General features: G+C 36.2%; 1 long non-coding RNA gene across 1 annotated transcript; it reads left to right on the forward strand.

Annotated features, from left to right (window-relative positions):
- The first annotated feature begins 12,139 nt into the window (after nt 1-12,139).
- Nucleotides 12,140-38,987, forward strand: LOC125690883 (uncharacterized). The gene is made up of 3 exons (XR_007375819.1): nt 12,140-12,181; nt 35,815-35,909; nt 37,444-38,987. It is a non-coding gene; the product is annotated as an uncharacterized LOC125690883 (long non-coding RNA).
- Nucleotides 38,988-72,089: the final 33,102 nt, after the last annotated feature.

Here is a 72,089-nt window from a genome sequence, read left to right on the forward strand (position 1 = left end):
AGAAATTACCCTCTCCCTCTCCTTTTCTTCTTCCCTCTGTTTTTTACCCTCAACATCTAAGTTTACTGGTTTTGTTTTTGGAGGCTTTTAGGGTATGAGCCCCTCCAACCCTAAGAGTTAGAACGTATATACACCTCTGTAAACATGCATCATTTTCCCCTCATACTAGATTTTGTCAGGTGATCTTTATTAGTTAAACACACAGATATATGGAAAAAAATAATTGAACTATTCTCATTTTGAAAATTCATTTTTCTAAAAATGAGAAAAACATGAAAGAACAAAATTAGGAAACCAAAGCAAAGAAAGGATATCCCCCCCCCCCCCCCCCCCCCCAATACTTTTTGATGATTTTCTAAACATTGCAGTACAAAATGAAACATATTCAAAAGGTGTCTGCAGAAAGTTCCAAATGCGTTCAGTTTCTATGCACATCCAAAAAAATCAACTGTCTAAATCTCTTAAAAATAGAATAATCATCTGCTTGTTGCTTTACATTAGCTGCTGAACTCTTTTCTGTTCCTTTATTATGGAAGCACAATAGTTTCTTTGGTACTTGACCTCCCAGCTGCCATTTCTCTTCTTTTCTCCTTCCCTTCTCTCTGTTCTGCACTTTATCTCAGTCTCCTAAGACCTCCTCCTTAATTTCTCCATTCTCTCTGGCATTAAAAATAACCTCTGAAGCTTGCTGTGCCAGTCCCTTTCTTACTGCTTCTGCTCTTTCCTCATTTATTTTCTGTGTAGCTACTTTAGTGTCCTTACTGATATATATATATATTTTTTCCATTCATTGCCACTTAGATATGAACTCTTTTCATTCCACTTCATTAGACTTTCAAAAGGTCAACATAAAATATTTGAGTGGTATACAGATCTGTTTTTGGTAATTCTAATGAGTCTGCTGCTGTGATATTTAGATACAGATTGGTGTACAGTATTACATTAAGCAATGAACTAAATGATTCCCCTTAAATGATTCTTGAAAGATTAACTAATCTCTGCTTGGAAAAGCCTAGGTTACTCCTTGTGCTTCATTCACATGAAAGATGGGTGATCTAGCTTTGAATTCTCTGTAAGTTGTGCTCTATGTTCAAAACAAAGTAAATTGCCAAAAAGGGTTTGAAGCAACACTGTTAGACATTGAGTTTCACATTAGTGAAGATTCACTCCTTTTTAAGGAAAAAGTTATTCAATTAGAAATCACTATAGGTCTCTACAAAGAAAAAATGGAAATTGCCATTAAAATCTCATGATTTCTTGTTAATAAGCCAACCTCTTTCTCTATTCCAGTGTGATGGCAAATCCTAAAAACCATGAAGTATTAGCTACGTAATATGACTGACATCAGCATAAGCTGGTTAGTACATCAAGAACACATTTTCATCAGGAGGTGGAAGGCATAAGGTTTTTCAAACACAGCTGAAACAGAGAATGTTAAAATGTCTTTAAATTACTCCAGTTCCATGCTATTAAATGTTTTACATACATAAACAGGCAGAATAACGCAACTCACTTACTGAATTGATAACAACCATAAAACAGCTCCTAATGCATAGGTGAATGTGTGATAGGAGCTAATCCACATTTAACAGTAATTAACAACAATTAATTAAAGGTATACATGACTGGATTTAAGAGTCTGATTATTCAGCTACCTGATTTGATGAAATATCTAGGTAATTAGATAGGTAACTGTCCCATTTTCAGTTATGATTAATTATGAGTGTAAAAATGATATTAAATGCTGATTTAGTTTATCTCATCAGAATGTAGTTTATGTTCCTCATATAACTGTACTTATGTTGTTATAGTTGATTCACTTAGTTTATAATAACTTATTAAATTCAGCAGTATATGAAAAATGAATCAAATGGTGATTCAAGTAGAGATCCTGGTGGATGAAGAGCTGGACAAGAGCCAGCAGCATGCTGTACTGCATCAAAAGAGGGGTGGCCAGTAGGGAGAAGGAGGTGATTATCACCTTCTACTATGCCCTTGAGAGACTTCATCTGGAGTACTGCAGTGTGGGTAAGCACAAGAAAGGTGTGTTATTGGAGTCAGTCCAGAGGTGGGTTGCAGCAACTTGTAGGGAAAAAAAAAGTTAAAGGAGCTGGGCTTGACTAGCTTGGAGAAGAGACTTCACTGAAGCCAGTACTTGAAGGAATCTTATGATCAGGAGAATCAACTTTTTATCCAGCCTGATAGTGAAAAGACAAGTGTGAATAGCTTTAAACTAAAAGTGGGGAGATTTAAGTTAGATGTTAGGAAGAATTTCTTTACTGAGAGAGTAGTGAGGCACTGGAACAGGTTGCCCAGAGAAACTGTCAATGCCTCATTTCTGGTGGTATTCATGGCCGGATTGGATGGGACTCTGGGCAATCTGATCTAATGGTTCACAACCCTGACCATGACAATGGGGTTGAAATGACTTGATCTTCCAACCCAAGCCATTCTGTGATTCTGAGAATCTACGATTCTATGATTCAGGTGGTTGAAATGCTAATTAAAGTGGTGAGTCCTCTCTCTGTCTTCCTGGTACTAACACACAACTTAATGGTGTATGCAGTTCCTTTAATTTCAACATGGTCATTCACAGTAGAAAAGCCAAGAGTTGCAAATATTTGCAAAAACCTGAGACCTAGGTATGGAAACCAAATAAAATTTGTATTCTGACAGCAGAACATTACAGATAGAAAATCAGCTAGCAAGGAAGTACAAGACTTAAAATTTATATCTACATTTCCTATGCTTAAGCTACTGGAATTCAGCCTTCAAAATAATATACTCTTGCTGCGTTGAGGCTTATGTGGTCAAGAGCAGTATTCACTTATGAAAATCTCTGAAAAAATATATGGAAAAATATTTAATGACACCTTCACCTGCTTTATATCTTATACATAGAAAATATTTACTGCTACCATGTTTTTTGCTTTGTCTTGCATAAGGAAATAAAATTACATCTCCTGAAATGAAAAGCTTAGATTAGGAGAAACTAATACATTTTACAAATGAAGTTGAGGAGCTTTTTTAAAAAAAGTCTACGTGCTTGCTAACAGTGCCTTCTCCTTAAACACGCCACAAAAGCCATAAATTATATTAATACACGACATTGTCTTTAAATGTTTTACAGGAATATATTTCATCTTACTGGTGGTTTGCAATCCTGATACAAAGCTACCTTTGTATTACTTATGTTTACAGATTATTATTTTTTTGCATGTATTCTGGAAGAAAGTCTTTCAGAATTTGTCCTTCATTGGTGATTCAAAGGTACCTGTGTCCTTTTTGTTTATTTTTTTGGAAGAATCCTCTTCATACTTAATATTCACATTTTATCTGTTTTGAACAGAGGGAATTGAAGTTTCTGTTTGGTGACTCAAAAATGTATTTGCATAGTTTCCAATATGAATATCCCAATGCAATTCATATAAATATTCGGTAGAAGTAACTTAAAAGTCAGTTCTCCACTAAATTCCTAACAGTAACTGTGATTGATAGAGTACAAAGTAAAAAGAAACAAATGAGAAATGCAAGCAAACTTTGATTAAATATTTGAACAAATATTTGGAAATTATTTTGGCTGCCTTCACCATGTAATTATGTTACTCCTTGAACTCTGCAGCTTCTCTGTAACAGTGCTTAATTCTACTCATGCTATGCACACAATTTTTTTTTTTTTTTTTTTTTTTTTTTGGATAGTCCAGCTCTGGAGAGCCTGGGCCTAGGAACACCTTGGATCTATCTTCAGATATACCTTGAAGCTGTCCAGAAGATTCTCCTAAAACCACATTAGATAGGGATTTCAGATTTCTGTGAAGGAGAATTCCATCCTGAAGATATAGATTGATGTGATATCTTGTGAAGCTAATTCCAATTAGCTTCTGGACTAACTTACTTGGACTTCTGGAGTGCTTGTTAAACATGGAAAATCCTTCATTTTGAAGTGACCTTTGGTTTCTTACTCAAAGGAACGACCTGTAAAACAGAGGTGAAAGAGTATTAAAGGAGTGTGGAAAACGACTAAGATTTCTGAGCCTGTGACAGACCTTTGTTATTAACTCATTAAGTAATCATTCCTTTCTGGTAGACGGTTGTGCAAATCATAGCAGAAGGAACACATATACTTCTATAAAAATATAACTCTTCAACTATACTAATAGCTGTTGAAGTGGTCAAAGCAATTCCTAGCATGAAATAATAAAGTGAATGAAATTTTGTTATAATAGCTAATAAATCATTCTTAGATTGTCAGGTGGAGGGAGAGTTAATTTGTTTCTGCTTTTTTTTTGTGTGTGTGTGTGTGTGTATAATGGCTGACGATCTCAATTGAGGTATGTTATATGAAAATGTTTGGTCTCTAAAAAAATTAATTGATTAATTGATGAAATTAAGTTAAGTAGCAAAGTTAAGAAAATTAAGAAATTATGACCTTTTGTTTTTATGATGAGTGATAATTAATGTTGGAACTTCATGCACATTTGTGTCCTAGATTGTTTTACTCCTCTTGCTTTCAAAGTTCAAATTTCAAATGCCCCATTTAACTTTGAAGATGCTTTAATGACCAAAATTCACATGAAATTATCCCTGAAAAATAAGAAAAAAATGTGTGAAGTCTGTTGATGATAGGTTGCTGAAATTTTTGTTGTTCTTTGCTCTGCTTTTTTTTTTTCCTTCCTTCTTATCACAGAAAGCTGATGGAAGTGAATTGATTATCAGTTAGACATGAAACTTCCCAATGGCTCAAGAATTTGTTCTAAAGAGCACATACAAGTTAATATATATACTTATAGACAACTGGCTGTGCAATTTTGTGATGTATTGATCTTGGCTGTCTGTAAAATACTGACCCAGTACTCTCTCACTCCCCCGTCACAAACGATAAGAGGGGGGAAGTAGGATGAAAAATCTCATGGATAAAGACAAAGATATCATTTACCAATTACCATTACAGGAAAAATTAATTTAATTTATTGCCAATTAGAACAAAACATAGTCCACTGGGAACATGTTGTTCATGGTAATCTGTGCATGAAACTTCCACAGCTGTATATTTTAAACCTTAATATCTTTTGATTTCAGTATGGTTGCAGGCTCCCAAAAAGGAAAAAAGTAAAGATTTATAAAGCAGTCAGATGAATTAAACAATATCCCAGAAGATTTCTATACTATATTCTTTAAAAATCAGTGTAAATACCTAGAGAATAAAAAGAGAAGAGAAAGAAAATTCCTAATTTCCCTTGGATAGTTTGTCTAATGATGGTAGTAGGCAATAAATAGGATTTTACGTTCTTGAGTTGAAAATGATTTCTCTGCTCTCCTTTCAAAACACTATTATATACAAACAAAGTAACAGAGGACATTTTTTTTGGTTAAGTTGAATCTTTTCTATCTCCAGGACAATCACAATCAATTGTAAAATTTGCTGAAAATATTAATTAAATCTTTAAATAAAGGGAAAATCAAAAGGAAAATATTAAAAAAATATACTGACTACTTGTTGGCAACGACTTTCTTTTGAATATACCAACAGTCAATTCTTGTTGTTTTTTGATCCTGGGCTCTGTGAGGTCAGAGCTTCTGCCAAAGATTAAAGACAGTAAGCTTTTTCCCATTCCCAGGTACTATGGTAAAGATCACCAGGCAACAGATAGCAGTAAAAGGGGCTTTCCCGTGTAAGAAGTATGTGAAACTGATGCACATGAGATACAGCTGACTGTAAACATGGAGAATAATGGTGTCTGATTCCTTCTGAGAACTAAAGGAGCAGGGAATAGTTGGTGGTTCTCTTCATCTGGTTATAATTAGTTGATTAATATCTTGAGTAATAGAAAACACTCTTAAGAGGCTATGTGAATGTTGGAGTACGGAATGGAAATTTGTAACACATTTCTTCATTTTTTTCCATGAACTAAGAAAAACAAATCAATTTCATAAATGCAAAATGGACAAATAAACTATCTAGGAAGTAGAGCAGAAGTAGATTTGAGGTGTTAAAGTGAGTTACAAGCTAAATATAAGACAATTAATAATGCAGTATTAAAAATGAAAAATTTCATCCAAGATATAATGTATGTGTAAGAAACCAGTTTATTCTACTTTACTCAGAAAAGAGTAATTGAGCTTCTGTATGCAATTTAGGTTCCAGATTTTCAGAAAGTTAAAAGTAGTGATAATTAGAATCAAAGAATCATAGAATTGCCAAGATCATCTAGTCCAACCGTCCACCTACCTCCAGAGTTTCCCCACTAAACATGTCCCTTAGTACAACATCTAAACTTTTCTTGAACATCTCCAGGGACTCACTCAACCAAATGCCTGGGTAGCCTGTTCCAGTGCCCCACCACTCCTTCACAGAATATTTTCCTAATGTCCAACCTGAACCTCCCCTGGTGCAACTTGAGGTCATTCCCTGTAGTCCTATCACTAGTTATGTGGGAGAAGAGGCAGACCTCCACCTCAGCACAACCTCTTTCAGGAAGTTGTAGAGAGTGATAAGATCCTCCCTGAGCCTTCTCTTTTCCTGAGGAAACAACCCCAGTTCCCTCATGTGCTCTTCATAAAACCTGTGCTCCAGTCCCTTCACCAGCTTTGTTGCTCTTCTCTAGACAACCTCCAGGGCTTCAATGTCTTTACTGTACTGAGGGGCCCAAAACTGAACACAGAACTCGAAATGTAGCCTCACCAGTGCTTTCTACAGGAGTAGTTGCCAGCTCCTTCTGGCAACACAATTTCTAATACAGGTGCCTAGTTTGGACATCTTCTTCAGAGAAGAATTTCATGGAGATGATATTAAAAAAAAGTAATCTGTCATAAACACCTACCTATACTCTGTCCTGTCTTTTTTCAGATTTTCTGGAGTACATGTTTTCTTGATATCATAGTGTGTGAGATTGCACAGATTTTAACAGTCAAAAAGAGACTTGTTTTGAAAAAAACAAAAATTTGGGAAAAAGGGAAGTAAATTGAAATAAGAACCCTCCCCATTGGTCCCTTTTCAATAATATCAAATCCAGGTAAACTCAGAGAGTATATATAGATTATGTCTTTTCTTAACTACAGGAAAACAGATTCAGTTCTCTAGATCATCATAAAATTTTTGACTGTTCTTTCAGAAGCTAGGTCCTTTAGTGTCACTGCTCTTAACAAACCTTTTTTTATCAAACCATTACTGTAACTTTAGTATAGACAAATGACTCTTTTTTCCCCCTCTTAGCGCTCTTAATTTCAATTGAAAGAAGTAACAGAAAGCCTGAAAGTAGACAGACCTTTTATTTGATGGCTCTTAAATCTAATCACGGTCCATGAGGCCACTTTTATGTTCGATGGTCTTATTACACCTTTTATCTTACTGTTATTATTGTATCTTGTTACCTCTAAAGACTTCATAAGGTTTAGGTTGCTGCTGAACAAATACTTAAATCTTATAATACCATCGGCTAATTACATCTGATTAAATTAAAAGTTCCTATTTGTTTTTTTGTAACAACAGGAATTCATTAGTGCAATGAGTACTCTTCTTGGAGTATGTTCTGGTCCAAAAGGCAAACAGTTCTTTGAAAGAAAGATTTGCATTGATCCCACATGATCTAAACCAGTGTCATCTGTTTTCATTGGAAAAAATTACTTTGCTTGAATGGAGCACTGGTTATCTTATCAATAAAGACACATCTACAAAGCATCACTCATTAGCTATGAAGACAATAGATGGAAGAGGAATTAGGATATTATATTGCCCGGAGATTACATTGCCCAGAGATTATGAATATGAAGAGGTGGATCTGGGAATATGCAGAATGCAGAGTGGAATTCTATAAGATCATCTCTGTAGAAGAGAAGAGTCATAGAAGAATGTAAAGAGAAATTAGCTCCATTGTCTCTAGTTTGGTTCAGAATACGTCATCTCGAATATATAGAGAAAAGTGAGAATAAGCATTTTTCTTTGCTTGATTTTTTTATCTCTCTGTTAATGACATCAGCTTCAAACAAAGTTACAAGGCTCTACTAGTAGTGACAGAAATAATCCTTTCAGTACTATTTACTGGGGCAAAAAATCTGAATTAATTAGAAAATTCTCAGATTATTATTGGTTTATTATTAATTAATTTGTGAAAGATAACCCTCTGAGTTCCTTACTGTGGGACTTTCTGAAGGTGAGATATGTGAGGCTTTTCTATCAATTCAGGCAGCATAGTCTCTGCTTTTTGTGGCTTCCCTTGATATGTACATTTACCGGCTGCAACTACACCGCAGACGCAGGTGATTTTGGTATTGTGCCGATATGTTTGTATTCTTTTCCAATAACCGTCTGCTACATTTTCAAAGTGTATAGATCTCTTGATATCCAGGGATATAATTGTACCTCCTGTAGTCACAAGTACACTAGTTTGAGTACTGACACCTCTGGGGTAGTGTAAAGAAGATTCTGCCAGCTAGATAACTTTCCAGCATTTCTAGCAGTTTCATATAGGCAGTAGCAGGCTCAGATTGCTGCAGTTTAATTGTTGTTATGTCAAATAGCCACATCTAGGCTGATACTATCTCTGCCCTAATGTCATGTACTGTCTCATCATTATAAAATGGATATTTTCAACTAGAGGAGAATTTGGACTTTCAAAAATATGGCACCATTACTTGCTAGAGAATCTTGATTTTTCTGTCATTATGCTCCAATGTCATTGAGAAGTACTTATAAGGAGTAGACATTTCAGAGGAATATGTAGGGTGCAGAAGCATAGGAGATCATATTTACTAGGGATAACTTGGAAAGCTTTTAGCAGAAACACGTCTCCAGAATAAAAACAGAAAGTCCTGCTAATTACATTACGTACATTCTCTGTTAGTTCAGTTGTTTTAATAATTTCTTATGACTATAAAATCAAAAACCTGCAGATGCGTGTTTGCCTTTTTTTTCTTGCTACTTTCAGTTGTGACATAATATCTACTCATTTCATTTTGAATGAGGAAAATCATTTGTGAGAAAGAGCTATGGGTTTCCTTCTCATATTTTCAGAGCTAAACAAACAAATTAATAAAGATTTGTCAAATAAGCTTGATTGCGTCTTTGATAGAATTATAAAATTAGTGGATGAAACAGAAGAATAATATGATAGGCATTTCCAATTAATTAAGGAAAATACTTCATCCTGCATTCTATAAAACTTTTCTTCAAAAATTAATTAAAGTTGGCTTGAATATGAATGTCATCCTGTGGCTGAACAACTGATAGAAAGTAGTAAACAAAGGGAAATGATGAGCTGCAAACTAGTGATTTCAAAGAAATTGACTGCTGGGCTACTGCCAGAGGAGGTCAGGTTATATTCCATTGCTTCAATAATGACTCAGAGGGAATGAACAGCAAATAAATTAAGTTTCAGAGGATACTAACTTGAGAGGAACTATACAGGCTAAAGTGCTGTAAGTTGTGCTTCTGTACTTTAATGCAGAAGAACTGCTTGAATCCTAAATGAAAGTGAAAATGAACACTATCAACAAGCAGATCTTATGTAAAATTTTCCAAAATTCACCTTCTAAGAGAAAAGCTGCAGTTCAGTAAGGTTTTGTGCAGATTGCAAGCCCTCACTGACTTCAATAAATGTTAATCATAATCTCATGTGTTGAATATGAAACAACAATAAAAAAAGTACAAGAATATGATAAAGAGATGTGTACATGTGATCCTACATGAATAAGGTTTCTCTCCTGGATAGTCTGTGTTACTACTGCCTAGATATAGGATTAAGGAGAATGAAGAAAGAAGATATCATTCAATTAGCCATGATATGAATCAGAAATAAATTTTTGTGTCCTTAGACAAGCTCCCTTCATGCTTCATTTCCCCCCCCCCCCCCCCCTTTTTTTTTTTCCTGAACATAACACATAAAGAGAAGTAGGTCACTCTGGAAGTAATGCCTGTTATTTATTCCCAGGGAAACTACAACAGATACAAAACCGAGCAAACAAACAAAACCCCCACAATAACACTAGAGAAAATTCTCAGCTACAAAACACTATTTTTCAGCATAGTCACCAGCATTCACTATGCATTTTCACCAGCCATGAGCAAGAGCCTCCATGCCGCACTCATAAACATCTGTGTCAGTGGAGGTGACTTGCTGTTGCTGTTGCCACTGCTGAAATGCATCACTCACTGCCTCACATTCACTCTTTGGTCTCCATAAACATTGATGGATGTCAATGAGTGCAGTTTTTTCCATGTGGAGGAATTCAGTTCCACACATTTGATTCATATACTTCCATGTTATATAGCTTTCTGTCAGACTGCCCTTCTGCTGCCATCTGTCACATGGCAACAACATGTAATGCAATATTGGTAGGGAGGTTCGACCTCTACTTCCATATCACCAACATGCACCTCTGACACTGTGGACTAACATAATAAAATAGGAGGCATAACTATTGAAGCAGTAGTCATAAATAGGTATTTGAGAAAGCAAATTTGTTTATGGTAAAACTCCCACAGTATCTAATGAGGGTTTGAATTTTGCCAAGACATGAAAACAGCATTTCTCCCATGCAAACCTTCATCTCGTAATGTAATCTTTGGTACCATATAATCAAGATAATATAGGGGTTTTTTTTGGTCTACCAAAAAAAGAAGTAGTGTAGCCTAGAAGAACTCTTTATGAGTTGGAGATGGGGGCGAGGAGTAAAGATGTAGAAGTAATTTTGGAAAATAGTATAGACTTCTGACATTTGCCTTCACCCTCAAAGTATCTGTTTACAGTTAACAAAACAGGAAACATCGGAGTAGTCTTCCAGAAGTACACAGGTAGCCATGTTGCTCTTCTCTCCAGGTTCCCAGAAGGCTCCCAGCAAGGACTGTGAAGAATCATCCTAGAATTAGAATACAGACAACTAGAGAGCATGTTTGAAATGCAAACAAATCACAAAAGAACAGCTGTGTACAGCAGTGCATGCCTGCTGTGGATCAGCTCATGAAACTTATATTCATGTTGTGCTCCCATATGTAGAACAGAATGAACACTGTGAATCTCTTTCCTACTTGACACTGCTTACATGCAGAAACAAATCACCTCTTGATTAAAATCACTTTTGCAGGAGGGATGCCTCTAGATTAATTTTTTATTTGCAGCAAAGCTGGATACAAGAGAGAATACAAAACTGTAAATTAATTATTTTGTGGGAAGGAAGGTTTCAACAGATAAATTTTCAAAATATTTCCAACTTGTCACGTAAGTAAGTTGGCATGTGCTTGGACTCCAATTGAAAACCGAGTTAGATATAAGCAGAGAGTATATAAACTAGTAAGAGTATGAATGTTAGCCAAAATAGCTGAGAAACTAGAGAACAAGACTATGTGAGCAACATTATCACCCAGCTTCTATTTCACACATTATGTCCTTGGGATAGGTACTGTGTCCAGTTCTGGGCTCCTCAGTTCAAGACAGGGATCTTCTAGAGGGAGTCCAATAGAAGGTAACAAAGATGATGAGGGAACTGGGGTGTCTCCCTTATGAGAAAAGGCTGAGAGACCAGAGACTGTTCATCCTGGAGAAGACTGAGGGAGGATCTTTTTAACACTTATAAATATCTAATGAATGGGAGTCAAGTGGATGGGGTCAGGCTCTTTTTAGTAGTGCCCAGTGACAAAGCAATGGGCAAAAGGCACAAGCTAGAACAGAGGAAGTTTCATATGAATACGAGGAAAAACTTCTTTACTTTGAGGATGACAGAGAACTGGAATAGGATACCCAGAGAAGTTTTGGAATCTCCTGCTCTGAAGATAGTCAAAACCCTAGATACTTTCCTCTGCAAACTAATGCAGGGAAGCTACTTTAACAGGAGATTGGACCAGATAATCTTCAGAGGTCTTTTTCAATGCATATGATTCTGTTATTCTGTAATTTAGCGTCTGACAACTAACTACATCCTTGACCTTAGCCAAACCTAATTGGTTATTAAAGGTGTATGGAAACTGCTGAGTCAAACCTGAACTACTGATTGAGCACCTGGGCAAAGGACAGGGTCAGCCCTGGGAGCCCAGGTGAAGACAATTTATCTCTGTGTCCAGAAGGGGTGGAGCTTGGCTGCCCCTCTTTTAGACCTCATTTAAGGACTGACTGCTACTCTGGAAGGCTTTTTTTGTTGTTGATTCCTCCTCTGTGGTGTTTCTTCTGAAAGCCTAGATCCTCAGAGGTAGGTGAGTATTTATCTTTTTTTTTTTTTTTTTTTTTTTTTTTGTAATATTCTCCTATTGCACTGGTCCCTGTGCCGTTGCAAAAGGATAGATGAAAAAATGTGGTTTCACTGCTAGTGAAACAGTGATTTAAACAGCACTGTACATTCTTTGTAAAAAGAATACTTAGTCAGAATTATGCCTGAGAAACAATGTGAAACTGCTTGAATATTTGCTGTGGACTGCCAGCAGAAGAGCACTGGTGTTAATGGTGCTAGTTGAATCTCAGGCAAATAATGATTTAACCAAATAGAAGTTCAGAAAGAACACAGAAAATAAAAAAATGCACATATGCTTCAACAACTTATTTCTGTTTTTAGGGGTTCTAGGGAAAAATTAAGGCACTTCACAGCAGTTATAGCTATGCAATTTCTAATACTGGAGTGGGATGAAGAGAACAATGTGCATCTGTTGGCTAATGGAAGTGGGAAATATTTGGTAAAGCCTTCATAGCATCTAATTTGTCCTTTTCACTGATGAACTCATAATTTCTATGGGGAGGGAAGTCATTTTATAGCAATAGTATAAATGTATAAACAATCTGTCACTTTGTTCACATTTATTGCAAGAAATAAATGTCTGTTATTATGTCCAGGAGTATATATAATCAATGTTTCATGGGTGTAATGGGAAGAGAATTCAATGTATAATATATTCTTAAACATCCTGACTTTTTCCAGAATCACATATATAGTTTAGAGAAAATGATATTTGAATCTATGAACTAAGTGCTATGTTTTTGGTCTGGTGGTGTATATCCAGTTTTCTCTGAGTATTCACTGAACAATCTCAATGGTGTATTAGTAGGTTAAGACAGAGAGATAAGGTACCAATAATAACACCCACGACTGAGTCAAGGGGGCTGATGTGTGCACTCAGAAGCAGGCAGAGCTACATTTAATTGCAAAAGAAACAAGACAGTAAGATGCCTTTTTGTACACCTGAGTATAAAAAACAAACAAAAACAAAACAACAACAACAAAAAAAACTTTGAAAGAGTTTAATTAATCTCTAGAAAATGGATGTGTAAGCGTTCCTTGTGGTGTACAGTTCTCTCATGGAGGATGCTCTGGAAAGAACTCTTAGGGAATTGCTACCTATTAGTAGACTGTAATGAGCTGGGAAAAGCAGCAAAAACAGTGTTTTACCAGCACTTCCTGGTGGCAAGTATCCAGGACAAGTGATTTTAATCGAAACACAATACCCTTGTGGGCTAGCAGAATTTTGAAAGAGGGATTTGCAAAAGAAGATGCAGCGGAGGTGATTAAAGTTCATGTTAACAGGTGCAGTAACTGTAAGATGCTGCCAGTGGTCAAATATGCACTATGGCAGTGAGTGTTCTAAAATGAGACAAGAAAATAATTCAGCCTGATTAAACTGCCCCATTCATATTTTGGCCTTCCTGTATTATCGGCAGCATGCAGCACTGCTGTATTCCCCACAGAGCACCAGGTGGGTTTTTGCAGGATTATTAGGTAAAAAAATCTAGGAAATAATAATGAATAAAGAAATGTTAAGGTACAGTTACAACAAATTAACATTGAGTATATTCAATGATACTGAAGTTAAAGTAGTTAAAACAATTTGGAGCTAAATTCTCACAGGTATCTTGCCACAGAGAATATTATATTCTGTACAGCTACAGCATGACTAAATTCAGCATACTGCTTTAAATGTAGGGCACCAAATTGCCAGAAAATATTGAAGAGATTTCAGAGAAGAGGATTAAAATCAATTAGGGAGGTGGAGGGATCGTTTAGGAGCAGAGATTAGAAGAGTTAAATATGCATAGCTTGGATGGTTGACAAAAATCTACTAATACATGACGGGTAAGAAAACATCAGAAGACAGAGATTATTTAGGGAGCTTAATGGAATAATAGGATATGATATGTCCCAATCTAAGTTCCATTATTCCAACATAAACCATATTTTACTCGACTAAATAATTCCCCTGACAGTGATGTCTATTAGGCTGTCACAGGACTGGCTTGCGCAGCAAGGTTAGCTTATAAATTGCAGTGCTTTTCAGAGATGTGACAATACATTTTCTTACAGAGCAGAACTTCAGCAACAAATACAAAACACAAGGCTTGTCAGGCTCTGCAGCAGCAGCTTTTGCCCTACCACTTCCTTCTCTTTCACCTTCTTTTTTGTTTTGCTGTCTGCTCTTGACAAACTGATGGCTCTTTTGGTTCTTTGCCACTCCAAATGACACACCTGGAGCAATTACACTCTGTCTTCCAGGACCAATTGCTGTCCCCATCACCCAGCGGCCATTTCTCACAAGCATAAATAAGAATTTGGATAACAAAAAGGTAACAGAGATTGTAGCTACAAACATCCAGGTGCAAAAAGAACAAAAGCAGAAAGGACAAATGTGTGTACATCTCACTTTTGCATCCATTTATTCAATATGTAACAATCCTTTCAGTTTGGAGCAAACCATACTGTGATACAAGTTTTCAGTTTCGTTTGAAAACTAATAAGTTACAAATGAGGTAAAAGTCCCATTTCTAAAACTAAACGAAACAAAATACTTGCAAATGAGCAAGATGCTATTATTTTTACTACTATGTTCAATTATTTTGTATCTCTGATGCTCTTCATTTCCTTATTCTCTCAGCAGCTCTTTCACTACGCTATTCCATCAGAAACTGAAAGGTATTTGAGTTTATGTGATAGCTTCTCATGGTTACTCACACTCACCAATTTCTCTAGTGAGCAGCTTAATGCAACTCAGTTAGTAGTATTGTCTGACAATCACAAGTTTCAGAGAAAATATCTTTTTGGTTTTCTCCCTATTGCTTTGTGTGCATGTGTTCACACACGTGGCACATGTGATTTGCCATTTCAAATGACTTTTGGCTCTTACTGCAGTGCATACTTCATGAACAGCATAGAAGTGAGCAAGAAGATCGATGTGAGGCTTTCTAACAGTAAAAAAAAAAAATACAGTATAGAATACATGCTTCAGTGCCTTATATCTTAATCAAGTTATCTTTCAGGGCCAGTGGATATAAGATAATGTAATGTCTTGGCATATCTTTATGAGTACAGAGACTATATAAACAATTTTCATGAGGTTTATTTTTTGTATTGTTCCTATGTTGGGAAAAAATAGACAACAGAAATAAAGGCAGTTTTTTTCCAGAGAAAGCTGTAGAATCAATGGACTTGTACAATCCATTCAAAATAACAGTAGAGTATGGCCCAATTTTTATAGTTGTTAGGCTGAAAAATTACAATTGGCTGTTACAGTCTTCTTAAATGAGATGCCATCAAAATGTTTGAGATAAATTTGTGTACTTACTATGTGTTTTCCTATAATTGATGCATTTGAGCAAGGATCACATCTTTGCCTTGTGAAATGTGGGTTGCTGCCGCCAGGTCTGCAGCAGTCAATGACACACTGTTACCAGGATGCTTGAGCCGACCAGCTCCCCTTGTTGGTCTAAGGAAGCCCCTTTTCCACCCTTCGTAGCTGTGAGACCGTGGAAGCAGGCCTGGCACTAGTGGGGTGGTCAGAAATTGAGTGCATTTCCTTGTCCTGCTCTGGCAGCAGCAGTCATGCTCAGGGCTACTGATGGATACCTGCAGACAGACCAGCAAGAGCTGCATATCTTATTATCCCTTTTTTTCTTTCTTAACCTTCTTTTTCACCACCCTTACATCTTCTTTCTCTACCCTAGTCTCATTCCAGATGAGTAACCTGCTCTGTTTCCTTTTTTTTCCCTTTGTTCCCAATTTTGTGTCAACTGTGCTCATATTTGGATTTTATTATACAGTTACCTTGGCAATCTCAGCTTTATCTGAAATTGCTGGTGTAGTTACCTCGGTTCTGCTGGTCTTGTAAAGTTGTTCCCCAAAATATGTCCAGTGATCCTATTTAGCTAGCTCTGAGGTTGGGTCATTTCTCATTTCTCCTTCAGCCCCTCTTTATCACCTGTGACACTCATATATTCCTCGTGATCCTGTTTCCAATTTTTATCAACTTCTCCCATGGTTTTCTGTCACACCCATCAATTCCTCATACTATTTCCCATTGTCTTCCCTGTCCTTGCCAGTTAGCTGAACCTCTCCTAAAGTAGCTTTTTGCCTCCAGCCCTAATGCTTTTCTATGTTATTAGAGTTTAGGTACTGAAACTTTCATGAACTCAGGCGTGCTGGAGGAATGGCACTTACAGTGTGTGAATACATTGTTCATTGGGTAAATAGTTGATGCTGCTGCATGTGCTTCCCCAGTGAGCAAAGTTTATTTCAAAAACAACATAGCAGATATCAAGAACAGCTTTTCATAGTTAGGTTGCAAGATAACACATTTATTAAGCTTCTTTTCAGAACTTAATGACCCCCTCAAGACTTCTTCGTCCTTAATGGTACCTCTTATTTCCAATAGAGGAGGATAGGGAGCATACAGGGATGTACAGATCACAGAATACCATAGGAATTTCCAAGAGGATGAGGCAGCACAATGCCTCCAGGCTGTAGTAGGCAGCTGGCAGCATTACCAGCTGGTGGATGGACGTCTGTCTTGACATCTTGACAAACATTAGCCACAGCCAGCTGGTGAGCAACAGAAAAATTGGAAGAGGGCCTGAAATCTGATTGCCTCTCTGGGCATTTATACACACTTGAAAAAAAAGACTGGTGGTAATGCAGCAATTGTATGTGATGACTGTGTAACCTCCACCACCTCTTATTATGTGTTAGAAAACAGAACTGTCTCTTAACTACTGTCATTTATATTTTGACAAAAGAGATTCACTGTTATGAAAACAGCATGCATACTTAAAACAGTGTGTAAGAAATGGTGATTTTTGAAACTGTGCAAGAGGTACAGTGCCCAGGAGCACTTTATTGTCTTTATTATCAGGCAGCCTGGTGATGTCTTTTCCTTATAGTATAACGCATATCAATGGATGGCTTTAGTTAACAGTGGGAAAACTCGAACTGTTATCCTTAGCTGTAGGCTTGCAGAAATATATATCAATTATTTTTTTTCAATAGATCTAAACTTTAATATAATATTTAATTAAGATATTCACTTTACAAGAGGCAACTGCAGTGCAAAGGAGTTAGAGTTCCTTGGAATGTGTGACTCTTATCTGCATCATATTGATCAGAATGTCAGAAGAGGTGAAAAAAATGCATGTGATCACTCACTGGTGTAAAAAAACCAGCATAATTCAATATTTCAGTTTAAGAATATAACAGATTAGAAATACCTGTTCAAAGAATTATCAAAAGTAGAAGTTGATTTACCCCAAATTAAAATTGTATGTGGAACAAATGCATTACAATTTCATTAGCAATGGAACTCAAAAAGAATTGGATCCCAAATTATTATAACTAAATTATTGTTTTAATTACGCAAATGTGTTCATTCTGACTGTGATTAATAAAGCATTAAACTGGATTTCCCTATCTCTTTCTACAGGTGTGCAGTTTCCCATTCCACTCATTCCTTCCAATATGCAGTGCTATTGGAAAAACTTCTAAGACAGAAATATTTTATCTTGCGATTGGCTCAGCAGCATAAAGATTCACTACAGTAACAGGACTTTTTGTGAGTTCCGGGAGGCTTTTTTTTATCAATGCTATGTTTTTGGGTTTTTTGTTGTTTTTTTTTTTTTTTTAAAGAAAGTCAGATCTAGGAGTTTCCAGCCCTACGAATGATTAAGTCCTAACCATTTAAGAATGGTTATTCCTTCAGTTGAAGGCTCATAGCAAGAAGATAGTTCTGTGTGAAGTAATACTTCTCCCTGCTCCAATAAATAACAAGTGAAAAGGAAAAGGAACTGAAATGATGGTATTTATTGTTTATAATAACACAACACAAGAGTAGCTGTTGTGATCTATCCAAAAGTATATCTTTCCCCATGCCTTATATCAACATCTCCTCAATAATTGATGCTTTGGGAAGCAAATGAGTCAGGGGCAAGTATAAGCAGATATTGCTTTATTAGAAACACTCAGTTGACAAAATTTGTCATGCAGTGACTTCCTAAGGAGAAAGTTTGGGGTATTTATGCTTACTGGTCTTTGATATTTTAGTTTCCATTAATTGTCTAGTCAAAATATGAGTCTACATAAATTTCACCATTCGTAATATCCTGGTGCAATAGTTTCCATAGATACTGTTCAAATAAATGCCTGTCTCCTTTCTTTTTGCCTTTCCTCTGCCACTAAGTGTTTCTTTAGAGTTTTATTGTTCTTGTTTATGTGAAAGACATCAATCCCTTTTTTGTATTTTACATGCCATTCATTATTTTATAGCTAATTGCCACGATTTGATTAGTCTTTTTCTAAGCGTAATTAGTGAAGACTTACATAGTGGCATGATTCCTACTTTTTTCCCATTTTTTTTTTCAGAAGTTCCATGTTTCTATTCCTGTTTACAGACTGCATGGCTTTTATCACCTACTGTTTAGACATACTTCTGTAGCTCTTCATAATCATCTCTCCTGCTACTGTGAAAAACTAAGTAATGGCAATTAAAAATGTAAAAACAATACATATTTACTTATTAAAACTCTTTAGTTTTACCATTTTGGAGAAAAACAATTTCTATCACACTGATTTACAAAAGACACTTTGAATTTTTTTCACAGAAAGGAAACTGAAACTTTCCTAGCTATTAAACTTAGAGGCAAGGATTATTAGTTATTTTACAATACATATTTAGAAGAATGACAAGATCTATAAGGTCTGTCTCTACCAGTATTTTATTGTTATTCATTAATTAAAACTAGAATTAGATCAAACTAATGAGTAAATATTGCTTTAAAATTATGGGTTGGTGTGTTTTTAATGAAAGAGGACAAAGGAAAAATGTAATAAACATTCTTCATTTCAGGAATGAATGTATTAAGACTGGAATGTTTTTCAAAAATAAAGACACAGTCATATGTTTCAGGTTGCATGAATTATTTTGGTGTGGCATTAAAGATTCTGAAAGCACGTTTGGAAACAAAGTTTAGCTTTATTCAACCCAATTTCTTTCTGCACATTATTTAAGTTGCCTGTCAGACTTAAAAATCCACTTTCCTCTAAGCTTGCTTTGCAGTACTAGCCAAGAGGAAAACTTCTGATAGGGTTTAAACTTATGCTGCGGATATTATTTTAAGCATAGGTTCAGAGGAGACCTTAAATATTTGATTATAGATTTTATGCAATTTTCATGCTCTGAAGCTGTGGTTTCCAGATTCCTGTTTTCACATATTCTTTCTTTCATGCATCAAACATACCCATCCTATCTTGTCATCAATACTATTTACAGATTCTTAGAATCTTTATTGATAATCACATTCAGATGCAGAAAGTATATAGCAGAAAGTGCAAAAACTGACAGACTGCATACTATACTCCTCTAGATGGATAGCATATGCTGTTTGTCATTAACCAAAATGGCTGTATTCCTTGACACCTCATGAACCATGAGGAAGATATGGAGCTCTTTCTATATTTCATTGTCAAAAATATAATATTTAGCATAAAAAATGAAGCTGTTCGTGTTCTATCTTTGAATAATGATTTGCTTAAAAGAATAACAAGTAGTAAATTATTTAAATATTGTTACATGCAGGTAGAAACCAAACTTTCACAATTAGAAGAAAATTTTAAAAATCAAATTGCTTGAGCTAAAATTCTGAGAGTATTCAGGTATATGATATTATATATATATTTTTTCAGTCTACTTCTGTTTCTTTCTGCAAGACTTGATGAAGTCTATTTTAATTGCACAGAACTGCATTCTTACAATTTTCAGTACTATAGATCAAGGCTTTTTACCACTAGAAAAGGAAACGTGCTTGCGAGACTTGCAAACCTCAAAGAACATCACAAAGCAGTTTCCTAATTACTTCCAAAAGCAGTGAATATTTGAAAATTTTCAATAATGAATTCTAGATGCGACGATGACATTAGGAGTAAAGTTTATCAGGAGTAAACTATTTCAGTTGAAGTCTATTTAGGGATTTCCCTAAAATAGTGTGTGCATGTTTCCTGTGTTGTTCTCATGTTCCCAAGAAATGCTTTCAAACGTAAAACTGTCTGCAGAGTGTTGTTGTTTCATTTTGATTTGAGACAAGGCATTCCTTACCAGTACATATATTTATTAGCATTTTATCTAATTTCAGTATAAGCCTGGATCCCTTGAGATTCTACTAAATTTCTATTACAGACCTTATTCTAAAGAAAAATTAAATAGCCATAGCCTGACAAGACTATGAAGGAGAGAAGGAAGTAGATATTCAAGGAGCAAGAACACAATTTTCAAGTATATTTGAATTATATGGATGTAATTATTTCATAGTTTGTACATTTGGATTGGAAATTAGATACTAAAATAACTTAAATATGAAGTAGTATCAAAGTTTTCTGGGCAATCTGAATTTAAAAAATTGTTATGAACTCTTCTGACTTTTTTGAAAGTTACGGAAAATGACTAGATAGCTTTAAGACAGTTGGTCATATTAAATCAAAATTATTTGTAGGATTATGGATGTCACTCATGTTCACATAGCTTCCAATTTCACAGTCCACAGAATGAATGACATTCAGTTTGGCTGCAGTGATTTCTTTTTCAGGCAGTTGACACAAACACTGCAGCCAAGCTGAATATCATTCATTTATGTCAAACAGTTGACATAAACAGTATTTTTTGTATCAGTGAAAAGCTTGAACCTTACAAAGCATCTGCACTGAATTGTTAGGACAATTCAACTTCTGCATTACAGATAAGGTCTGTAGGGATTAGTGATGTTCCACTTCTTTTCTTCCTCATTTGTTCCTGTCTGTCCATGACCCAGGCAGACCAGGCACCGAGAAGCCAGTTTAGACCATCGTAACCAAATACTTTGAGGTGCTGTTGCTCATACAGTAGCAGAATTTCAGTAGTTTCCATGAAAGTAAACAGGCAATCCAAGCAGGTTTGAATTGGAGTACACAAAGGAGAGGTGCCGTGTCCCTACAAACATTCTCTTATGAGATGACAGTGACAAAATATGAAATTTTATTGGAGAACTTAGGTGAGCAAAAAGTCTGTTCATATACCCTTGTTAATCTCAAGGAATTTTTAGAAATACTGCTTTGCAGGAATTCTTGGGTGAAAATCAGCAATGTATGTTCCCCCTCGGTTTTAGAAAATATATTATCTTTTTTTTTTCTTTTCCATACCTGAATCAGGTATTGCATTATTTCCTTTTTCTCTGCTGTTGTAGGAAATGTGATGGGCACTTTCTTCGTGGTAATTTTTTAGGTTTTGCTTTTAAATATATTTTACCCAATATAAATGTGTGTTTTGTATGATGAAGTAATGCTATTGCATTTAAGTATTTCAGTCATTAACTCTTTCTTACTTTACTGTTTTTAAATATACTTTCATTGTTCTTCTGTGTCTCCAATCATCTAAGCAAGCATTATCTGTCTTCTAAATAACTGCATTTCTTTTAATATATAGAGAAATCTATAGTTAAAGCATTTTTCATTAAAGGTTTTAGGGACAAATATTCTCTCTTTGCCTAAAACTAAATGGTTAATATTAGTATTTGCCACATGAAAAGTGTGGCTAACACTTGAAAAAGTGAGAAGTCTTATTTTACATATTTTTGTTTCTTTGATTTTCTGGAACTGAATGCTGCTGTGTGAAAGAAGTGCATGTGGCATTTTCAGCCTTAAAAACTTGTAGTTTTATTAACATTGTGGAAAAATGTTCTTTCAGAGAAATTCTGTTCAATTTCATCTACTTGCTTCCACCAACTCCTCGTGTCTCAGGACCTTATTTCAGATCCTTGTAGTTGTCAGTACCTGCCCCAGATTAGTCCTAGGTGGACTGTGCAGCCATTTCCCCAGTCCTGTCCCCATCCCCATCTTCTGCTCCTAAAGCCCTGACACCTTCAATAGCAATAGAGGTACTCTTTGTCATAAAGTCTGACAAACCTAAAAATTTACGTATACTGATAGCTTTCACTTTAACAGAGCCAAAGGGATGGGAATGCAGCAATGTATGCTGGACAAAAAAGTCCACTGGCTTTTTTTGTTACTTTTTTTTTATATAATTGCATGGAAACCATTCATTTTTTTCTTTCAGAAAGGAAGTTGATTTTTATTGATTACCAAAGCTATAATTTTGGTAGTACTGAAGGTACAGATGTACAGAGTACTCCCCTCTGCTCTATGGCAGGTGCTTCACCAACCATTTAGCTACTGATGGTTCATTCAAATTTCTGCTTTTTGACATTCTGAGATAGAAAACATTCAACCAATAATTTTTTTTATCTGAAGGTTTCCTAAACAAAGAAACAAGAAAAAGAAGTCTGCATTTTCTTCTTTTTCTTCCATTGATGTTTTTTTCCATGAAAGCATTTAAAACCAAATCCTCTACGGATTAGCAGTTTTTCTTTTGTTTCATAGTTGTAGTTTTCTATATTCAAAACCATTCAATGATGATATATCACATTTGAATTTATTTGCCTCCTTCTCATTCCCTTGTGTTGGATAGTTGCCCATTTGCAAATTCTTAGCTAACTATGTGTGCAATCTAATACATGGTAAGAAACAAGCAGAAATATATTCTGTTAATAGTAATTATGACTTTAATTTCATTACTTGACTTTTTAAAGTATTGAGTCTATTTCTAGATGTGTTGGAATGAAATTAAAAATAGCTTTTGATTTGGGAATGTTCTTTACTAATGTAGTAATATCTTGTGCTAATTATCTTGGGATTAACTGTATCAACTATTTTCATTCTAGAAGACAGAGCTACTATGTAAATTCAATTAATAGTCTGTAGAGAAGGTTTACCTGATGAGTCCTTCAGAATGTTTAAAGATCACATCTTGATGTAGCAGATCAAACTGCATCTTCTGTGAGGTCTTATTCTCTGCTCTGGCAGAGAAGGAAGTAGAACATATGCTTAAGAGCTTTGCTGGTCTGGGACCAAAGCATTTAGCTCTGGCTGTGTTGTGAAGGTCAAGGAAAACAGTTTAGAACCATATGGACATAGGTTTAAGTCCGTTTACTAGGATTCATTATCTGGTCTTCAATAATAATCAGAATCCTAAAAAAAACCTGAAAACTGAATTAAAAAAATAACATCAAAACAATCGTCCTTCAACATATCTTCTGACCTACTGTAATTGTTGTCAGATGTTCTCAGAGATCAATGGAATGGCAAAGCCTCCATATCCTCACAAGCAGGCTGTGTGGGGCTTATGATAGTATCAGCACTATTATCCTGTCTGGTAGTGGTGTACATCAGAGCACTGTAGAAATATAGTGTGTTGTTTAGGTTTCCTATAAAACTGGTAGCATGCCAATGAAAAATTGTGGTCAAATTTCTTGTAATGGTTGAACCAAGAAAAAAGTTTAATTGGATTTCAGTGCCTTCAGTTATAATTACAATGGAAAATTTTCAGGGCTTGTTACTGACTGGATAACATCACTGATATCTTTTCAAGTGGCAAGATATGTTTTACTATGAGCCAATCTTTGCATCATTAAGCACAAGAATGGTTTTATTAATTAATAAAGGAAGCAATAATGTGTTTTACTTTGCATTGGTGGAGGAAATATGTTAGAGACTGTCATTAAAATCTGAGTCCAGATGATGTCAATCTCTCAAGCATTACTCATTTAAATGAAATTAGAATTCTAGTCCTAGGTCAACAATGAAGCTATGTTTAGGATGTATGTTTAAATATTTCTGGAATAGGGATCATAAAATATTGTAAATGTTAAAAAATATTATAGCTTAAGAGTAATTGTTTAGCTTAAATTCATTTAAAGGAACAGTTTTTTTTACTATCATTGCTATTATTAATTTTAAAGCCTAAATACTTTTTGCAAAAGATGCAACTACATAGCCAATACATGAAAGACAGCAGCATTTAATATCTTTGTCTTTTGTGCCTTCATAAATGTAGTCAGATAAAAGTCAAACACAGACCAATTAATGATACTTATAGATTAGTTTCACAGTCCAAAAAGTACCTTTTTCAGCATTACAATTGGAAACCACAATATGGTTAAAATAATCTTCTACCTGTCATCTTTCCTATTTTAGAAATAAATGCTATCATGCTATCATGTATTTCTCAGAAGAGAAGTAACAGCTGGATGCCATTGTTACAGTGGCATAATGTTTGAGAAATGATAGTCTGCATAGACAATTCCTAAAAAAAAAAAAAAAAAAAAAAAAAAAAAGCTTGCTTACTCTTAAGAGACCTTTTTCCCAACAAGAAACAGTGAAGCTACAAAATTCATTTAACTTGACAAATTAGATTAGTTTAATCTTTGTGAAGAATATTTTCCCTGGCTGCCTTAGACATGCTGTTGGAGCCCATTTACTACTTCAGGAATGAGTAAACTGACACACATACACAAAAAAAAATCATTTAAATTTTCTTCGTGGCAGAAAAGAGGTAAAAAGGGAAAAGTCTATAAAGAATCTAATCCAATTCTGTTATGATTCCAGACTGTAATAAAAAAGCAGGGTTGACACAACAAAAATGATTTAGATTAACAGGTACATTTGGAAAGCTCATTAGCCTTTCTTTCAAGTAGGCAGGTATCTATCAGTATGCATATAGGCATGTTGACATTATTGTTTGGGTCACTAGATACATATATCTTTTCCTGGAATAGAAGGAAAAGAAGAAAATTGTGAGGCTAATGGTAGAGGCCAGAACAGTTTTTAATATCCATCAAAATAAACTAGATTGCTGCAGTTCTGTGAGTAATACAGTGCATTGAACTTGGTATATAGGGCATAATAAATGAAAGTGACCATTCATTTCTCTGAGCATTGCTCAAAATAGGCAGCTTTGGTTTAAGGAGGCTAGGGGGCATGGAAATGGAGATATACTTCCCACAGCAACTGGCAGTCAGGGCTAGGTGTTCCTTAAATCCATATTTAAACCAGTTTAGGTGTAATCAGTGTAGATGGCTGGATGTATTTGACACTGCAATGTCAGTGACAAAAGATAAAACAGCCCCATTATTCCCTCACTTGCCCTCTTCTCACACCACTCTTGGGCAGATGCCGGTAACCATAGTCTAGTCAGTTTGTTCCACCAGCAGAAAGAAACCCAACAAACAAAAGAGATCTTGCTTAGCATGTTGACAAGATTCAAAACAAGATCACCCATAAATGAGAGGTACTGCAAAGGAGGTGTCAGAATAATTGCGATTTGGGGTTAAGTAGAACTGGCAGTCACAAAGGCTATGGGTTCTGTCAACTCTGGATTAGTCAGGAGCTATGGAAGGCAGGAGTAAAAAGAAAAAAAGGCTGAGTTTTGCAAATTTAGTGAAATCCTACTTGACTTGTTAAGCTACTTAAGCTCTGATTATCATCTTATTTCTTTGAAAATAGAATAATATTTTTAGTAATCATTATATAGGAAATAACCTGTCTTCCTGCCAGTCTTTACAATTAATGTGCTGAAACTTTTGCAAAACCAGGATGCCTGGAACTAGAAATAATTCAATATTTTTCTAGTTTTCCAAGTAAAAGATTTGAAAACAAGTCCTCTCTCTCTCTCTGAGAGCACTTGAATGTGTATATAGAGAAGTAGATATATCTTTATTAAGAGAGTGCTTTAAACGTATGGCTGTCAGATATGCAGGGTTCATGTGAGAAAAATCTCTAACACTATAAGCTCTTGTTGGCTGTCTTAAAAAATACCTATATATACCTGGGTATTTTTCAAGTCTATATTGAATTTTATGTTTTACTCTTAGTTTAATTGTTAAGTTAGAGTGTTGTTGCTTTTTGCTAAGGAGATAAAAATATGCTTTTTCTTACTGTTCCTTAATCTAGAAAATTAGGTACTCTCAGACAGACATCGAACTGCTAATTGCTTTTACTTCCTGGTCTAATAGGCAAATGTCAACAGAGTTTGATGAAATGTGATATTCTGGCACTGAGGATATTTGGGCCTCTTGGCAAAACACTGTGCGATGGTGTCTTGCAGTGCCAATAGCACTGAACTTGCCTGTTGCAATGGAAAGGGCCTTTGGAGATATATGGTGCATCCTACTTCAGAAAGATGGGTAAGGACTGAATTTGCACTAGAATCTCAGAATCTTCCCTTGGTCTTTGTCCTTCAACCATGGCAGTCCAGCTCTGTGCTTTTACTAACAGCCACCCTGTAGGAGCAGGCTGTCATCAAGTCCTCTCAAAGCCATCTCTCTTCCAGGGTGAACAAGGCCTTGTCCATCAGCATCTTCTCACAGGGCATGTGCTCCTGCACCCAGCCAAGCCCCAAACTAGCTTAGGGACCTTCTCCTGAACTTTTTCTGACTAATCAATGCCTTTCCTGCACTGGGGACCCAAACCGGATGCATTACCTAGATGTTGTCTCAAAAGTGATAAATAAAGGAGTATAATGGCTTTAATGTCTGGATGGACGTCAGTGATGCGTGGTGTTCCCCAGAGGTTGGTGCTGGGACTGATACTCTTCAGTACCTTCATCGATGATATTGATAGTGGGGTCAAGTGCACCCTCAGCAAGTTTGCTGATGACACCAAGCTGTGGGGTGTGGTTGACACACCAGAGGAACAGGATGCCATCTAGAGGGACCTGGAAAGGCTTGATCAGTGGGCCCAGTTAAACGTCATGAGGTTCAACAAATCCAAGTGCAAGGTCTTGCATTTGGGTTGAGGCAACTCCCAGTGCCAATACAAACTGGGGGATGAAAGCATTGAGAGTAACCCTGCTGAAAAAGACCTTGGGGTACTGGTGGATGGGAAGCTGGACATGAGCCAGTAATGTGCCCTTGTAGCCCAGAAGGCCAGCTGTATCCTAAGCTGCATCAAAAAAAGCTGTGGTCAGAAGGGTGAGAGAGGTGCTTTTGCCCCTCAGCTCTGTGCTGGTGAGGTCTCACCTGGAGTACTGCATCCAGTTGTGGAGTTCTCAGTAATAAATGTGGCGATAAAACATGGGGGAATGGTTTCAAGCTCAAAGAGAGTAGATTTAGGTTAGATATAAGGAAATAGTCTTTTACAGTGAGGGTGGTGAGGCACTGAAACAGGTTGCCCAGTGATGTGGTTGATGCCCCATCCCTGGCGACTTTCAAGGCAAAGCTGCATCGAGCCCTGGGGAACCTGATCTAACTGTGGTGTCCCTGTTCTTTGCAGAGGAGTTGAACTGGATGGCCTTCAGAGGTCCCTTCGAACTCTAAGGATTCATTATTCTATGATTCTGTACTCCTTACCCTCCATCTCTTGCCTGTGTTCATGTTGCTATCTATTGGCTTGATGATACTCCAATTGAATGAGAGTCTAAAATGTTTTATGGAATATATTACAATACCTTATTTTATATTTTCTTTGTATAATTGTACACTAGGTTTGGTTTTGATTTGTGTGCATATGTGTTATTTCATAATGATAAACCAGATTTGCATGACCTTATTTTGTCCTTAATCCAAACTACATCTTGAGATCAAGCTATACTCTTGCATTTGATCTCGCTTTCTTCTCAGGAACCGCGCTAGTGCTTCATTCTTACATATATTACCATTGTCTGATCAGAAGGTGATGCTATTATGGATAGTTTATGGGAATAACATAGAAGGAAGGGCTGATGCTTATACAATAGTGTGATAATTTTCTATGACATATTTCACCTCTAAGCATCTCAGAGAGCTTTATAAATTGATTTATATTCTGCACACAAGGATAATTTCATCCATTTTCATTAGCTGTGCAGCAACACTTCAGTTTAGGATAGGAATTAAAGGCTATATCCAACCCAAAATGCAACGTGAATGTACTCATAAAGCATAACTTTATCAGCACTTCTATTCATTCCCTTTCAGTGCTGTATCTCTAGCAAAGCATCGTTCCTAAAATATTAGGCAACGGAAAGATATACTGTCCAGATGTGAAATGCAATTGAACGTGTTCACAAAATAGTTGTAGCTTGTATTTTTATGCAAAGAATCTATCAGGACACAGTGCATCTTGTAATTGTAATTTTAAAATGTATGCTTCTGTTTCTGTAATATTCCTGGTCAATTCTAATTTCCTTCTAGTTTTTACAGTGATGTGACACGATAGGTATGACTTACATGAAAGTATATATCAGCTAAGGTTGTGTTTGTCCAGTGGGATTCACTTGAGGACTTTAGAGTAATGAAAGATTTCAGGAAATAATCATTATGATATCTAGCCAGTTTCTTCACTGAATTTATTCAGAATCTTGTTTCACCACCCATTATTATACTCTAAATTTGTATTAACATACTTTTTTATTTATTAAGATAAAGGCTGTGTCTTTGCATAGGCAAAGATGTTATTTTCTTATTGGTTTTTAACTTATTGATAGATTGTATTGAACTCCCACGTTTTTGTTGTTTTTTTTTTTTTTTTTTTTTTTACAAATACCTTTTTTTTTTTTTTTTTTTCTGAGATAGATGCCAGACATTTGGCATATTTCAAGGAATTTGAGATGTTTAAGTCCAAAACAAATCTTCCAAGAAACTTTCCTCATACCCCAGACATACTCTGGTAGATAGAAGAAACTTCTTCTAAAGTTTTAAATAAAAATGCAACCAGTAAGTTTTATCACACAGTGGCTGAAACATCACTGAGACTACCTCAGTCATCAGGCTTTTGTAATTTTGATGCATAACTTTTTCTGATACCCAATGGTCACAAAGTTGTACTAAGCACAGAGAACCTGTTATCTGAGTGCTGGTGACTAGGATAGCATAGTGGGGAAAGCTGATTTGTTGAATTTTTATCTTTAGCTTCACATCAATTGAACTCTTCCTCATGAAGAAGTTAATATACAGGAAAGAAGTCTGTAGTCTATAAACAAAAGTTCATAAGCAAGATTTTAAAATAGCTTTCAGGATGCCATCTGGCTATAAAATGAATTTGCCTATAATGTTAACAAATTTAATAATCTCAAACTTAAGAGGTTTTTTTGTAATGTATGCAGTATATATCTGAATTTTTTTAGAAGTCAAAGGTGCTATTTTGATGTTATCACATATTTTAAATACTAGCATGTAAGGGACCAATGAAAGCACTTTCTGACGACTTACAGCTGAGACCAGAAAGCTTGAACTTGAAATGACAAATTTTAGTAACTACGAAGGTTTTCACAAATACTAACGCCATTTGAATATAAACTATTTTTCATGTTAGAAGTAAAGCGTTGATGAAATAGCAGAAATTTTATAAACAGTGCAGGTTTTTTGTTTTTTTTTTGTTTTGTTTTGTTTTTTGTTTTTTTTTGTTTTTTTTTTTTAAGAATTATTAAATTGTCTGCATGGGAAAAAAAAAAAAAGTAAATTCAAAGTGGGAGGAGAAAACAAGCACATCCTAAATGCAGTTTGGGAAATCACAATTTCTTTCTGCTTGTTTTTTGATGAAGTAAGCAGATTAATGTTCTTAATCCTTTGCTGGAAAGAACAGTTAATAACCCTTTACTGTAATTTTTGGTTTTTTTTTTTCACCTTCCTTAAAAATACGATAGCTATCTGTGGTAGTCCAGTCTAACTGACACCTGTGCAGAGTGGTGATTATTCACTACTCCTTTGTTCATAAATTCAACACAGCTGCTGGTTCTGCTTTTTGTTGTGAAGTAAGAAGCCACACAAAGCAGTTACTTGTCTGTTGTAGCAACAGTTATGAGACAGACTTCTGGGCTAGAGCAGGCAATGAAACTTTTAGCTGTTGTATTTCAGCAGTGGCAACAGTGACATTGAGTCACTTCCACTTGTACAGATTTTAATGAGCAAGACATGCAGGCTCTTGTTTATGACTGGTGAAAATACACAGCTAATGGCTGTGACTATGTTGAAAAGCAGTGTTTTGTAGTTGAGACTTTGCTCTGTCAAACAGCGTTGTTGTACTTTTTTTTTATCTGTTGTAGTTTCCGTGGGCATCAAGAGGAAGCATTACTTTTGGAGCAACATACTTATTAATATTACTGTAGAGTGGTACAGAAATACGTAGAAGTATTACTCAAATGCTCTTGTATTGTCATCCTTTTGCATAACATATTATCTTCATCCAAATGCAATGGCTTTTCTAAGTCTTCCATAATTTATCATGTAATTCCAGAGAATCATATACCAAGACAAACAACCTGATGCAATATGTGTCGTTATCAATTTTGCTAAATCCATATCTTGTCCTTGATATTTACTGTTGGTGGCATCTTCTCCCCCTCCCCCTCCCCCTCCCCCTCCCCCTCCCCCTCCCCCTCCCCCTCCCCCTCCCCCTCCCCCTCCCCCTCCCCCTCCCCCTCCCCCTCCCCCTCCCCCTCCCCCTCCCCCTCCCCCTCCCCCTCCCCCTCCCCCTCCCCCTCCCCCTCCCCCTCCCCCTCCCCCTCCCCCTCCCCCTCCCCCTCCCCCTCCCCCTCCCCCTCCCCCTCCCCCTCCCCCTCCCCCTCCCCCTCCCCCTCCCCCTCCCCCTCCCCCTCCCCCTCCCCCTCCCCCTCCCCCTCCCCCTCCCCCTCCTTTTGATCTATATATAAAATTAATTTTTAACTGCAGTCATCATTTCATAACTTGATTTGAGTAGATTTTGTTACAATCTTGTCAAATTGGTTTTAGCTATTTATATGAATGACTGTATATACACAATAAATATGTTACTGAATAGAACTGTCCTTTATACAGTCATACTAACCATGATCAAATGATAATTCTGAGTCCCTCCAGGTGAATATTAACCTTAAATCCAGTGGTAAATTATGCTATCATTGTGATCTCAGAAAGCAGATCTGGATAGCTTTTGTGTTTTCAGATATTCATTTTTCCAAGAACACATTACAGTGACTCCTTTATATTTTTTGTAGAAAATAAAGTGTAATCTGATTTTTCAAAACATTTATGTTTTGATTCTATTTTGTTGAGCTCTTTCATTGAGTTCTTATATTAGAAAATATAAATTTATTTCTACAGTTGTACTTCAGAACTTCTTTTCTTGGAATGTTCCCATAACTTCATAGAACCCAAGAAAGTAACTAAGAAGTCAGAGAGGCAATCACACTGACTGATATTCTGACTGCTGTGTGAACCACAGATAGCATTACAAAGACTAGCAGTAAACTCTTACTATGGTCTTTCAGGATAACTTTGCAGAATGTTTCTGTAAATCCATGGGACAAAGAGCTGTACTTCAGTATCAGTGTTTATTTCTCTCTGCTCTCCTTTATTCCCTTTATTATTATTATTTTTTTTTTTTTGGTTGTAGTGTAGATAATCATGTTTGCTTTAGAAAACCAAAAGTGACCTCTGCTTTTAATGAAATTTGAGATTCTTCCTATATGTGGATAACAGCAGTTACTGAGTGATTTCATGATAGATAAAGGACCTATAGCTTCTGTTCCCAAGGGGTATTATTAGAGACCTTAAGAATTCAGGAGAGAATGAAACAACACGAGTGCTATGGGCTCCATTATGGGTTTTGACAGGATGACATTTGTATCGCACAATTCTTTACTGATATCTGACAATCTACGTTTAATGAAGAAAAATATCTGTTACTTTGATGTAGAAATGGAAGCTTGGTTCTGAAGAGCCAATATTTACCTCATGCAGCCATTAGCTCTGGAATTGTGGGCTAATTACAGCCAAGTTAGTATTTTTAGCCTACAAGGTAGAATCCTTCATGCCTATGTATTTGTGAAATAGGATGTATATGTTGGCAGTCGACAAAAATAACAGCAATTTCAGTTGCTGTTGTTGTCAGCAAGACTTGTTAGCAGCAGCTTAGTGCAGGATGAGCAGAGCACTGTTGAGGTCAGGTCAGAATGCAGCTGCCTAAGTTTAATCTGCCCATTGTGGCAATTATGGAGCTGACAGTGGCTATTTAATAGATAAGAGATTGGAGAGACATCTAATGAAATCTTCTGAAACGAGTCAGTGCTGCTTAATATGGTGTTGGAGTGCTGCAGTAGTTCAGACCAAAGACAGTCTCTGCTTTCCTTGAATCTGATTTAAGACAAAAAAAAAAAAAAAAGCGTGGATTAATCAGGTTTTGTATAAGATCAGAATACAACGTGTATGACTACCCTGCAATTGTTCCTGGTGTGCTAGGTGACAATGTCTGAAAAAACAGCATAATGTTTAAAAAGAACTGTTTTTTATAATAACCAGTTTTCACAGGATTAAGGCAGCTAAGCAAAGAACAGTGAATCAAATCTGATTTATAATCTCCTGTAAATTTTGTCTTGATGTTTAATCCAATATTGCCTTTCTTTGGGTTTATAAGAACTGTTTCGAGTTTATAGTGTTCCAGTGGGAAGCAAGGTGCTGTGGATTTAACAGATGATTGTATAAAGGTGGGGAAAGTGCAGCAATTAGAAATAATGAATATGAGATAGTAACTAGTCCATGATAGTTAATAATTGAAAAGAAAACATCAATAATGACCATTAATGCTTGAATAATATTCGTATCTCTTTGAGTATAAGAGTTTTCTCATTCAGCAAACTCAGTTTAAAAATAAGAGAAAAAAAGGAAAAAAAAAATCCTTCAATTTTCCTGTAATGCTGAAAGCCCGTATATCTTTGGACAACAAGTGTATAATAAAAGGAAACCAAGAGCATGCAAACACTTTCCATATTAATTTAGCAGTCAATTCACCAAACATTTCTTACCAGTTTTAACCTTTACCTTTTAACTTCTGGAAAAGTTAGGGTCAGATTTGACACTTGATAGTCTATATTTAGAACCTGTAGATCAAATTCCTGTAGAGAATTAAAATATTCCCTCTTGGCAAACATTGCTATAAAGATACAAACACAGTAAATGTAAATTTTTCTGGTTCGCTCTGTAAAAGCAAGCAGGCAGTTAGTTTTCTGATGGAGAACTATTATTTCATTGAATGCTCAGAGCTACTTTCCACCTTGAAATATCAGTGAACAATTCCATAAACTGCTAAGCTAAAAAAAAGTCCATGTGTTCTACTTAAAAATACCTTATATATTTTAATTATAGATGCAGCAGATTTTTTCCTGTTCACTGTTAATAATGCTGGTACCAAATATAAATACATCAATGTTTTCTAAAAGAAACTGAATGTCACCATCAAGACAGCTTATTAGTCAGCTTCCCACCAACTCACCCCCAAAACACCCTATACAAGAAAGTTAAGATACAGACAGGATATCTGAAACCAGTCACTATAAATACTGTCTTTCAATTAATCTCATTTTCAACTATAACACATGTACCAACTGACAACATCTTGAGTGTATAAATATTCTCATTTCTCAACCTTTCACACCTTGATAGGCTTACTTTGCCATGAATACATCACAAGATGTTTGCTTTACAAGGGATATCAAGTAAAAACAGGGCTAAATATACCTGTATGAAAGTCAGCCATAGGAACGGTAATAGTAAATGCATTATGGTCAGGGTGGGAATATGGATAATGGATATTTGGACTTTTGAACATGCATTAGCATCACCAGTAATTTGATGAGGGACATTGTTTTATTTTAAGATCTTGAAGATGTCTGGACTTACTTCAAAGACAACTGCTTGTCTGTTGTTTCATGTGAGTTTCTACTGTTGGCAGCAGAAAGGGAGCTCACACAAGCATGTGAAAGCAGCCCACCCATTACAGAATGCACCCTGTCGTAAACCGATTTACTTTGCTTCTTGGAGTATAGTGATACATGATCTTAGAAAAGTGACTTTCTTTAGTGCTGACTGTGAAACTTTACTGCCATAAGGAGAAAAATGTAGGCATAATTCCCAGTGCCACTCTGTTATTCTTTCTGTTATATCCTCATATCTTCCAGCTGCTTACTGTAAAGTACTTCTCCAGTGGGAGTTAAAACCAAAATATACAATCATCCTGAACAATTTTGCTATTTATCCAGGCTATTTGTCTTCTGCTTTAATGAGCTGTTTATCTGATGGCTCACGTTTATGAAGCTTTTATTAGTGTTTGGGACCCTCAACTCAAAAAATTAGTTACATTGATCTGAGACTGTATATTGAAAGTCAGGGAGCATAAAAGCTAAATCAAATAAATCTGTTTCTTTTGTACTAACAAACTTTTTCTAGCAACAAGCACACAGGCTGTCTGTGCAGATAACAGCTCAGTTGCAACCTCTATTCTTTCATATTTCTCTCATTCAGTTTTCTGAATTTCTCTGATTTTCTCAGAGATTGAATGTAGGGAAATGTCAAACCTTACTCTTAACAGTTAAAGAAGAGAGCTGACCTTTAAAGAGGGTGCTTAAGGTTGGTAGCCGTGTTCTTCAAGCAGTTCACCCAGCCTTCTGAACTGAGCTTACCCTTTACATGTGTTACTAGCACGTCTTTTACATGGAGTCCTTCCATCATTATTTTTTCTCCGTATTGTCTTTTGGCTTTTCAGCCACTCCTTTTCATTGTGGATACCAGTTGTTGAAACTCATATGCCTGAAATCACAAAAGCCACTAAAGCAGCCAACTGTGACTGGCTGTTATTGACTATTTTTTCTGAAATACAAAGGTTAAAAGAAGAGCTGCCTTTTAACTGTGCAACTTTTTAATGACCTCTCAACTTGCTGTTCCAAGGAGAAGTTAAAAAAAAAAATAAAATAAAAAAAATCTATGGAACTGCAAAGTGGTCTACAGCAACAAAAGGTATCTTTCTTTTTCTTTAAAACAGTCAACTGTTCTTTATCACTCATTGTCAAATAATTTTGTGGGTATGTGAAGTTCTTTGTACCGCTTTTTCAATTTATGTGCTCCTATCCTGTGTTTATCATGCAGTGTTTGCTGTGTTGTGTTCCAACATTTTATGAATCACTAGTGTTTTGCCCAGTTTCAGTATGTCTTTGTGTGGGATCATAACAAGATTGTATCATCAGCCATGCCAAATCCTTTTTGAGGAAAGGATAAAGCTTTTCTGAAAGGACTAGTAATTTTAAGTCCCCTTTAGTTATCCAAGAATAAGTAACAGAACAGAATCAAATCAATTGAAATTAAGAAACATTCTCCCTGCTAGCATCCTTGCAACCATTAAGGAAAGACATAATTCACTCTTCTTTTTCCTACTTCAAACCAAATTCTACTTTCTTACATTCACTTTCAGACAGGTGGGAATGTGTAAGTCTCATTGGATTGCTGTGCTACTGCTTTATAATGTATTAACATGGAAGATAAAGTCAGAGAAGATTCTGCAGAGCTCATGACCAGCCAAATTCAGGGCAAAAAATAGAATGGGAATCTGTTCCTTCTGCAGAAATTTTCTGGTGAGACTAGGTTCTTCAAGAAGCTGGGAAGAGAAACCAGAAGAGTGCGAAGTTGTCACCCACTTTCATCTCTGGCATTATTTCTGAGTTTTGGTTTCTGCTTTTGTTTTGTGTTTTAAATTCAGTTTGCTACTGGTGTCTGTGAAAAGGCCTTGCAGAAAATCAAAACAAGTACTCTATCCTTTGTTTGCTGAATGGTTTCAATCACAGCATATGTCAAAATACCACCTTGCAAGGCTTGCAAGCTCAGCAAGATTTAGATATAACACATTATCCCTGACTTGCAAATCTTTACTATTATTGTTTTTAGCTATTTTTGTTGTTGTTGTTGCTATTATTTTTCCCCTCCTATAGTTTCTTTTTTTTCCCAGACCTCCTGCTGAGAAGGTGGCAGATCACCTGTGTACATAGCAGCAGCACTATGTGGAAGAGCTTTGCCCATGGGAGGCTGCAAGGATTCTGTCAGGTACACCCTGTCACACAGTGGGATCCTCCATTTCCAAAATGTTGTTTTGACTAACTTCTCTCATTATGCATTTCAGAAATAATTAAACTTTTTGATAGAAGACCCAAGTTCAATCTCATTAGTTGCTCAGAGGAGAAAATATCACTTCTGTAATCTTTGTGAGGAAAGGCAATTTTCACTTTGTTATTACAAAAGAGTGATCAAGCTAAAAGATGAAGAAGAGTTACTAGTAAATGTAATAACTAAACTATGGTAACTCAGTTGTATTTGTTTTCAATTTAACTGAAAAATAAATTCAAACAAACAAAAAAACCAACAACATGAAATGCCCTGAAAGACATTGTGCTTTTTTGTATACTATTATTAGCAATGAATATGATATGGCAGGAAGCACTCTTACCAGCTTTCTGAATTCTCGCAACCATCACAGGACATTTGCCAAATTAAATTCCTGAGAGAGAAAGAACAAATCCTGTACCACAAAAGTTAAAAACCTGTAATGAATTTTCCCCTATAGAGGTTAGAAATGCAGCTCTACACTTATTATCATCGTATGCTTTTTTATATTGCTATAGGATCACTAATTTATGTTATTCTTTACTTTTTACCTCAGTAATGTCTTGTCAACTTTCATTTGGCTAGGCTAAATAAACCAAGGTCTTTCCACATCTACTTGCAGAGTAGCTTAAGCATTTCCCTAGTTAATCTTAGGAATCATCTCCTTCCACAATAACTTTTAATGAATACCTTCTAGATCCTTACCAGTAACATTTAATCCACTTCATTCTTGGATAACATTGATCTGTATAACACTGGTGACCAGTTGATCAATACCTAATGCCCTTCACAGAAAAAAGGGTGATCACGCTTTCAATATTTCTTTTGGGGCTAGTATTATATAATTATCCAACAGCATAAGCTGTTCTTTAGAATTCTTTATTTATGTTCTGCTATCCTTTGCCAGGCTGTTGGCTTTTGTATTGCAAATGTGAGTATGTCATTAAAATTTGTATGATACAGTCTCTTATGTCCTTCACCTTGTGGAAACACTTGACATGTGGCTGGGTAACACAGTGCCCCATGGCAAGTCTCATATCCTTGTTTCAGGCTGTCCCCCCACTCTGTAGCCAGGACTCTCTGGACAGCTTTCACTTGTACTATGGAACTTCAACTCTTTTTTTCAGGTTCCCAGTTTTTGTAGAATTGCCCTTTTTGATTAGGAACTTTACTTTTCTATAGAAAGCAGTCTTCCTGAAAATGAGTTTTGACAGAATAGATGTAGGGCTGCAGCTGTCAACTCAAAATCTTTTTAAGAATTACCCTTATTTCCATCTTAATGCCAAATTTAACTCCATCTCAGTAAAACACATCCTGCATGTAGCACACCACAAGTCAATTAATTAATTTTTCATAGGTTCGTTGGCATTCCTACTACATCGTATCTTGAGAGAGAAGGCACGAAGTTAACTCTTTCTTACCACTCTTTAGATGGGAAGCTGAAAGTAATTCCTTTGTAATTTTCATTATTCCTCAGGTTATAACTAACGTGTCAATAGCAGTGTTCTGCTGAAGTGCTTCAAGGGCTTATAACAAAAAGATGAAGTGTGGTTGAGGACAAGCATTGTTTTTCTAAGCCTACTCTTGATAATATTTATTTCACTGATTATGTCAGACCAAGAAATCAACTTGACTGTTGTTTAGACAGAAGAATGAATTTAGTTTTGCTGATTTTTCCAGAGGAATAAAAGACAGGAAGTGTTAAAGTAAAGGAAAAATGCAGCTGACAGCCTGTTAGCCTTTAATTTGTGTTTTTGTTTTCTCAAGTGAATAGCATAAAATTACTTCAACAAGTGTTTCTCCAAATTTTATGATGTAATAAGACAGCATATTGAATACTCTGCACGTTTCTATTTGTTATGTCCCTTACTAATGCAAAACAATTGACTGCGTGTTGTCACTCAATCTCAGTGACTGCTCAAGTAGTGATGAAGAATTTTGTTGTTACTGTTCTCTATGTTTCATAGAAATACTAGTACCAAACTCATGGTTAAGTTTTTGGTTTGTTCCGTGGCATGTATTCGGTTAAAACTGAGTTTTCATCTCATTTCTGAAGTTTAAAATAATTTTTTTTTTCCATAAGCAAAATATTAAATGAACCTTTAGGGTATAATTTCTGATTATTTGGAATAGTTTAAGTATTTGTGGGACTGATGCAAAGTCTACTGGGAGTAATAAACTGACTCTCATGGATAGAAATGGAGACCCTGGCAACAATTAAATTGCATCCTTTCTGGAATTCTCTAGACATGAGATGATTTCCAAGACCCATAATTTATAAAAGACTTCATTTTAACATTTCAAATATATGTAGTCTAAGTATACAAAATTAAGAGAAAAATCATAGTTACGCTAGCATTTGTAACCATATTTACATAAGATTGTTCTATTTCAAAAGGCATAATGGAGATCATATACTTTGAGTAATACTTCATTTATTAGACATACAGGCATAAAAGCTTACAGAATTAAAGCAGAAAGAAACCAAAGCTAGGGTTTCATTTCTTAACACTAATTAATTTGTATTCATATTTCTAATTATGAGAAATAATTTTTGTTTTTGTTGTCTTAATATATATAAAATTAGTTCAAGTGAATCCAGGCACAGAGCTGTGCAACCCTTACCTTTGCTTAAAGCAATACATTTTATGATTTACAGAATATGGAGTGTTTGACAGAACACAGGTGTTAATGCAAAGAGCAAAAGTCACTTTGTTTTTGGAGGAGGGCTTGATTTAGTCTCTCTCTCCCTCCTTTGGTTCGGGACATAAAGAAGTAACAGGAGTCTGTCACCTTCTAACTTTTTTTTTTCCTCTGGCAACCTTGTGTAGGGCTTAAACTGAGTTCTGACACAACTCATATGCAACAATTTGCATTAGGTTGTGTTTGTTTTCACCCTCGGAAAGTGTTCTCTAACGTTCAGCAAAAATGATGGAGCACAAAATGGCCTGGATTGAGTCTGGAATCTTACTTCAATATTTCACATATTAAACCTAATTAAGGGTTTTGGTAGAAATCTCATTGTATTAGCTGTATTTTTATCTCTTAGCAATTTACCAAACTGAGATTAGCTTTTTGGAAGTAAAAAGTATTTGTAGAAATGTTAAAAACTTATTCTCTTTACTTTATATAGTTACTTGAAAAAATAACAATGAAATGTTATTGAAAGGCAATTTCTTTCTTTTGATCTTCTTTTGGATATTTTCATTAGTGCATCACATTGCAGAAAGAGAAGAGAAGGTTGTTTTTAATTTGCATCTGTTTCTTTTAAATTAAAAGAATAAAAAAGCCTGTATTTTTTTCTTGATAGTGACATCATTCCAGAGCAAAAATTAAGTGGAGTTAATAATAGCAGCAAATGATTTCAAGAAACAAATCATGACTCAGAAGCACAAAATATCGTGAGATCAAAGTCTCACAAGGACCTGGGAACCTCATGGTTCATTTAACCAGAAGAAAATTGATTCTCAGCGTCTTATGGGAGTGCAGCTCATAAACATTTTGAAAGCCAAAATGATTTCTCAGTGTGTGGAATTTTAACACCTAAACCTCCATTAAAATCTTTCTCCTGCTGGCGATGTCTGAATTAGGAATAAAGAGTATTTCTGAAAAGCAGAGGTTAAACTGGTGGGGAATCAAAATATTAGGCTAAAATATGAGTATTTCAGGTTTTACAGGTTTGGCCTTTAAAATGCAGTTTTAACAATAATGGAAAGTTTCTTAGTTTCCAAATCAAGAAAGGCAAGATTAAATGCTTAGTGAGCCTGGTCTACATTGCCATGCCACCAAGACTAAGTAAGGAAAGATTTCAAAGGGAAAACTCTGCTCAGATGAGAATATGATCTGTGAGGATTTTTACAGATCTCTACAAGAGATCTTAATGAAGAACAGTGTCAGGCCTAGCCACGAAATCTGTAAGAATAATCTATTCATAAAGAGGTCATGCAGTAGAATATCTGTAAGAAGGTTTTTCTGACTCTTGCTCAATATATACAGACAGAAAAGGGAAATTATTGCATAAAATACTTCAGGTACAGAAGGTTCAAGTATAGAAATTGCCAGATATAGATATAGATGAAAGAACACTATACTCAAAAGGACAAATTTTAAGCTGAGATTGTTGATACTTTATTTATGAATAGCTTTTGGGGATTTTTTTTTTGCTGTTTTTTTTTGTTTGTTTGTTGTTAAAAACAACTTTTGTTTTATCATAATCTCTACAGGAGAATATATAAATTTTATTAAATGCCTAAGAGGATCAGTATAATTGTTAGTGCTAAAACAGGTATTTCTACTAAATCTTGAGTGTTGACATTATTTTACATGGACTTCAGCATAGCAGAGAAAATAAATTTTCTGCAATCCGATTATTATTACTTATATTAACATTGCCTCTCTCAGTGGAATACACTTTTGAAAGTGTTGAAAAGTTAATTAGTGTTGCAAATGGCACAACCAAGCCTAAATAATGTGAATAGTTAATGTTAAAAATAGGGTGTTTTTTTTTTTTTTTGTTAACTGAAATATAGCCTCGTGTTTATAAACTCAGGAACCAAAATAGCTTGTCAGTTTCTCAATCCCAAAGACAAAAATACTACAAGGTTTTAGAAGATCATAAAATAATTCATCTACAGAAACAATTGGCTGCTTTTTACAACAGTACCCAAATGCCTCTTTAAGCAAGGAATAAGAATTATGAAAGCAAGCTCCCTTACGCATATTGGGTCTCTTTCACATTGCCCATATTACTGCTGCAATTTTCTGCTTTTTATGCCTTCAAGATTACTGTTTAATCTGTACATAACAGAAGTTGACAGTAATGGGAAATACATGTAAATTCTCTTGAGCTCTACCTGCAAGTTTACAGTGGCTCTCTTTTTACTGACCTTAGTTGGAATTGGATAGATAAGCTAACTTTGGCAAGACAAAGATATTCCTTTAATTAAAAATAAAATATGTAGAAGTATGTTGCTCAGTACTCAAAGAGAGTAGCTCAACTTTTAACCAGTTAGATGAACCAGGAAGAACAGGAATCAACTCAGCAATTATAGTCAGAAGATTTCTATGACAGTGGTGAACTTGTTCTATACCTGGTTGGATGTAATGCCAGTTCCCTGCCTTTCAGGCAGCCGTGTCCCTGAATATCTCCCCATAGAAAAGAGCCATGCTGTGTTTGAGGAGAGCACAGCAGACACAGGCCAGTGAATTGCCTGAGTGGCATACATATAGCCTGCTTAGGGTAGGAAATACACAAAAAATAAAAGCTGCTAGTGGAAGTATGAGGTTGCTCTGTTTTCTTAAGTGTGCAAACATGTTGAATACGAATTGTAATACGTCATCTTCACTGTATTCATTTGAAAAAAAAAAAAAAGTTATAAAACCTGGCTTGTCTGAAACAAACCTGTAATCATCAGTGCGTTAAATACATCACACTTTACTAACAAGGATGTTAAAAGTAACACTCATTTCACGAGTCCATCGATTAACTCTGAATAACGTGTTCAAATGTTTTATGATTTTCTTATTGCCTGAGAAGTTATAGAGGAAGCAGTAACATTTTCTGAAATATGGTGCTTCAAATAAGATGAAGTATTTATCTGCATAAGAGCTCAACCTGAATAGTCTTATTTGAATGAAGTCAAGTAACTTTGCCTTAGTGACACCAGTACTTCAGCTGAATTTTCTCAGTTGATGGCATGCTCCTGAATATTGTGTTTCATTCATACTGTTTAAAAATGAAAGTTTGCATACTTTTGCTGCAACAGTATTGTGCGATCAAGTGTATGGTAAGCTGCTTACAATTACCTACACTGTAAATGATAAATATTATTATTGCAAATATATGCCTAGATTTCTTTACAAAGTAAAATGTATTATACAGAAAATTAATTATTTATTATGTATATTTCATGTTAGCAGTGAGGACATATCTTCTTAAAATACCCTTAAGAATTATTATTCTTTATTTTTTCAGCGGGATGCTAATTTGCTTGACTAAGATCTCTTCAGATGTTGGCAGATAAATGTTTAATCGTGCTTTAATTTAGGTCTGATATTCAGTAACAAAATACCAAAACAAAATACTGACTTGATATCAGATCACATGAGCAGTTATTGTATAGCTAAGGAAACTTTATCTATAAACCAAACAATCCCTATATTCTTTTTTCCTTACGTTATTCCATAAAATTCAAATAATCTTAAAAGGTAAATCTTTCTCCAAATGCAGATCTGTGCTGTGCTTTCAGCAGGTCTGGAAGCCAACAGAGGGTCAATCTTTTAATTCTGACTTTTAAATAGACCTGAGACTAATACTTGTTATAAGTTAGCACAAGAAATAATAAGTGATAACCATCAGAGAAAAGGCAATGAGAAAAAGAATGAGATGTACTTTTCTTCAGGTAAAAGTCAGAAGAAATAGCCTAATTCCAAAGCATCCAAAAAACCACCATTTTATTCTTATCTATATCATGATAAAGTTATAGTCAGTAACTTTTAAAAGCTAAAGTAATTTTTGTAATAGCAACTAATACCATGCTACTGACTCTGTCCATATAGAGAATCCATTTAGAGATACTTCAAGCGTCCCTTGAAACAGCTATCCTAATGGGTTCATTCCATAATATTTAAAAAAAAAAAACAACAACAAAACTTTGCATTTCATTTTGAATATCTGTGTTCTTATTACATTTTAAATGACCTTGCTTAGCATCCACATCACTGTCAGTATTTGCATACATCTGATATTATTGCATCATGTTAATTTTCTTTTTCATGCCTATATAGCATTGCTCTCATTTCATGGTTGGATTTCATCAGTGGTCCTAATGCCTTTCAGCTGCTCACTACCCTAGTACTCTTGCACAGAGCAAGTGACATTCTGAGAAACTCTTTGCAAATCAATTTGGAAAAGCTCCTCTTTGCCTGCCATTTATACTTGTATTCTTGCAGTAAGGTTTTATCTGAAGAAACAGGTCAAAATGCTTTCAGTTCTAAGAAAGAGGACTATCACACTTCAGGAAACTCTGAGGCAGTTTCTGTTCAGTTTTGATTGTGGGGGAAGGAAAATAAACCAGTATGTATATGTAATGTAATCGATGAAGTCAAAATAGTGGACACCATGAAATATTTCACTGATTTGAGATAATATGGCTTGCCTGTGCAGGCAAGTTAGTGAAAATTAATGAATATAAATAAGAGCATAAATTTACAGAGTTCTCAATACTCAGCACTGTCTGCCTGTCTGGCTTGAAAATTCTACTACAGGCATGTTCTTCATGAAGCCATTTACTCCTCTTGCAAAGTAATGCATAATACTCCATGGGCAGGGAGCACTGAGTGCATGCAGGTGAAGTTAATAAGAAGTGATGACTGTGCTATAAATTTACATCCTAGATTGTTGCAAATGTTCTTCTCTGTGTAGCAAAGTCCTTAGAGGGACAGCATGATTGTCCATTATCATCCATAGCTGCGAAATATGCTAAAGAATGTCATTCAAAAGTTCTATATGCAGAGTTTAAATTAATTAGATACAAAGCAAAGAAAGTGACTGCTTTGGAAAGAGAGCATGATGAGTGACCTTTCTAAGTGGAAACAAAATTGTTTAATTGAATGTTTCAGTAAAGGTTTTTTTTTCCTGTCAAATCACAGGAATTATAGAGCAGTTTCAGAGAGCTAGAGAGTACGTGGATGGAATGTCATTTCCTGAACTTTAGAAAATCTAGTTCTGTTCTTGTCTGTCAGAAAACAGCAGAAACAGGTTGGGAGTGTGAGAGTGAGGTTTGTTTATTAGTTTTTCTGCTCCTTTATTTTAAGGAGTTTTTTTTATTTATGTGTTTCTACATTCGGTTCAGATGGGTAAGTATTTAAAAGAAAAAGTGCATCTGAATGGTTTTAAATATAGGCAGAGGATGGTATAGGTAAGGTAAAGGAAAATAGTTAACTGCTTCAGGAATCTGAGGGCTTTCTCCTGCATTTTTCTTGTAAATGTGCTTTGCTCTGTGTCAGACAGGTAGATGTTTGCCCATTGCCGGCAGATAAAAGGGACAGAGACAAAATTGTTCCACTTGTTTTGCCTGTTCCATATTGTACACGTTACTGATAGTCACAAAATATACTTTTATCCCTTTTCCCAACATAATTTGAGTCACGAAGCTTTGCTTCTTTACGCAACAGGCTTTTGAGTACATCTTGCAAATGTCTCTGAGCACACAGATGAACCGAAGTAAAGCTTTGCTGGCTTCCTTGAGTACTTCTCTGTGGAGCATCAGTAGCAGGCTGTGCCTAAGGCACAGTATCTGGGCACACATACATGGGAAATTTTCCTGTAACACTAAACTGATTATCTACCAATTCTGCTGGGGAGTGTTGTGGAGAAAAGGCAGAATACTGAACTTATTGCCACATTTTGTTTCGCATTTCAGTGGAATTATGTATTAGTAAGTATTCTATAGTGCAGGCCTTACATTTTGAAAAATATATGAAAAAATCTGCTTTTAGACATTGAAAATCTTTATCACTTTCTTCTCAAAGAGTTTAATTTGCATCATTATTCGGTATTTCATTTAAAGAGCAGAACTGCCATACGTAGCACATAATTCTTTTTTTTTTTTACCTAATCATAACTGTTTTTTCCTACTAAGCAATAAGTGACTTTCTTTGTCTTTCTCTGGATGTCTCAATGTTACTTTTGTATGACTTCAGTCAGCTAGTGCACATAGCAACCCATTTTTTTCTCCTCCTATCATAGGAACTGCTTACCTTAACTCTCGGTTCTACTTTTTTCATTATATGTAGTTTTGTGTTGTCAGCAAGTTTAAGCTTTTTCAAGCTGAATTGTCTGTTCAGGTGATTTATGAAGATTATAAAAAAAGCCCTAAATACTCTAAGATATTCCATCTATGACACAATTCCTCATAATAAGATTATGGTTCTTTTATCCACCTGCATAAGCTCTTAGATCTTCTCTGGTGCTAAAGTGTGTGTTTTTTAAGCTTATCTGGAACATGGTTTTTTTTTGCACTGAGGAGGAAACTGATCACTGAAGTAATATTTTATATTATGATGTGTTCCATCTGTGCTGAATATGCATCCGTAGATTACCTGCTCACTCACCTCCATTGAAGTGTGGTAGTCTTTGGAGGCTCCTACAAATGATATCTAACCTTTTTTCACCCATTTTGTGCTGTAAAGGCTGGATAGCTGATAACACATAAATAGTGTGTGAATAAATCATTTTAGCTTGCTGCTCATTAGCTGACTGGTGAGTGAATAAAGCATGTGGTCAGATCGTCATCTTATATTGAGAAGTAGAATCCCAGTGAGAGCTCTTTAGGGAAAATGTTATTTCTTAATGGTATGATAACTTGTTCACAAGTAAACTGCTACCTGAATTCTGTTTCACAACTCCCTGCTCCTGGAGAGATTTTTGCTGATAAAATGATCATTCTTGCCACTTCCAGTTCTCCCTCCTCTTACGAAGGGATGGGCAAAAAACACTGGATGCAATCTTTGCTTACTGTTCTGATTTCACCACTGCAATTCTAAACCAGACTTTGTCCTTTTGTTCATTTTTTGTAGCATAATGAAATGGATGGGAAAAGCCAGGTGCCAGGAAGAAGGGTTTGGAGGTTTGGAGGTGAATATTCTGTAAGTCATAAGTACTATTAACATGATTTGCAATATGCTTCTTGTTTCTGTTGTCATTTAAAATTAGGTATCTTGGGAGCATAACCAAGACTGAGCCATGAGCTCAATGAATGTGCTGATTGTTGCAAATGGTGTCTCAATTTGCTTCTACTTCTGGAGTTCAGAGCAAGAAGAGGGATAAATATGATACAAATACTTCTCAGTTATGTGAATAAAATTTAGTAATATAGAGCTACCACCACTAGATTAAAAATGAATTTGCTCTAGTAATTAAAACATCCTCTGTGGAGTCCTGGATGTGCCACTTCAGGCACTTTACAGCACAACTTGCTTATAGTTATTCATCTCTGGGCTGTGCTACGGAATCCAGGTGTGAGGTATTAGGTGAAGAGGTGATCATTTTGTTTCATATCCTACTTCATATATGAAGCCAAAGCCTTTTGATGCACTCAGAGTGTTTCAAGTGAAATAAATAAATAAATAAATGGTCAAGTTAGAAAGTGACTAATGTGAGAAGATTGTCTAAAAAGTAGAGCCACTTCATAGCTGTCACCTTGAAAGAACAGTAATTATAAATCTTTCTTATCAATTAGAAAATAAAAAAGTATATGTTTGTTAAATTATATTTTCTGTTTCTTGCTAGACATATAGGTCAATAACAAAGGAATGCAACCATATAGACCACAGTAATATAAAAGCAAATGCAATTTTGATGGAAGTAATTTTGTATCAAGAAGAATGATACCTTAAAATTCTGATTAAGCTAATTAGAGCTTTCAAATATGGATTAAATTAGATACAATAATTATATAGTAAGTGTTAATTGAGTCCTGTGCTATTGTAACATAAAACATAATCTAAATTTAGAAGTTTAAAAAAACCCAATTCTTTAAAAAAAAAATTCTAATTATCATAAAATAGTTGTAACTTCACATAATATACTTCAGCACTTCCTTCCTCAAGCACAGATGGCCAAAACTTTTATACTAATCCTTCTGAGCTGGGAGTTGAGATATTTATCCGAACTGCAGATACCTTGTTACTGCTCTTCCAAGATGCTTTGCAGCAGAATTTTTCTAAATTCTTAGCAGTCCATAGTGATAAAATCCTCAGTACTCCTCAGAGATAGCACAACTTCATGTATTACCATTGCTGCAGAGCTCAACTACTTATTTACTTTTAAAATGGAAGAAAGTTTGATGACTTTCAAATATGTAAGTTGTCTATGGAAATTGCTCATGATATTGATAAACTCTACCAGGATGATGCTTTGATAAAAATATAATTTATGTCAAGGACAAATTCTTTCATATACCTGAAGTATTATGTGAGTAAACATGTGAGTTATTCTTATGACTTCTTGAATAAAATCTCCTGTCCAGGTTGAAAACCCTACTGATCTGAAAGTAAAAACTGGAAACAATAATTTCTTGTCCAGTTACTGTGAATTTCTACAATAAGTTAGGAGATCTCTTGTACAACGTAATAGTCCCCAGAGTATTATAATCTGAGATTGACCATTGATTATCAGAGCATGAGAAAGATCAATGAATGGAGAATATGAATGAGGAAGATAAACATTTGTTTCTTCACTTAGCACTTCCAAAATTCATGAACTTCCCCTCCTTCTTCTGTTTTGAATTTTGTTTATGAGTTCATGAATCAGCTGGGAGTCAGCAAAACATTAGCATTAATGAGTTCATTTCCACACAAATTGGCTCATTATCATGCTGACTTCCAGTGTTTTGTGACAGTCATGAACTCAGTCCTCCTGCAAGGAGGTCTCACTCAAAATAATGAGGAGAAAAAGAGATATTAAAACAAAGAGGCATAAAAATGTATCAGTTCATTGATGCAGCAAATCCTGTGGTGTCTCTATAGTTGGTTTTAGAAAACTCCCAAGTACAGTATGTGCTTATTTCATTTGTCAAAGTGCACTCATTCTGCCTAGTAGTTTGTGAAAACTAATATATAGAATCTAACTTTGCAAATTACATGAACGAGATCTAATTTCAATTTTGTAGGAATATATTTGACCCTAATTATTATAATTTGATGGAAGTACACTCAAATGAATTAAACATTGTGGGAAAAAATATTTTTTGTAGTTCTCAAACAACCTTCCAACAGTTCTCTCATTATCTGATGCATATTACTCCAGAATATTTGCTGTTTTACATAATGCCATAATATATTAGTGCCATAGCTATCAGATTAATGATACTACTGGTCATTCAGGCTTTCTCAGAAATAATATGTGAAAGTCAAACTGCTGGGTAATCTCTTTCGATTGAGATATTACACTCATTTCCCTTCAGACCACTGATTTGGTCTTTAATCCATTTGTATTTCATTGCAATTATGCCCAGCGGGCTTATGAGCTGTATTATGGTCCTAGACCTGCAGGTTTCTTTTGTTCCATGAGCTCTGATAGGATGAAGTAAGCATGTTTTATTCCATCATCCCAATTGGTTCCTTAATGCAGATGCAGAATAGTCATCCCATTTCATTATATTTTCCCTTCACATCAGTTCTTGAAATGTGTGAATTATCCTCTGACCTGAGATTGCTGCTGTCTCTTTATATCCTTTACCTTCACTCTAGGTCAGGCCTGTGGGTACACGTAGTTCTTTTTTCCAAGGCATTAAACTATCACAAGATTTCTTCTGGCTAATCAGATTTGCATTAATTACCACTAGCTTTGACCACAGCAGTGCAACTGCACTTCAGTAACTTTGAAAAATCTGTGTCACTAATATATATCACATGTTAATGTAATATTCTTTGACATTTCTGTCCTTCCAAAGTCTTTTGTCACAATGTAATAAATCCATGTTCTCCTGTACTTATATATCCACTATACATTTTTCTCTGAGTGAAGTTCTGTGACCTCTGTTACACAAGATGTCAAACTGAATAGAACACTGTGGCCTTTTCTGTTCTTTAAATCTGTAGTTAATAATATTATGTCAGTTTTAGACTCCAAACACTTATCAACTACGCATGGAAATAAATAAGTGATGCTGTACTCATTGCCATATTTCATTGTTGGTGAGCAGTCAGTCTTCTGTTGTGGAATCTTATGTTAGTCCCCAAACTGTCGGTTTCTGGTTTGCTGCCAATTACTCCAGTGTCTGAAACATGAATGCTTAATAAATGAGAAAAACTAAATGTATTTCAAATTATATCCTGTCAGTTAAAAACAGTGCACTCAAACTTCTACAGTTTTGTAATTGGAAAAAAAAGATCAAATATTAAATTTTTAAAGTAATCATACAAACTTAATAATGGATGTTGGAGTTGTGTCATTTAAATTAAAAGATTTTCAAATACTTGTTTAAAAAGATTTTCCATTTTCATTTTTTATTTCCTTTCTCCTTCGGAAATTCATATTCTGGTTTTGTCTTCTTGAGTGATTGAAGATTTCTTCTCAGTTGATATACCCTGTGTGATGTCGTGTCTTATATTTGTAATAACCCCTCTTATAAAAGTTGAGAGGAATTTGGTCCAAGAGCACTCTTTTGCTCTTTTGTCAAAGGATTTTCCATTTAGTTGTACTGCAAGCTAAAATACTTTTCTGACTAAAACTAAGACTCACCACTTCCCTGAAGTGTTCTATGATGTAGGCATGGACTCTTGCATATTCACATACAATTTGCAACGTCAGTAGCCCAGCCATAAAGACCAAAATTAGGCAATAAAAAGAGATTCTCCACAATTTGACTGGTAAGCAGACATGCACAATTTACATTCTTATTCGGGTAACTTGCAAGGGCTTCCAATTTCTTACTGAATAGGTAGAGGACTTCTAGTTATACAAACTTTTGGTTCTGTATCTAAATAAATATAAATAAGTGACTAATTCTAGTGAATATTTTGAAAAAAATAATTGTTAGTAATCTCTATATACAAAACATATTATCAACATGATGTTATAATATATTGCTAACATAATATGTAAGCTAGAACAATGTTAAAATGTAACAGGTAAGCATTCATGTCTGTGCACATACTTACAATAATCTGCCTTATATACAACTTTTAGAGCATTACTACAGTTTCCCACTTATTAGTGAAGAGAAAAAAGGAAATGTTATACTTAGTAATTGATTTAAGTTTTGCAATTTGGAGACAAAGAACACTGTATTGATTTATTAGAAAGAGATCTCTGAAGAGGACTCTTCCACGAATGTGACCTCAGTTCATCATATATCAAGTCATTCAGGAAAAGCAACAGCAGTAATGCACAAATCCATCCTGGAATTTTCTTTGAGCGGGATGATTGATAATTTTAAACAATACTCTTACTGTAAGAAGAAGTTGAAAAATATGAAGGATATTATCAGATAAAAGCCGTTTTATTTTCAATAACAAACTGCCATAAATTACCTTTCTGACATTATTACCAGAACTCATGTAACAGATAAAAGATGTCAGTGTATAAATTGGCCAAATAATTAATATGATTCTGCTTTGTGAATGAAAATAAATAAATAAATAAATGATATTATGCAGTATCATAGCTTATAGAATCATAGAAGGATCTCTAAGGAAGGGACTGTAGAAATCATCTAGTTCCAACCCCTCTGCTATAAGCAGAGACACCTCCCACTAGACCAGGTTGCTCAAAGCTCCGTTCAGCCCCTTGCTTTGAACACTTCCAGGAATGGGGCAACCACAACCTCTCTGGGCAACATGTTCCAGTGTCCTACCACCTTTACAGTAAAGAATTTCCTCCAAATATCCAGTCTAAGTTTGTAATATCTACTCTAGTTCAAGCGTAAAACTAGATTTTGCAATAATAATTATGGCTATGTATAATATTCTTTAAAATATTAAGAAAAAATATTAGTGCAATTCATATAATAGTAATAGAGCCTGCCCAGTTCCTACAGAAACGTGATGTTTGCTTCAGATATTTAAATTACAAAGCAGTGTATACCCATTTACAACTTCTGTTGACATACTAAACTGGTAAGTGTCCACCTGCATACACCACATCACAGGATACTGTGATTGTAGGAAGACACACGCCAACTCTCAACAGCAGATAAGTTGCATTTGGCAGCATGCAGTGCAGTCATAGTCACCTCAGCAGGGCACAGGATGCAGACCCTTGCTTTGTGGAGCCCTCTTGGCCAGCTCTTGTGGTGCTGTGATTTCTGACAGTGAAGTGGCATGCCTGTTTCTTGTGTTGAAGTGCACACAAGTCAACTGACACCTGGGAAACTCTAGTCTTACAGTTTTAATACAGCCTAAGCTAGAAAATGCTCAGAGCTCAGACTCGTAAGCATTTGACCATACACCTGGAAATTTTACAGTTATTATAAATTAACAGTTCCAGTCTGTGACATTTGTCCAAAACCAGCTACCTCCAAAATGGATATGGAGGTGAAGTGTTTTGAGGGAGTTTTAGGGAAGATAATCATTGGTGATGCATTCTGGAGTGCTGCTGCTTGGTCATCACTGTGCAGTATAGCTGTACTTCATCTCTAAAGACATAGTGTGCTGATCACTCTTTCTCTAAGTTTGAGGAATGCATGAAGTAGAAGAGAATTCTGATAGTGTTGTCTCATGTTTCTGAGGAATTCAACCCCTACATATTTAGAATAATAAGTTACCATATTTTCTTAAGAGGTCTTCATAGAGAAACATTTGCTATTAAATTAGAATAAACCTGCACAGATTCTGAAACTTTTGCAAAAAGAATGTTATTCCTGATTTTTCAGAAAGAAGGCTTCTGCTCTTGTGAAGCCCAGGCTCTTGGCATTGTTGTTATGCTTTGTAAGCAACAACAGGAAGCACAGTGAGCAAGCACTGCTCTTCAGCAAGTGTGAGCTCTGCAGTGTTATAACGCAAATTGAGCCAAAGAGCCCAAAGCCTTGAAGGGAGAATGTCATAACAAATAAGCTGCTCATCTCACAGGACAGAGCAGCAGTAAGAAAGTGAAAATAGCTCCTATAAATGTAGAACAGGAGACTGTTGAAACAGTGAGACCAATTAATTTCAGAAGGAAACTGTCGACATTTTAGAAATAATTAGAATGAAAATTATTGGAAAGGCAGAAAAATATGCAAAAGGGGAAACAAAAGGGAAAATCTGTTGAATTAAAAGAGAATGCAAGCAGAAGAATTATAGTGAGAAAATGCTTTGGAAACTTCTTAAGGCATTTTTCATCCCAAATTATGTTGGATAAGGTGATAAAACATTCAATTTAGTATCAGCTTATACAGACTTAAAGTTGAAAAAAAAAAAAAGAGCAAACAACAAAAAGTAAAAAACTACAACAAACACAGATAATGCCATCGACAGTGTATTCAAAGACAAATAAATTAAGTCCTGAAAATATACAGGAGATGCTGAAGGATATTCTGTTAATTTTAGAGCTCTATGGGTTCATGAAATAATCATATGCTATGAACAGTGAAACCTAAAATAAGCAACCAATAAGTGGAAAGGAAGAGTGTTTGTGTGTGTGTGCATGCAAGCATCCATATATGAGGGACAAATCAGAAATGGTAAAAGTACTCAGATATATCTATCACAAGACTATCATTGCCCCCCATACATAGAAAGAGGTATCAACCATGTGTTTTGGATTTAAGGATTGTCCTCCTTAAAACTGTTTCCTCTGTAGACCTGAAGGGCTGATTTCCAGCCCATTCTAATAGCTATGAAAATGTGACAGTGTGTAAGAATTCTCTAAATGTACAGGTCAGTACTTCTTCTGGGAAAGTTGAAGGATGTTGAAAGAAGTTCTCTGAGCGTGGGAATGAGTTTGGACAAGTCTTTGCTCTCAGGCTTACTACAGCTCTCAGCTTCAGTTTTTACCTTTGGAAAGGCTTCAGGGAGCTTACAGGCTTGTAATAGGCAGTGTTCTATTGATCCTTCACATAGTGAATGAGCAATAAATTTGAAACAGTGATTTGAAAACTGCAAAATACAGCTGTGTGCAAGGGTTTGTGTAGGATGTTGATCTCCACGCTCCTCGCTCCTGTGACGACATTTCTAGTTTTTATGTCACAGCCTTGTGTTTATACTCCTTTTTCTCTCTCTCTCTTTTTTTGTTGTTGTTGTTGTTTTTGTTTTGTTTTGTTTTGTTTTTTCCCATCCTAGTTCTCTTCTAGTCTTATCCAAGTAATTCTTTGTTTTGTTTTCCTATTTGGAAATATCACACAGCATTCTTGCTCTAATATGTGTTGTTCTACTGTCGTCTCCTTCTAGCCTCACTTCTTGAGTGAGACACTTGAGGAGTAGTGCTTTTTCAGGCATGTATTGAATGTTTAGTGAGACCAAATTGAAATGGAATTACTTTCCCATGCAACATATAACAAGTTCTAAAAGAAATATGGATGGCAGTATTACAGGAGAACAGGTCCAAACAGAGAACTTAAAGGAAATTCAGTGAAAAGTTTAGCCTCTGTACATATTGTCTGAATATCATAATGGTGATGGTAGCATCTTTTGTGAATGTTTGTAGTGCTCCCTATCAGACAGTCCCTTCGATGTCTTCCAGACAACTGATTGACATAAGAGTGGAAGACTCTCTGACATTAACAGGGAGACTCATTTAGCTAGAGGTAATTGATTTAAATTGCATGATAGAATTTCTTTTCACAGTCCCTAGCAGTGCAGAAAGTACTTACAGTCCATTCACAGAGAGAATGAGATTCAGGGGGAAGAATAAATAGCATTCTTCAATCCCTGCCTCACAGTGCAGCAGAGAATGAAGCTCTTTGCTAAGGATCCAAAGCATTTTTTTTTAACAAACAAATGAAGAAATCCCATCCTTCGATGAATTCTCTTTCTGCAAAAAAGTCAGGAAAATAATTTTGGGGTTTTTTTTTGTTTGTTTGTTTTTCTCTCTAAGCTTTAATTCATATCTGAACAGATAAATTGTTTGTCCATCCCACCTAATCTCTCTGACCCCTGGAATCAGGGGTATCTAAACAGTTAATGCAATTTCATGACTGTTAGTTTTTAATCCATCTTCTGAAGTGTCACATAGCGTTTTTCAATTGGAGCCAACATATAGATTTCTCTTAATCAACTTTCATCCACTGGAAGTGCAACAGGCAACTCCCTCTCTCCATCCTACTTCCTATCTGTAGCTGGTAGACTTCAGTGAAACCTGCAGTTGTAGGTTTACTTTGTTAAAATGTGACAGATGCTGTCAGCTTCTAGGTCTATATGTGTTAATAAAAACTTAATAAAATAAATACAATGACTTGTAGCAAGAGGTGATGGACCATTCAGCTTTTCAAGGACTGTACCAGAAGCAGGCTCAGTAAACATTCTCCTTCTGCAAGATGAAGGTGACAAGAATGTGGGTTAACGAGGGTCAAACGTGTATCATGGTTTTATGATTTTTGGTTTTTGGTATTCCACATCATAGCCCACATCCACCGCCCCGCTAGTCACTGAATTGGGCTGAACCAGCCTGTAAACCATTGACAATGTGGCTGGTCTTGCAGAGTGTTTTCCAAATGGAGACCTCCACCTGTCAAGGTAGAGCAGAAAGGAAGGTCATGTGGCTTGGCCATGAGGCCTTTGCCACATGACTCTGAAGGACATGCAGGGCAGGCACAGGAGGAACGACAGAAAGTCTCTGGCTCTTGGTGTGGAGCCTGGGATGTGAGTGGCCACTTTCTTTTTGTGCACAGCGCAGCTTCCCTAATCAGTGGCAGGTTTCTTGCTTCCCAACATTGTCTTATGTCTCTGGTATATTTCTAGGACCTTGTGGAGCTCTTCTCACCCTGGAATTTGTTTTGCCCCTTCGTCATGGTCCTTGCATGTGTTACTGCAGATGCCTGTCATTAGGCAAGATGCATCTTGCTCCTGGATACCCTTTCTGACCTCCCTCAGTGCATGACTCTGCCTTCTGAGGCAGATCTCATCTTAGATTCCTAGCTAAGGTGCTCCTGAAGCAAAGGGCAGTGCTTCTGAGCTTGTATGAGACATACAGGAGGGATGTCTTTGCCTGGCACATTCCTTATAATGGAAGTCAGCACTCAGAATCCTGGTCAAAGTACCTGCACACAGCCTTTTGCTTGATATCTAAATTGCTTCTTTCCTATAATCTCAAAATAAGGATAGGCTTTGTCTCTTTGTGGTCTCGCGTTTCTTACTCAGTGATCTGGATTCAAGCCAGGGTTTGCATTGGCAACCCTCAGCAGTCTCCCTGAGACTACATCATCCTTCCCCCCTCATCCTCCCCCTTATTCTGCTGTCTGTCTCTCTAATAAAAATCCTGAAATGCGCCATTGATTGTTTTGGATAACTTCCAGATACTGAACTTTCAAGTGCTCTATAGTGTATCAAGGACTTGACTTTGTAGGAAAATTGAAAGTGCTCTACCATCCAGCACATTCCAGCTCATACTTATGAGCCCAGAAATAAAAACACAAAATTCCAAGTCACTTGGTGCAAACAGCAAAACCAATTTTGGTACTCAGTTACCTGTTGAAGATATGAGCAGATGAAATTAGTATTACAGCTAAGAATGCCAATTAATAAAGTGAAATAAATCAATTGAGTAAAAGTTAAAATATTAGAAGAAAAGCAATATATTTTTCCCATTTCCTTCATCCAAGCCTTTATCCTCCTACTGCATTATTGTATTGTCAAATTGTTTGAGCTTGACTTGTAAAGGTCATCTAGTCCAACTCCACTGCAATGAACAGGGACATCAGCAGATGAGAGAATACTATGTACTATGTACTGTCAGACTTGACTAGAATTTGGACCTTCATATTAATAGAATAAGAAGAAGTTGAAGATTTACCTGCAAGCCATAGACAACAGCCTGCACAGCTATCAGATTTAAAGGACCTAACTTTGAGCTTCTCCTGCAGCAACAACTTTCAAGATTACCAATGGCCAAATGAGTGGGTTACTGTAGAATGAGCTCATTTTGAGCATGTATTTAATGGCTGTTTCAAGATTTTTTTTTTTATTATCTCCTTGCTTTGGTCTCTCCTGTTATATGTATGCTTCTTTTGCTCTATTGAATGACCTTTTGTTTGAATTTTTGTCTTCTCTCAGGAGTACCTCTTCTATTCACCTCCTGGCCTCAGTTTGCCTCTGAGCATGGCAGCTTCTCTTCTGATTTCTGTTTGTAAACCTCAACTTTAAATTGCACACAAAGTAGCAAGAGCATGTGTGAATTCACCTGAATGTACAGACTTGAACTAATGATATTATGATGTTATATCATGGTCATCAAATATACCATAACTGAATTATGACAAACCTCTGCACTGCTTGGTTACTGATATAATTCAGTTCTCAACAAAATGGGTGCACCACATGATGTCTACATGTAGTATCCATTTACCACAAAGAGTTTGTCTGCAATAGGCAGCTATTTCCCTTAATGACTGGATCTTTTATTCAGAAAAGCAGCCTGCTTCCTGGAATCCCCAGAGTTTTTCAAACAATCTAATTAAACAGGTTCTGAATATCTGACTGTTCATACGAGGTGCTGTTCTCTGAAATAGCTGAATCCTTATTGCCTTGCGTTTGTGTGTGATAATTCATCCTCCTCAAGCTCTGTATAAAGCTCCTGTTATTCCTGCTGATGTTTCCCTGGATTACTGTTTCAGACTGGTCTAGAAAATAGTTTGCAATGAGGTCATTCAAACAGAAATGTGAAAATGGCACGAGAACAATCCCTGAGGAGCAGTGACCCTCAAAAAGAGTTTGCTCTTTCTGTTACCCAGAGTCTGGGCAGATCTGCTCTCTTTTACAGTTTCTGAATTTGAAGCAGCAGCTATGAATGCAGAGTCAGGCAGGCTGTTCACAGCTATGACATGCTTTGACCACCTTACTGTTTCTGTGTTGAGAAATTACACATTATAAAAGTAAATGTTTCTGTGTTAGATAAACCTCTATATCAAAAAATGGTACTGTGAAGCTGATCCTTGTCAAGAGTTTCTTCCAGTGAGAGTTTGAAGGGCAGCTGCAATGTGTTACCCCTCTGAACAACAGCAAGCACCCCAGGGAAATTCTGATTTCCCATGTATCTTCCAAATTCCCAGTTTTCCACTCAGCTTCATAGAAGAAAAAGACCCAGGTAGATCACTGCAGCAGGGTCATATCCGTCTCATTAAACCTTTAAAGGAATAGGTATTATAGGAAGTCTTAACTAAAAAACAAAACAAAACAACAAAAAAAAAAACACAAAAACAAAAACAAAAACAAAAAAAAACACAAGAAAATACAACTCTAAAAGGTTAAAACTATACATATTCCAGATGACAGGCTCTGCACTTAGTATTTTGTCCTTGTTCAAACTTGTCTAGCATACTGTTTCATCCAAGTCTGCTAAATTATGACTAGATGATCTTAGAGATCTTTCACAACCTCTGATGAATTTATTGCAAGATACAGTATCTTTTTGTGATATCTTTATAGCAAGATTGTAGTTGGGGAGGTATGGATAGGGCACTGTGTAGGAGCTACTCATCTTCATGGCGAAATATGACTGAACATTTTTTGAATATGACAGAGATTTTCAGTTTTCTTTATAATTATGTACTTACTTGCTTACATCTCTGTTAATTTAAGCCCATGAAACTGTATCTAAAGCAAATCATTTAATGTAGTCATTTGAGACACAGAAAGTCAGGGAGGGGATTTTCTTTAGAAAGGAAGGGAGACAATTATTTTTCAGTCTTACTACAGAAGAAATGCTTGAGTTTTAGTGATGACAAAAAATAAAAAACAAAAACAAAAACAAAAAACAAAACCACAGAGAAACATCTTTAAAAATGCACAAGCATTTTTTTTTAAACATAAGAAGGAAAAAATACACTTTTACCAACAATGACAAAATATTACTAAAACTGTTAGTCAATTCATCACTGCAAATTTAAAATTCTGCACTGTCAGTTCTCTCTTAATTTTGTCCAAGTCTTTAAGCAATCTTGACATTTGGGTAATATTTCTTCACTTTGCTGGGGGAAAAAAAAAAAATCAGTGACAATTTTTCTTGCATTTTTTTCAGTCTTTTTGTGTGTGTGTGTGTGTGTGTGTTGGCCCTTGGTTTCTTCTGAAGATGAGATACATTTCATGTGTATTTTCTCTCTGGTGAATCAACAAAAACTGCTGCGATTTGTGCTGCTCTTGTAAGTCTTTCAGTCATTAATTCAGACACAAGAATCTGTGTAGAAGTGATACAAAGAAACACTTTCTCACTGCAAGCTTTGGAAACTTATTAGTTTATTAATTATTATTATTATTATTATTATTACTATTAAATATTGTCTACCTGTTCAGAAGCAGCTGTTGAGTTTTATACCTTCATGATCTGGGTTTACACCAGGATTCTTTGCATAACTAAGTGTAAAACTGTGCCTTGATGAATGGAGGCATGAAAGTCTAGCTGCCCCTTTGATCATTCCTCAGCTGTAAATACCTATTTTCTAATACTTCTTCTTTAAGAACTTCAGTAGTGTTCATGAAAATTCACTTTATCCAATTTATTTCTCACATCTAGATAAAAAGGTGAAAATTTATTTCATTTTCTCCCTTTTATAGTGCTGTCTGGTACCAACAACTAGCAATATTGACTATAATGGGTGACTGTGGGGAGAATAAAATACTACTAGAGCTGTACTTTGTTTCCAGACTTGATATAATCAAATCTGCAGAAATCCCTTCAGACATAAAGCAGAAAAATGGGATGTGGCTCGCCTGAATTCATCAGTTTACACTAGATGTATGAATTTAAGTTGGTTATATAGTATCCTAGTCAGCAGATAAATCTATCTTCAGAGGTACCACTTAAGTGCAAATAGAAAGAATGATTCTTTGGCTATATCAGTTTTTTTTTTTTCCTCCATAGGAAGACTAGAGACTATCTTAGTGATACCTAACTTTTAAATTCAGATGAACTTCTTACTACCTTGGCAGCAAATCAGTACTTTTTGCAGGTTTTTTTGTTTCTCATATAAAAATTGACTTTCATTTTCTTTAAGAAATGTGTGATATTGTCTGGATGCCAGTTATTTTTTAATCTATATCAGAAAAAGGGACATGTTAGATGGAAAATATTCACATGGCTTGTGTACAGCAGTGATTTACATTTGTATAAAGGCAAATAGCTGTAGAATTCTCACTACCACTTCTAGAACACAAAAGTTTGCACTCTTTTCTAATACTAAGCAAACACTAATAATAACAATGTTAGGTTGAAGTATGTCTGGTAAAGATATATAAAATATGTAGTTGCTAAGAGGATGTGCAATTTATTTAATAATATTTTTCTAAGAGCAGTCTTCAAAGAGGTGATGAGTATTTCATAATCCAAAATAACATCTAAGTGAAATTTGTAGCTTGGTTACACAGCTATCATTTTGACTGAAACAAAATAAATTCCTTATTTTAGATTTAATTCTACTTCACTTTTCTCTGAAAGCAGCATGCAGCAATATCGATAACAAATCAAGTTGTAATAAAAAATACATGTACTTTCTCCGTATCAACAAACTGAATATGTCAGCAATTTCAAAGCTCCCTCACATACTCTTATGCTGTCCCCAAATGTGAAAAACAATTGCAGTAAGTCTTCATATTTAAATATGCTGCTAGACTCCTCCACCTCTTTGAGGGTCAAGAAGTTTTTGTGCTAGATTTCCATCTGCTTTAATCATTTTCCAGCACTCAGGTCTATTAGAAAAAACTTTGAACTTGGCAGAACTAGTGAGGATGAAAACTCATTTCACCCAAATCTGTGGAAAATGTTACATAAATTTTGCTGGTGAACAATTTCACTTCTGATTTTCAACAGACTGTGGCTCGTATTTTAAGTGGAAAGAAATATTCATAGCTTAGTGAAATTTTGTCCCACCTGGAAAACTACCCTAGTCAGACCACAGTATGCCTTACTTTTTTAAAGATCAGCACTTGAAAACTCTGACATCGCTTTGTTTTTATTTTAATGACTTGTAAATTATATAGGCTTAAATCCAGAAATAGTTCCTGGAAGAGTTCTCTGAATGGCAGATGATCACTCCTCATCTGAGTGGAAAAACTGAAAGTGTTCCACTCTGCTGCCCCATGCAGCCGATCACTGAGCGAACACCAAGGTTGAGATTTGAGCTCCCTGGGAACATGGAAATTAATTGTCAGGCAGTCACCTGTTAGAAACATTTCTATGTAGATTTCAGTTCTGAGTTTAAGACTGTTTAATGCAGTGCATTACATACATATTCAGTGATTACTGATATGAGAAAGCCAAACTCATAAAGCAGAATTCCTAATGTGGAGCTTCAGTTTTTTTCTTAATTCTAATGGTGAAAAAAGTGTTGTAACATTCAAAAGTTGATTGGAGTAAAAAAGAAAATTTGAGTGAGAAAGACAAAACTGGATCAAAAATATGTACTTCTCAGCAACTTATCTCAATCTGTGAAATGAAGTAAATGAGACTAAAGAAAATTTTGTAGAAAAGTCTGAAATATTTGTTCTTATTTAGTTTACTTGGCTTGAAAACAAAATTAAGCCATCATAATTAAGACACACTCAAGTGAAATCACTTTCACTGAGTAAATGGATCATTTCATAAAATAGGCTGTCCACAGAGCGGCAGATGCCCTATCTCTGGAGGTGCTCAATGCCAGGTTAGATGGGCCTGGGCAGCCTGAGCTGGTGCATGACAACCCTGCCCACAGCAGGAGGCTGGAACTGGGTAGGCTTTAAGGTGCCTTCTGCAGAATTGCAGAACTGCTGAATTTATCTGACCTGTGTTAAATTTAAGAAGTTCGGATCATCACCTTCTGCATTCTTCCACATCCTAAGCAGATGACATGACACAGTTTTTAAGTAGTAACCAAAATGCTTGACTTCAAGTGATGTTACTGCTTCTTAGTCCATGAGCTACAGTAACAATAATTAAACAGACGTGTAAAATAACAGAAGTTCACATACTGGGGAAACAGGCTTGATAATGAGGAAAAACTGGGAGGCTTCATCAACTCCACATTTCTGCAGTTTGCTCCTTATACTGTGCAACACAGCTGTTCCTCTAATTTTAGAATACCATGGGGATATAACAGCAAAATGTAATGTGCCCTACATCAGAAAAGATCCAAGCTGAAACACAGAAGTCGTGTGTATCTTACGTATTTATTCAATATTTAAGAATTTCAGAGCTGGCTAACAGAAGAATCAGTTTGGGTATCCAGTTGATAAGATGCATAAATAAGGAGACAGTCACAGCAAGAAAGGTGGATATTTTTCACAAATAATGCTCCTTTCATTAAATCCCTTCTGTAAAAGGATTTAATCACATTTAATGCATATATGTATACACACACACACACACACATATATATAAACTACAGTTTCCCACGAAACACGTAACTCTTAAGCTTATAAAGGACTAATAAATGATATATTTCAAAATTTTCCATTTCAAGAGAAATAAATGCCTTTTTTGATAACACTTCTGTGCAATTTGAAGCTATTTCTACAGTGTCCCTAGTTCCAAATGAGTGGATTTTTGATTTTCACATTTATTCACTGATAGATATAACGACATATGAATTGATTCATGTCTCCTATGAACTGGTTCACTGCCATGCAACTACCGTGATGATATCAGATGAAGGACACTTTGTACTGTGTTTGATAGCATTAATCATAGAATGACTTGGGTTGGAAAGGACCTTAAGGGCCATTTAATCCCACCTCCACTACCATAGGCAGGGTTACCACCCCCCAGAACAGGCTGCCAGGGCCCCATCCAACCTGGCGTTGAAGTTATGAATGCCCTTCAGGGTTGGAGCATCCATAACTTCTCTGGGCAACCTGTGCCAGTGCCTCACCTTCTGTATGAAAAATTTTCTCCAAACATCTAACATAAATCTTGCCCACTACATTTCCATGATAGCAATCAGGTCATACTTTCCCAATTGTGTCATGATTTCTAACTCCTCCTGTTTATTTCCCAGCCTTTATTTCCTGACTGATGTAACAAAATGGGCAACACACTGACTAGCCTTGGGCAAACTCTCCTGCACGGATGGACTTTCACTGGCATCCACATCCCCCTGTCCCATACCTGTTATGTAAGAGCACCTGGGAAGGTGGGACAGGCTGAGGGACAGTCCCCTTCTGCCTCATACGGACTTGTTTCCATCCCTCGCTGCCTCTAAGATCACCCCTTCCCACCTGACTGTCAGAGAGCAGATGATCCCCCACTGCTTGAGGAGCATCTCCCCTGCACCCTTCCTGTAGGGAAAGCAGAGCACGACCGCACCAATCAATCCCCCTCTTACAATGCTAGATGTTCCTCAACCTTTCTGCTTCTTCCTTACCACCAGGCTGAACAGATCATCCACCTGCTCACACCGCACACAGGTGTTATCCCTGCTGCCAGATACTGTGGGATGGGCATCAAAAACTGCTGCCAGCAGCCCCATAGCACAAACTAATCAACTCACTCGGTGCTCCAAGTCTCGCAGCTATGCTCAACTGGAGTCCAGGCACAAGTGCACGCTGGCCTCTGCTGCACCTGAATCTGGTCAGTGAGGGCTAGGGAGGTCACAGTCATCTCTTGCTGATGTCACTACTCCTTGGTCGGTGTTCTCACGGTCCATGGTGGCATGTATTGAGGTATCAGCTTGGATCTTCATCACTCTTCATCTTAGATCCTTGGTTTTATTCAGTCCAGAGTGGAGGAGTTGAGGCTGCAGCTCCTCACAGGGAGCGGAGGGGCAGCACTGAGCTCTGCTCTCATTGAGAGCAGCGACAGGGCCCGATGGAATGGCATGCAGCTGTGTCAGGGGACATTCAGGTTGGGGGTTAGGGACAGTTTCTACTCCAGAGGGTAGTAGGTATTGAACAGGCTGCTCGGGGCAGTGGGCAAGGTCCCAAGTGTTGGAATTCAAGGTGTGTCAAAGATCAGAAAGGAGAGTGCTGTAATTTATTTCCAGAATACTGGTGAAAGGAGATAGATATTGAACTGGAACATTCTTCATAGCTTGAAATATGCTAAACATTCTGAAGCAGGTGAATACTGCCTTCTTTAAAAACAAAGTCTCCAAAAGTAAACAAACATGATGCCCAGCTGTATCTAGGGGAAAACAAACAAAAACAAACAAAAAAAATGCAGTAAAAATTTCAACCTTATCACACCATATCAATAGAATTCTCAGGTTTACACATGATTCAAGGGAAGTTAAACAAGCTGCTGTGCGTTTATATACCATTCCACTGACATAGTGACTGCTCTAACTCCAGCAGGAAAAGAACTGATTTATTTAATTTATTTACTGAAAATCTTTCTCTAAGGTTGGAGCATGTATCCTTAGTTTATTTAAGTTGCCCTGAAGGTTAGATGCTTCGTACTGTTTATGTGCCTGCATTTTAGGCAACCTGTAATTCAATGATTCTTAGCATATACAGCCCTGATTTGTCTGAGAGAGGACAGACTTGCATCATAAATGCAGAACCAAGTGTAAAAACGTGTGTTAGCTAGGACTGAAACTTGTGCAGTCCCTCCTGAAATATCTTTGTCTGTATCTCTGAGATTGGATTGGTATCCAGGTTTGCATTTTTATGACTAGCAGGCTTTCACTTGCTATCTCATGTACTCTGCTCCTGGCATTTTGCAGACCTCAGGCTTTGACAGACAAGCAACAGAAGGTGTGAGTCCAGTTACTGTCTGTTGTTGCTTCACAATGGAGTATGGCTTTCTCATCCTTCAGGATATTAGTTCTTGAGTGTAAACAAATCGAAACAATGGTGACCAATGCAGAGATCACTCAGTAGTTCATTTCACTTATTCCTGTGATTTTCAGATCTTGTTTACATTATGCTTTTTTTTTTTTCCCTCTAAGAAAAATGCTTGCTTTCATAATTATAAAAAAGTCTTCTTTCAAGGAAAAGATTGCTATATTTTCTCTTCCCTCACTTTTCTTTTACAGTTTACACGTTGAGTACTGTAATCTCTACACGAAACACAGAAAGGAATTGCTTTGCTACATTCCTCCATTGCTATTCTTCCAGACTTTTTTGTTGATCTTGCGTGATCTTGTAAATGGGAGCGTCAGTATCATGTGAAATAAGCAGGGATTTCAGAGACTTGAGCAGCTGCTTATATGTTCTACTAAATTGAAGGAGAAAATGCTTCTAAAATCAAATTGTCCTGGAAAGAGGAGTGGATGGGATGGAGCTGCTAGCTTTTGGACAGCTGGACAGTTTTCCACACTGGAGGTGGAAAACTCTTAACCATCATAAACATGTTGCAATATGTAACTCACAGCTTTTGGGAAATTGTTCTTAATCTGTATTTCTGAAAGATGTGTCTGACTTTTAAGCCAGCTCTTGTCTCTTGTCAAGAGCTAGGCAGAACTGTGTTTTATTAATTCAGGATTCTTCCTTCTACTATTGAAAAACAAGAATGTATAATTTACAAATTTCCAATTAATCCCATCTTTTGAAAGCATATGGAAAAATAATTATCTGAAGTTTAGGGTAATTGTGTTAGAAAACCTTACTGGGTAACAAGGTGATGACAGGCATCATCGGGAAGGCATAAGTAACATTTCATGGGAGATGAAGGGGAACAAGGATTCTAGTGTTCTGCTTTACCATCTGTGGAAATGGTCTAATGAGGAACAAACATTGCTTCAGTGATACACTGGTATTTCTCCTCTCTATTTTGCAGTACTGACTAGTGCCATTATGAAAGGAATAGCATGGATTTATTCTCTAAACCAGATGGCAGGCCCAGCTCCTCCAACTGGTACTTTAGAGTACAGTCAAAAGAACACCAGAATCTTTCCTTGCGCTAGTCTCAAAACTCAAACAGTTCAAAAGTGATTATAGTAGTGTTTGGATGGTGCCAATGAAGAGGAGGAGCTGACACCATTGTCTTGCAAAAGTCTCTGCAATGGTACATGAGATGCAAGATATTTCAAGCAGTTGGGAGTATAATAGAATTGCATATGGAGGTTATACTTAAAAAAACACAAGGGTGTTGTGACCAGCTAGTTCATTATGTAGGTCAGTGCACTGACAGCTCACCCTTCTTTTGCTTGTGAAATGCTCCTGGGGACTGTGACTCTTGAGGTAGACAGCTGCTATTAACTGTTTTTCTGATATTTAGAGAGAAAGTACAATCTTTTCCCACTGTAATACTTGACTGGTAATAACAGTAATTATTAATAATTAAAAAGGAATGAATCCCAAAGTATTTAACATCAAGCATTAGTATTCTAAAATGTTTATATGTGCATTGATTTTTAGACTGGACGCATTACATCTCCTGAAGGAAAAGATGTATATTTTCCAGAACATGAGGATCTAAAGATTAAGATATTGCACATCCCATGCTATTATTGGATAATGGGAAATACAACATGCTATACACATATAAAACACATATAAAAAGGAACTATTTCATGGGATACAGCCTCATATGTACATTTTAAACTGTACACACAGAAAACTCACATCTAACCACACCAAATGAACCTACTTTAGGTAATGAAAACTTGCGAGGTTGCTCCAAGGTATATTGTGAAGTAGTGCCTTTGACTTACATGTAGAGTAGGGGAATCATACACATCACAATTAGCCTCTTTTATTATGGCTCTTATTTCAACGTAAAATATTTTTCTTCAGCTGCATTCCTACCACTTCTTCTTTCTGCCCTTTGTGCCATCTGAACTTCAGTAAGTAAACTGTAGGTAAACCGTGGCTGCCTGGTTTTAGTATTGGTCAAGGATGATTAACTTCTTCACTTGTTTTTGATCTTCATCAGTTTTCCAAGATTAATTACCAGAGATGGTTATTAGCTAGTTTATTAAAGCATAAATAGCCTTTTATTTTACACAGCAGAGTTGTAGATTAAGGAACTGCAAATCATTTGGCAATTCTGCCACAGTCTCAAAGGTTAACATGATGTAGTTAAAAAAAATAAAATAACAAAACACATAGTGTGTACAACTTAATGCCCAACTCTGAGGATTCTTTGAATCTATGATTCTGTGTTCCTTCTGGAAAGACTGGTTGGCTTACAGCAATAAACCTTTTCTTTTGCCCTTCTATCTCACATAGAGATTTCCGAATTTAGTCAATTCCATTCTGAGCAACAGTGTATTCTACTGGCTGTGCAGGTAACACCTGACTTCAGAAGGGCTGAAGCCCATCATTCTCAAGGCTTACTGGTGCATAATGCATGTTTCTGCTCCCTAACCTACAACTCCAGTCTGATGCTTTCACCTGCCCCTGTTTCCTTCCTGCCCATTTTGTTTAGCTCTAGCACCTGCCCCCTCTATTGAGTGGGTGGGCTCTGGAAAGCTTTAGTTGGTCTTTTTATGGAAGATCTCCTTGGTCTCTCAGTAGTACTGGTAGGATCCCACACGATTCTCTTTTGGGCTACTGGTTTCAGGAAGTCTGGCAATTTTAGATTAATTCTGCTTTGGCCTTACACTTCCTCAGGAAGTGGACAACTACTGTCATCAGGGAAGGACATCAGGATTTAAAACAAATTGGAAGCTTCATTTTTGTGTCAAGTTGCAGCTGTGCTATGAGAACATGCTCACACAACTGTACTTTGTTGCTACACCATAGTTTACAGCTTGTAGTAGCAGTGAGCTTGCTAGGTATGCAAAGTTTAACACAGTTTTTAAATATTTTAGTCCTCCTTTTGGATGGACTTAATTTTCAAAAGGCAGAAGGCAAGAAATGGTCTACTTCAGATTACATAAAATGGTTGGCTATCCAAAACTTCAGAAAAGAGCAACAGAAAGATAAAATGAAGACTTAAATAAGTTCATCCCATAAACTCTTCCCAGTCAGTGTGTAAGACAAGACAGTGTTATGCTCTTCACACAGTGTATTCTGGGGTTTCAAAGGTGAAACTTCAAGGACAATTAGCTCTGCTTGGTTTGTTGCTTGTTTTATGTGTATATATTGATCTTTGTATACACACACATGTATACATTAGTTAAAGCTGACATTAATTAAAATTGGAATTATGACTTTGGTTCCAAGAAGTAGAATACACTTTAAATTATTCAAACTACCCAATAAATATGTTGGTAAACTAGCCTGTATTGGTTAAGTTCCTCCTCTCCAGTCCTACTTCCTCCAGTTCATTGCTTTTAGATATACCATCCTCTAAAAAACATGGACAAAAAAAAAAACTGTCCTGGTTTTGTTTCACAGTCCTGCTGAAAGAGTCACTATAAATAGGCAATATACAACCTATCAATGCTGTTTTGTTTTCTAGCATTATACATTGAAAGAGTTTCTACATTTCTTAAACATAACACTTCTCTGATCATAACAAAGGCAGTTTTGTTTCCTGTTGCAGAGCATATAGTTAAAATAAATGCTTTGGTTTGAAAGGCTGTTGGAAATTATTTCCTTAAAGAAAGTATTAGGGTTTGGAAATAATTTAGTCAGACATCATGTATACATCATATGTTTCTGTTTTACGTTAATCTTATCCAGATGCAGTATTCAAACGTACTCAGTAGTTTTAATTAGCTAGTGTTCTGAAATGCTGAAGCCTGAAAACTTGCAAACAAAGAAAAAAGTTTTTGCAGTAAGAGGACTGCCACATCTGTTTCCTCTTTAGGTGAGAAAAAAATAGATTCAACAAGATCTCTCTCTTAGGATTTAAAAACAGAACACATGACAGTGTAGAAATTAGACTAACTCAGATGCAGATTCACTCACAGAGTATCCCATGTCAGAAAGGACTCACAAGGATCATTGAGTCCAACTCTTGACTTCACACAGGGCCACCCAAAAATCAGATAATATGTCTGAGAGCACTGTCCAAACACTCCTTGAACTCTGGCAGCTGGGGGCCTTGACCGTTGCCCTAGAAAGCCTGTTCCATGCCCATCATCCTCTGGTGAAGAACCTTTTCCTAACCCCCAGCTGACCCTCCCCTGATGCAGCTCCATGCCATTCCCTTGGGTCCTGTTGCTGTCGCAGAGGGCAGAGCTCAGTGCAGCCCTTCTAAGGAAGCTGTAGGCTGCCAAAGTGAAGGGACAGGGAAAAGCAGGAGAAAGGAAAAGGAAACTGTACATTGCCCAGTTGCCTTCATAAAGGTGAACTCATAATGCTTACTAGAATTAGTTCATGTGTATTTATACCTGCAGCCTGTTGGTTGTGAGGTACCACTGTACGCTCAGAAGGCACAGAGCTACTGTTCTCATGTGCTTGTGTCCTGCCACAACAGAGTATGCTCTTGCAGCTCTGAACTCATACAGAATACAGCAATAGAATATACAGCAGTCTGTCTCTAGTAATAACTGATGCATCCCTAAAGGAACTAGTTATTACAGAAATCAGCATTTATAAGGAGAGCACTTATTCCAATCAACTAAACTTTCTGCCATATCTACACATGAAAAGTTATTGTGATTTAACTTAGCAGGCAGTTAAACACTACACAGTGCTCTTGCTAAGGAATTTTCTGCTTCCCACTTATGGGGATAATTTAAAATGAATGCCTATGTGTGTATGAATGTATGTTGAATAAAACCCATAACCCTCTTTGCTGCTCTGAGTGCAGTTTGCTTGCCTGTGCTTCTGAGACATCTTGTCTCTCAGATCCAAGTGTACCTTGAAACAGTGGAGTAAGAAAGGTAGCTATAAAACAGGTGTAACAACATATTTCCTTTTGAAAGAGAAAATATATCATTAATATTGAATGTTGATGTGACATTATGTGAGAGTTAGCCATTTTGAAGTGTTTGTTGTTGTTGTTGTTCTCCTGTAGATAATCTTTGCTGTTATTTGAATCACAAATTTAACATTGGTTCATGAATTTCCATAACAAATGGAAGCTACCTTCTTTAGTCTGAACAAACTAAAGATATTCTTCTTACAGCTTCTTGGAACACATTCTTATTTTCTGCAGTCTTATTTTCCCTTTGTTCTTCAGCGAGTTGGTCTTATTCATCTTCCTGCAACTCCCTCTGAATCTGGGTTCTGGAGTATCTCTCTTCCAATTCATCAAGCACAACACTTTGTCAAAGGATTACTATTTGAGAGTTATTTTTTAAAGCCTTCAAAGTTGTGAATGCACTCTTTCCAAGCACCATTTGTTGTATTATTAGTTATCAAGCTCCAAGCAGCGAGAATGTATTGAAAGGCATGTTGAAGCTCTTCCAAAAATTCAGGCATTGATGATTTGTGTGGTTTGTCAATCACTTTAAGTAAACACATCAGTGTTTGTTGTAAATAAATCAACCTAAAATTAGCAATTACTCCTTGGTATAGCAATTGCAAAAATGAGGTAGCGTTTGGCAAAAATAAGTGAAATGTTTGGATGCAAATCACAAAGATGAGATGGATGCTTTGGTGCATTAATGAGAATCAGCAAGGCTTTGAACATCCAGCTACTTGTATAGCAGCACTGCGTAGTAGCATAGCTAAAGCATTTCATTTTGCTCAAATGCTAGTGAACAAAAGCACATAAGCTTTTGCTTCTTAACACCTTTGAATTTTATAAATGTTATATTAATAATGATCTGCACTCAAAGTTACCAGCTGATTCACTGCATACCATTAATGGCCATAACGACCATAGAGGTGTAGTGTTGAAGTTCAAAGCTCTGCAGTGGCAAAGGTTCTTAATGGCACATGTTTCCAAAAGTCCTGTAGCATTCATAGGAGTTGCTTGTTGTGGTCTGCAGCCTTTGACCCCATCTTTCAAACAATCAGGTGCAGTGAAAATGCAAAGTCATGGCTTGAACCAGTGATTGAGCACATGGTGGGAAGGGCCAGCCCAGGGGAACTCAGTTGCATGCAGTGTGCCTAAATGACCGGGAGGGGTGGAGCCAGGATCAGTCCCTTCCCAGAACTCATTTAAGGATTGGCAGTGAAGGAAAGGGTATTTTGCTGTAGATTATTGTGTACTTAAGGTCTTCTAAGAATCAGTAAATCCTTTTCTTTGTTTCTGTGTTTGTAGCTGCTGTATTTAAGCTTACCTTCACTTTCTGCAACCTAGGACTTTGCTACTACTCTATCATCGCTGTGCTTGCATTGTATTACATCAGAAAAAGTAAGTGGTGCCTATGTAACCAGTGCTTGTTGACTGTGCTGTGAATGCTGTTATGAGAGGACTCAATTTCTTGAACTCATCATTTACTGACATAAAAACTCTGTTGCTGAAGCGCTACTCTTATTTTTATTAATGTATTTAACTGTAAATTTTCATTGTCTCTACCAAAGTAGAGATTAACTGCCCGAAGTTCTACCCTTAGTTTTTTCTCCTTGGTAAAGGGTTTTGTTGCTGTATCAGTGAAAGCCTCTGCATGTAGTTGGCTACCTTCTGTATAAATTACAGTGTTTCTCACTGAAATTTTTCTCTGGTGATTCAACAAGTGTTGTATTGATTGTATGTTCAACTTGTTTGTGTTGTGTATGACAAATGTCAGCAGCCACCAGGCTGTAGCATTTGTACTTACTTGACTTATAACTGTTGTAACTTCTATTAGTATTATCTTTGAGGTTTACACACACTTCTCTTTTCATCATATTTTTGTTTTTATGAGTGTTTATAGCAAAGTACTTGTATAGGAACTGCTGAACCACTGATTGAGTGCCTGGGGAAAGGACCTGGTCAGCCCTGGGAGCACAGGTGAAGGCAGTTGATCTGTGTGACTGGAAAGGGAAGGGCCTGGCTCCACCCCTCTCAGACCTCATTTAAGGACTGACTGCCACAAGATCTCTTTTTGGAGATCCCTTCTTGGTGAAGCTTTCTACTCTGAACTTGGAATCTTCTGATATGGGTGAACACACTACTTCCCTTCCTTTATGGCATCTTTCTATTGTGTAAGTCCTTCTGTCATCGCACCTTTGTTGTAATGTTTTTCCCATTGTATTGATCTGTCCAATTGCTACAGTACTGCAAAGCAAATGAAATTTCTTGGGGTATGTACTGTCAACTTAAACATCCAGTGTATACTGTTAAATTAGTATTTTATTTGCAGTCCTCTTTATAGTCTACTTGAAGAACATATTCAGTGCCACAATATTGTGATTTGTTTTTCTATTAATGCTCTTATTTGGCGTACTTTTTTTCCTGAATTCTTCACTTATGAATCCTTGTCAGTGCTGGTAATTTTTTTTTTTCCTGTTTGTTTCTCTAGCTTGCTTTTCTCCTTCCCCCCATGGACTTGAGGAGTAGCTCATGTTCTAGTTGGTGTAGCACAAAAGTTAAGTGGAGAAAACATACAGATGTCTTTATGATTGCAGTTGAATTCATATTGACATACTGGCAGTATTCATGGCCTTGGGGGAAAGATGACATGGAATGTGTAGAAAGGCACTTTGAAATTTAACGTCAGTTGTGACTGCTGAGTCTGCAGTAGTATAATATTGTGAGAGGCAGATTCAAAACTGAAGATGGCAGTTGTTACCAATGCCTTAACTTGTGATTTTAGTAGTGTATGCTACTAAATACTAATCTATATACTAGTGTATGATACTGAATACTATCTTGTCTTGAGCTGTGGGAGATGATGCTGGACTGATTCTTCTGTTAATTTTCTATAACTGTACCTGTGTGGTTACAACTTGAGTGGATCTTCTCATTTTGTGCTACTTCCTACTAGCATCCATAGGTATTAGATGTGCTTGTTCTCTAAATCTGATCCACTCACTACTACATTCCCTTAAGGCCCCGTAACTCACCCTTTCATGCTCACTTTCTCATCTTGAAGGAGAGCAGGGAAGAAGATGGCTTCTACTTCTGTCTGTTCTTTTTTATGTTTGTTTGTTTTTTTTAGGTCCCTGCTATGAGATTGCCTTCCAAAAATATACTGAAAGTTCAAAATTCAGTCTCATAAAACTTACCTGGTTGGCTACAAAAGTTGAGGAATTGCTTCCTATGTTCCTAAATATATGTTAAGTATGTCTAAAGGGTATAGTGCTTTATGAAGCCAATTACTAGGGTACTGGAGTCACTTCAGTATCTACAAATTAATAATGCATTACTTGAAGGGCCAGACATGAGGTAAGGGATTAATTGCAGAAATGTGTGGGTTTTCTCTATGAGTAACTAGAGAAAACCTAGAGAAAAACTAGAGTGACAAAATTTCCTTAAAAATATAGCATGAAAGTCAACACAGTGAGAGACAAATCCTTTTGTTGTTCTGGTTCCTAGCAAAAAGAAGCACAAGAATGCTATCTTTAAATAAAGATGATAACAATCTTCATGTAAGCCAAGTTGTGAAGGGAATAAATGCATTACAGAAAATGAGTAAATCCATCTGGGACACTCAGGTATTGTTTTGAGGTCTTTGTGAGAACTGGGGATGTGAGATTTGAGTCTTAGATGTGATGAAGCAGTTGAGATGGCTCTCAACCTATAATTGTGTACAATAGCTAAGAAAATACAGGATATGTTAACCCAGTATCTTTTGAAGACGATACTACAGTTTTTATTTTATTGAAAATATGTTCTTGAGCCTCTCCTATTCAAGGATTTTTTTCTGA

The sequence above is a fragment of the Lagopus muta genome, chromosome 3, assembly GCF_023343835.1.
Source record: "Lagopus muta isolate bLagMut1 chromosome 3, bLagMut1 primary, whole genome shotgun sequence".
NCBI classification, from domain to species: Eukaryota; Metazoa; Chordata; class Aves; order Galliformes; family Phasianidae; genus Lagopus; species Lagopus muta.